Source organism: Bos mutus, chromosome 11 (assembly GCF_027580195.1).
Source record: "Bos mutus isolate GX-2022 chromosome 11, NWIPB_WYAK_1.1, whole genome shotgun sequence".
In the NCBI taxonomy this organism is placed as follows: domain Eukaryota; kingdom Metazoa; phylum Chordata; class Mammalia; order Artiodactyla; family Bovidae; genus Bos; species Bos mutus.
Window position 1 is genome coordinate 41,763,464 of NC_091627.1, and position 72,089 is coordinate 41,835,552.

The 72,089-nt window shown below is 40.9% G+C and overlaps 1 long non-coding RNA gene across 1 annotated transcript; it reads right to left on the reverse strand.

Moving 5' to 3' along the window:
• Nucleotides 1–39,527: 39,527 nt before the first annotated feature.
• On the reverse strand, nucleotides 39,528–53,648 carry LOC138989977 (uncharacterized). Its single transcript, XR_011466169.1, has 3 exons — nucleotides 53,457–53,648; nucleotides 46,153–46,236; nucleotides 39,528–41,448 (listed from the first exon to the last, which is right to left on the reverse strand). It is a non-coding gene; the product is annotated as an uncharacterized lncRNA (long non-coding RNA).
• Nucleotides 53,649–72,089: the final 18,441 nt, after the last annotated feature.

Consider the following 72,089-nt stretch of genomic DNA (forward strand, 5'->3'; position numbering starts at 1 on the left):
TTTCTAAAAATATATTTGCAGTCACAGCCAACCAAGGGAAAGATACCAGTGAATCAATCTCAATATAAATTGATCAAGCTTTCAAAACATATTTCTTAAGAATACCAAGGCTGCATAGTATGATTTCTTTTGGAAGAATTTTTCTCTGTTGTGTATAAGAAACAAAAGTCAGAAAAAAACACAAAGAAAATAATGGTTATCTGTTTGAAGCATTTCCATCCCCCCATTTTCTTTGTCCCCACCTGTATTTTCTGTTATTTGTATGAGCTGAACACTTATGACATAAACCCAGGTGGCCACAACCAAAATGTCAGCTCTGCACATTTGTGCCTGAACAGAGGGCACTTCCATCTCCATCTATGAGACTTTGATTACACAGAAACCTACAAACAGCTGTCAGCCAATGTCTCCCATAAATAAATACATAAATCAATGCATTGTTATATGCAGACTTTTAAAAACACCATTATGAATTGCTAGGATTATTATTAGTAACAATCACACATGTCTGATCAAAACTATCGTATTAGTAGTTCTCAAATTTTAAGAAGCATGAAAATCCTCTGGAAGGCTTAAGCCCCAGTGACTGGGCCTACCCTCAGGTTCTAATGAAGCAGGTCTGGGGGTGGGGGGCCTGAGAATCTGCATCTCTAGCAGGTTCCCAGAAGATGCTGGTGCTTCTACTCAGACTCACTTTGAGAACAATCTACGTTATCAAGAGCTTCTCAGGTGCCACCTGCCAATGCAGGAGACACAGGAGATGTGGGTTCAATCCCTGAGTGTGGAAGATACCCTGGAGGAGAAAATGGAAACCCATCCTAGTATTCTTGCCTGGAAAAATCCCATGGAGATGGGTTAAAATCCATGGGGTCACAGAGTCAGACACGATTAAGCATGCCCAGCATACTCTGCCTGAGTGATGAAAGTCCAAGGGTAACTGGATGGCTCTGTGTTCAGGTGTGTTCAGCTCTACTCTGAGGAAGACAGTGAACAGCTGCTCTTCCCCCTCACCGGAGAGAAGAGAGGAAATGGAATTAGCCTGCATGAAAATGATTTAGGTTTACTCAAGAGGGGAAACGTCCTTCCATAATGGTTATTAAGCACTGAGATGGGCTCAGAGGGTTACTAGGAGGAAGTGTTTGTTATCTGTCTCCCTCGAGGTTTTTAAGAATTATAGACCTTACTTGAATGGAGAGGAAGACAAAAGAGATGATGTAAGAGGCACCAGCTACTTTCTGGGAGACCCAAACCCACTCCACTACCTTTTGGCAACCAGGGATAACTAAATATTTTCTTTTCCTCTGCTCCCCAAATACAGCAATACAAAATTGTTCTGTTTTTTTATTCTCACTTCAAGGAGAGGGTTTCAGACTCACATAACATTGAAAGAGTTAAAGTTATACGCTTGCCTTGAGACATAAGAACAAATCAACATGGGCAAGATGCTTTTCTGATTTTCTACTTCCCATGCTGAAGTGAAAGTGTTTGTCTCTCAGTCGTGTCCAACTCTGCAACCCCATGGAATGTAGTCCACCAGTCTTCTCTGTCCATGGAATTCTCCAGGCAAGAATACTAGAGTGGGTTGCCATTCCCTTCTCCAAGGGATCTTTTCTAACCCAGGGATCAAACCTGGGTCTCCTCCATTGCAGGCAGATTCTTTACTGTCTAAGCCACCAAGGAAGCCCTTCCCATGCTAGCTGGTGGTTTAGTCATGAAGTCGTGCCCAACTTTTGAGATCCCAGGCTCCTGGGATCGAACTCGGGTCTCCTGCATTGCAGGTAGATAATTTACCCAACTGAGCTATGAGGGAAGCTCTAGGGAAACATCAAATCAAGAGGTTTACATCTATCTCCTTGGAAAAAAGTCCAGACATCAACTCAGTAAAACTAGCAGAAAGTTGCTTTCAACATAGGCTTGGAGCTTCCCAAGAAAACCTTTGGAGAATGAAAACAGATTTAATGTTATATAGCACACTCAACTAATTTTCTTCAGGTTAAACACTTCATCCTCCGCTCTTTGCTATCTCAGAGTACTAAACCAGTCACAATCAGCAGCTGACACTAGCCTTCTGTCATTGAACCTCTGGACTTTTCCATGGTTCTCATCGTGGAACTTGGACAACTGGCACACCACACTCGCACCAGCTATGAGAGCTCGGCCACTGGCAGGTGAGACGCAGGATTCAGAGTCCCATCCACCATTCGCTGCCTGTGTGACCTTGAGACAGTCATTTAATCCTTCTGTTCCTCTTCTGTAAATGGAATCAACTCTACCTGCCTTCCTGGGCTGCCTTGGAGATTAAATGTGATATAGTGTGGAAAGGACCTTAGCCCAGTGCCTGCCTTACGAATAGGGCTCAACAAATGTTAGCTGTGTCTCCCTTCAAAACCTAGTCCTGAGGCAAAGATGGTCTGGAAAGAAGCCATTTGATGGCTCTTAATTCAAAAATTCTAGAAAAGTAATGCTCAAAATTCTCCAAGCCAGGCTTCAGCAATATGTGAACTGTGAACTTCCTGATGTTCAAGCTGGTTTTAGAAAAGGAAGAGGAACCAGAGATCAAATTGCCAATATCCGCTGGATCATGGAAAAAGCAAGAGAGTTCCAGAAAAACATCTATTTCTGCTTTATTGACTATGCCAAAGCCTTTGACTGTGTGGATCACAATAAACTGTGGAAAATTCTGAAAGAGATGGGAATGCCAGACCACCTGACCTGCCTCTTGAGAAATCTGTACGCAGGTCAGGAAGCAACAGTTAGAACTGGACATGGAACAACAGACTGGTTCCAAATAGGAAAAGGAGTACATCAAGGCTGTATATTGTCACCCTGCTTATTTAACTTATATGCAGAGCACATCATGAGAAACACTGGGCTGGAAGATGCACAAGCTGGAATCAAGATGGCTGGGAGAAATATCAATAACCTCAGATATGCAGATGACACCACCCTTATGGCAGAAAGTGAAGAAGAACTCAAAAGCCTCTTGATTAAAGTGAAAGATAAGAGTGAAAAAGTTGGTTTAAAGCTCAACATTCAGAAAACAAAGATCATGGCACCTGGTCCCCTCATTTCATGGCTAATAGATGGGGAAACAGTGGAAACAGTGTCAGACTTTATTTTTGGGGGCTCCAAAATCACTGCAGATGGTGACTGCAGCCATGAAATTAAAAGACGATTACTCCTTGGAAGGAAAGTTAGGACCAACCTAGACAGCATATTAAAAAGCATAGACATTACTTTGTCAACAAAGGTCTGTCTAGTCAAGGCTATGGTTCTTTCAGTAGTCATGTATGGATGTCAGAGTTGGACTATAAAGAAAGCTGAACGTCAAAGAATTGATGCTTTTGAAGTATGGTATTGGAGAAGACTCTTGGGAGTCCCTTGGACTGCAAGGAGATCCAACCAGTCCATCCTAAATATCAGTCCTGGGTGTTCATTGGAAGGACTGATGCTGAAGCTGAAACTCCAATACTTTGGCCACCTGATGCAAAAAGTTGACTCATTTGAAAAGACCCTGATGCTGGGAAAGATTGAAGGCAGGTGGAGAAGGGGACGACAGAGGATGAGATGGTTGGATGGCATCACCGACTCAATGGACATGATTTTGGGTAAACTCCGGGAGTTGGTGATGGACAGGGATGCCTGGTGCGCTGTGGTTCATGGGGTCACAAAGAGTCAGACATGACTGAGCGACTGAACTGAACTGAACTGAAGTCAAATTCAACATTTGTTACCAAGAAAATTTTGTAAATAGATTTTTGGCCATCCATGTTTTCTCCCAGGTCAACACAACTTTGCTCCAATGAACATCTCTGAATTTCAACTGACCTGACTGTGTAGTGGAAAAAGCCTCTCTTGTAGTGGCATATTAATAAACTAAATTGCTTTGGATGCAACTTTGCAATTAACTCCCAATCAACTTTTCCTTTGAAACTTTTATTTCCTTTAAGATATAATGAGAAATGGAGAAATAACTTTTGAGTTAACTTTGGTATTCAGATTTCCCTGCTTTATTTAAAAAAAAAAAAAAAAATACTAAGCTCCAATTATTTCAAAAGGGGACTTACACAGATTATAACAAAAATAATAAAATAAATAACTATAAAATGGAAACGTGATCATATATCTGAAAGCATCATTATGAGGATACAATAGGATAATTGGTGCAAAATGCCACGCAGAGTTCATAGCACATAACTAGCAGTAATTATTGTTATTATGATGGTTTTGAGTATGTGACGAAGTCCTCTTCAAATCTCAACGTTGATGCTTAGAAGTCATTTAATCTTCAGGAAAATCTATCTCATTCCTTCACTCTGTAAATATCACCTTCTTAGACAAAAACACTTTGGGCCTGTGTGACTACATCTACAGCAAATTTCACTTGTTCCCTGACTTCTTTCTTTTTCATTAAGCTGTAGAAGCGGGCATTCGTGGAAAATCTCTAAAGGCATTTCTTTTCAATTGATTTATGTATTCCATACTTAAGTTCCTAGCTGATGCTGTGGAAAATTATCCTGGGATCATAGTGATTTAGAACTGAAAGGATCTTAGGGGTCACCTAATCCACTACCGTTATTTTGAAGATGAGGAAACTGAGATTCAGAAATGTAAGGTGACATTCCATGATGCTGCTTCCGCAACAAGCACCGTCAAATCCAGAACCCCAATTCTTCCTTCCCATCCCAACAGACAGGAGCTAAGGGAAGCTCTAGTAGGTTTGGGATATTTACTGAATGGAGAGAGTGTTTGTCTTTATTTCCATATCTCCAGAAATTCTGTTATTTGTGTGACAGAAAGAAACCAAACTTTAAGAAACTTGGCAGATTAGGATTCCACTGGTTCATCTAACACAGCCCCAAGCTGCAGAGAAACTGTGGACATGAGGGACTTGAAGATCTGGCCTTGTTCTTGATCTCTGGACTCTTCCTTCTGTGGATTGACTTCATTTGCTTAGACTGACCTTCTCTGCTGCTGTTCAGTCGCTCAGTCACGTCGGACTCTTTGCGACTCCATGGACTGCAGCACTCCAGGCTTCCCTGACCTTCTGTGTAAGCAGCCTTAACATAGGGAAAGGACCATACCCATTAGGACCGTGTCCTTCTGAACGTAACAGCAACTCACACACAGTAAGGTAAGTAAATAGAGGTTTTCTTTTTCTGACATAACGAGAATTATGAAGGTGAGCAGACTCAGGCTGGTGCAGATCCTTGAGATGTTCTCAAAGAATCAAGATCCTCCCAAGTACTACTCCACTGTTCTGAGCAGGCTGAAGACATCGCTCTGCGCAAGTTTCCAGTAGAAGGGAGAGGAGTGAGGGCAAAAGCCACTCGTCAGCTAAGTGTGACCCCTTTCATCAGGACAATAATTTTCCAGAAGCCCCATACAGCAGATTTCCATTTATATCACACTGGCCACATACGGTGGATAAGAACGTCTGTGGTTCCAGGACTGTATGGGGAGAGGAGGATTTTCAACTGGGAACGTTCCCATCCTAAAAAAAACAAGTAAGACTTTGTTTATAAGGTAAAAGGGAGGAAATAAACATCAATAGACAACTTGTTTGCCACAGAACATTCCTCTTAATTTTCAACTGGACAAATCCTGTAAAGGGCTGTGAATTAGTCCTCTTGGGTCCCATGCCTATCCCTGTGGCCAGAAGAGTGAGACATCACAGCCCCAGCTAGAACCACAGGCAGGTTAGGAGAAGATTCCAGCATATGGAAGAGCTACAGTTGCCAGATGAAAGGAAGGGGTACACAGCAAAGAAAACAATAGATATAGGAGAGTCCACATTGCAGAAAGTATTGGTGGCTCAGTTGGTAAAGAATCTGCCTGAAATGCGGGAGACTTTGTTTTGATGCCTGGGTCACGAAGACCCGCTGGAGAAGGGAATGCCTACCCACTCCAGACAGAGTGGACAGAGGAGCCTGGTGGGCTACAGTCCATGAGGTCATGAAGAGTCAAACATGACTGAGTGATTAACAAACACTTTAACATAACTACTACGTGTAACATATATGTTATTTTGAATATCATTAATAATAATATTGAATAATAGAATACATATAATACAAAAATTTGCTCAATATTGAAAATGCTCATCATAGTCATGAATTTTGAAAAACACCAAGAATTTTTTCTGATGAAGTGCACCAACATACCCCAAAGCCATAGGGAAACCCAGAGCAAAAAATATATATAAAAATGTTTAACCAAAATATTAAATATATGAGATTGCATACCTACTTGTCAGGTGCATCATTTTATAGCCTACGGGTGAGTAATAGGTCAATGCTAGGTATCTGCTGCCCTCATCCAGTGATATTATCTTCCATCATGTTAATTAAATTAATATGACCTGCACTAATGAAAACCGCAAAAACCTATTTTGGTTTCTCCCAGCACATACATTTTGATAATTTAGTCCTGTCAGGCTTGTATGCCTCTCAGCACCAGACTCAATGCTCATAATATCAGGGTAATTTTAAGCATTTTCTACACAAAACCAACAAAGAAAATGACTCGTGAACTAAATTTCATTTCGGTTGAGCAGCAAACCAGATCGAGAATTAGAGATTCATGATGACTTTAGTGATGCTTCTGGTCTTATCCATCCATCTCTCTTTCTTAACATATATTCTTATTTGACATGTTTTCTAAATGATTAGCCACCTGAGAAAATATTTAAATGACCAAATCATAAGGTAAGAAATTTATGGCTTAAATTATATTAAACAAATTCAATATGTTATGCATATGGAAATCAGCAGCTTTCAGATTATATTTTTGCCATTAAAATGTGCCTTAAAAATATTTAGTTTCCGTTTTCCAACAGTCTGATTTTCTTTTTGCCTGCTCATCTGATGGCAGATTCTCAGAGTAACCAAGCGAAAACAAATGACTTAGTCCTTGGTTCAGAGAAATAATGGGTTACTAGCATAATTAATTTTATGTTTAATTACTGTAGAATGAAACAATTCAACAATATCCAATCAATCCTTAGAATGACAGAACAGAAGGTCAGCAGTTGCTAAGTCAATTGTTTTGAAAGAGAAATTTATGTCAGGTTCTCTTTTATGTGCTATGGAAAGAAATTGGATAAAAGTGGTCAAGCAAACATTAATTAATTGTATAAATGTAATCTGGTTGTCATGCTAAATCATACAGGCAGGGGATACAGTTCTCAGAATGGTGGGTATGCATCAATTGCAAATTTCAGTGACATGTCCAACCCCACCCCATTGCCCAGTCACACACAGTCAAAAGCTTTGGAGTCAAATATTAACATCTCTAGCATTATTTTCCTAGTCTGTACTGACAGTTCGTAGGAAGGAGTTGATGGTTCTAGTCCATTTCCTTCCACACCACCCCCCAACACTGGGAGCTGAGACTAAATTAAACTCTCCACTCCTTCCACCTGCCCACCCCCCACCACCCGGTGCAACTCCTCTTACTGTCCTATTAACAGCAAGAAACTATTTCACAAAAGAGTTTTTTTCTTTCTTTTTTTCTGATCCTAGCATTTGGGAGCTCATGTAGACAATAAGGGGAATTCCTGGGTGGTGCTAGTGGTAAAGAACCAGCCTGCCAATGCAGCAGACATAAGAGATGCCAGTTTTATCCCTGGGTCAGGAAGATCCCTTGGAGGAGGGGATGGCAATCCACTCCAGTATTCTTGCCTGGAGAATCTCATGGAACAGAGGAAGCTGGTGGGCTACAGTCCATAGGGTCACAAAGAGTTGGACGCAACTGCAGCGACTTACCATGCACACATTGTAGACAATAAGACTACAGGATATAGAAGGTGGTCCACACATCACTTTTTAACATTAAAAAAATTTCATTTTCCAAGATTTCCTCCTAACTTATCACTTTCCCCAGCATTTAAAGGCATTTAGATACTCTGCCTACGTGACTCAGAAAACCATAACGTTCCCTTTGCCATATCTAAGGTATCCGTATCAGCATGACTGTATCCTTATCTCAGGACCACCCCTTCTGCCTTTATTATAATGCTTTTGGGAGATGACCCCAACATCCTATTTTATTTTTTTCTCAGTGGTTTCCTTCTGAAACTGAGTATGAAGTAGCCTTTTCTCTGCAAGCTATGGTTTTTCCAGTAGTCATGTACGGATGTGAGAGTTGGACTATAAAGAAAGTTGAGCACTGAAGAATTGATGCTTTTGAACTGTGGTGTTGGAGAAGACTCTTGAGAGTCCCTTGGACTGCAAGGAGATCCAACCAGTCAATCCTAAAGGAAATCAGTCCTGAATATTCATTGGAAGGACTGATGCTGAAGCTGAAACTCCAATACTTTGGCCACCTGATGCGAAGAACCAACTCATTTGAAAAGACCCTGATGCTGGGAAAGATTGAAGGCAGGAGGAGAAGGGGACGACAGAGGATGAGATGGTTGCATGACATCACCAATGCAATGCACATGAGTGTGAGCAGGATCCGGAAGTTAGTGATGGACAGGGAAGCCTGGTGTGCTGAAGTCCATTGGGTCGCAAAGAGTCAGACATGACTGAGCGACTGACCTTACCAGAAAGATGAAGAAGAATTTGTGGCCGTTTAATTAATGGGGCAGGGCAAAATGAAGAAACAGGCTCCTTCATGGAGATTAAAATCAGAGAGTTACAAAGATTTCCCTTGTGTCCATCCTAATGAGCTGGATGAACCTAGGGTCTATTATATGGAGTGAAGTAAGTCAGAAGAGAAAGACAAATATTGTATATTGATGCATGTGTATGGAATCTAGAGGGATGGTACTGATGAGCCTACTTGCGGGGCAGCAATGGAGACAACAGACATAGAGCACAGACTCGTGGCACAGTGGAGGAAGGAGAGGGTGGGACAAACGGAGAGAACAGTGTGGAAACATACATAATCGTATGTAAAATAGATAGCAAGGTAGAATTTGCTGTGCAACACAAGGAGTTCAACCCAGTGCTCTGGGACAACCTAGAGGGGTGGGATGGAGAGGGGAGTGGGAGGGGTATTCAGGAGGGAGGGCACATGTGTAGACCTGTGGCTGATTCATGCTGATGTATGGCAGAAACTAACACAATATTGTAAAGCCAGTATCCTCCAATAAAATAAAATTTAAAAAATTCCCCTTGGGGAAGTTGAATTGAAGGGGCATGAGGGAGGCAACAGGACGAAGTGAAGCAGGAAATGTTCTGATGTTTGAGCCCAATACTGCCTTCAGGGGCATTCAGTTTGTGAAAATTCACTAGCTGGCCTTATAATTTATGTATTTTTGTTATGTTTGTAGGTAGATTTTGAGAAAAAGTACTCAAAAATAAAAAGTAAAGCCTTTGTCATACAGGCCTTGGTGTCCAGGAGTCTGGGACAAAATGTTTTTCTAAGAGGATCTTGGATTCATTATAGAAAACTATCTGGATGCCTCCAGTTTTTCAAGAATCAGTTAAGGTTCTCTGCACACTCTGAGGTGACATTCCAGAATTGCAGCTCCACTCCATCAGGCTGGCTTGGGCCATGAGTGAAATTTGCCCATTGGTTCATGATAATAGCAATGTAGTCTTTTGAAGCTATATCTTGAACACAGGAGTTTTACTTGAGAGGCCAGAATAACCCTAAATTACATAAAAGCTGTGCACTGTTACCAGGACCTGTGCATGTACCTGGAAGGCTCTACGGACCAGAACAGGTGGGAAGCCCTCATGACAACACACATCTTCCATCTTCTATAACACCACTGTGATCCAGGGTCCAAAATCTCCCACGATGCTGAAACAGTTGTTTTCTCTGGTCTACCACATGTTATCCAATAGAAGAATTCAGCTAGTTTTCACCTTCTTAAATACAAAGAAACACTGTGACTACAAGTTTAATATCTTCAAAATAATCTGTGAATTCGTCCTTCCACTATTAACATTGTTTTCAGTAGCAAAAAGTTTGTCTATAGAAACCTGCTTCTCAGAGTGAGTGGATACCAGGCTGACATCCACATTGCCTGGGCTTTGAGAGCATTATTTATGGTAATAGAAATGGTAGATGCTCTGAATGAAAAGTTGATACCCTCTAAATAAATTCAACCAAAATCAGAAATAGAAATGCAGGCACTGACTGGGTTAAAACCAGTCAATTATATTCCTCAAAAAGGCACTTGGTAAGTCAGCCACTAATATTTCTGAGTAAATCTAATTTACTGTTTGTTGATTTATCCAAAGATAAACCATACTTTCCCTGGAGGGGGTCATGGCAACCCATTCCAGTATTCTTGCCTGGAGAATCCCATGGACAGAAGAGTCTGATGGGCTAAGGTCCACAGGGTCACAAAAAGTCAGACACGGCTGAAGCGACTTAGCATAGCACAGCACACACAAACCATCCTTTGTGTGATAAGGTCTTTGGGACCACATGTCTAATTTCTCAACCATAAAAATTCTCAGTACTACAATGCTCATAAAAACTATGTCCCTTTGCTATGAATTCTCATAGATGGTATATATAGTATGGCATATTATATTGTTCAGCATTATATTTCATGGAAAGTAAGAAACCATCAACTATAAGAAGCACAATTACTTTATATAATATCACTAAGAAAGGAAAGTACTAGTTTAAAATTTTTGTGATCTCTCTTTCAAGATACAGCTTTATTTCAAATATTAAAAGGTGAAAATATGTCTTACATGTGATGAAATATGTCTTTTTCTACTATATTTTCTCCACTTTTTTCTACTATGGAGGAAAAATATTCTAGTTAATTTTAAAATTCAATAACAATCACCAGTGGACAAGGATTTGGTGGGGGGTTGTTTTTTTAAATATATTAAATTGAACATAAGCCTTTTTATGATTTAATATGAAAAAGGATAATATTGTTTTGCTACTTTGAAAACAAAGTTACTGTCTTCTACCAAGTGAACATAAAAGGTCACAATTCCCCTCTTCTATTTTCTGCAAACGTTTTTGCACTGCAGATGAAAATATAAAATAGAGTACATAGGATCCACACAAACTGTAACTTAAAAAACGCAGCTTCTCAGTATTTAAGTACAACTCTAAAGCAGTTCTACAGCCCCTTTACAAAACCTTCAGTCAGTCAGTCAGTTCAGTCGCTCAGTCGTGTCCGACTCTTTGCGACCCCATGAATCACAGCACGCCAGGCCTCCCTGTCCATCACCAACTCCCGGAGTTCACTCAGACTCAAGTCCATCGAGTCGGTGATGCCATCCAGCCATCTCATCCTCTGTCGTCCCCTTCTCCTCCTGCCCCCAACCCCTCCCAGCATCAGAGTCTTTTCCAATGAGTCAACTCTTCGCATGAGGTGGCCAAAGTACTGGAGTTTCAGCTTTAGCAACAAAACCTTAGATACATGTTATTATACATGAGAAGTGCATTTGTGACACCGAATTCAATCACATTCCCTTAAACTTGATCTTTGAATGTCTATGGCAATAATAAAATCATCATTTGCCCCAGTGAATGTTCCTTGAAATTAATTTTCCTTTCCATTTTTAATTTAACACATTTTGCTTTCAAGAAAATAAGTAGAAGTCTAAGTTAGAAGAAAACTCAATTATCTGAAACTTGTAATTCATTCTAAATATATCTCTGAAAAGCTCTGCTTTAAGCAGAAAAGTTCATGATTCTTTTCCCTTTTTGTGTAGGGCTGGAATGAATCCTCTAGATTGGGATTTTAATCCTACAACAATTTTAAAACCTTAGGATAAAACATATATCTCTTCGAGACTGAAATTTTTTAAATAAGTAATACTATTTCCCCATGTCCACCAATTTAAATATAGTAAAGGGAAATAGATTGAAATACGTTAGGGGAAAAAAAATGACCACTAAGATGGATTACATACTTTGTAAGTAGAATCTATTAGAAACACTTTGGTATAAAGCATTCCTAACAGTTTATCGATAGTCCTTTCAGATCATTGTGGATCAAAGCTGTTTTCATTTTTACTGGTAAAATTCTGTATAATTTTATATATAAAATTAAAATTATATATATTATCATTTTACTGGTGAAATTCTGAATAAATACTTAACAACCAAATGCAAAGTGTAAATTTTGATTCAATTCTGCATTTTAAAAAGATAGCTTTAAAATACATTTTGGGGACAGTTGGGGAACTGGAATATAAATTATATATTAGATTATATTATTGCATTGTCCATTTTCTTAGTTGTGTGTTAATGGTGTTTTAGTTATATGGGAGGATGCTCTGATCATCACAGGATACAAGCTGAAGCATTTTAGGAGTGAAGAGTCATAATATCTGAATTTACTCTAAAATGATACAAATGCACACACACACAGAGTGCACAAAGGTGACAAAATATTAACAATTAGTTGAATCTAGGTGAAAGGTATACAGATATTCATGGGGCTATGTTTTCCCCTTTTCTATAGGCTTGAAAGTTCTTTTCACAATAAAAAGTTGAAGGGAATATTGCATAAATTCATGGAAAGGCTGTTCATCTGAACAACATTGAATACATGTATTTTTTTTGGCTCTTTCTCTCCATTTCAATAGTTGATGTTAGTATGTGCTTGTCTGATGCCCCAATAAAATACTTCTGGAAGAACGGCAGGTCAGCAGGCCTTGTTTTTAAGTTTGTTAACTGACAGCCTACTTAAAAGAAAATGTTACCTAGGCCTGTTTTAGAGCCATGATTGTCAGCTCACATGGTCAATATGTCATGTAGGGTACACTTCATTAAGGAGTGAATTACTTCGCTTGTAATGTGAGCTAAATGAACGTCAATGTCAGGTTGTATAAATCATAGATTAAAATGTATCACTAAGTGCAATCAGATAAGCAGCAGCACCCTTTGCCCTCCAAAAACAACCCCAAATCGGGGCTTATTTTATATAAGTGGCAGATAGAAAGTCTCTTTTGTACCACAAAGAAACAATTCTCCTGCCATTGAAAGGACTGCTGGGTTAGGTGTAATATTTACGTGTTTTCTGTCAATTTTTTGTAGCTGGCAAGATTGAAAATTAAAATTTGTCCAAGGGTACATTAGCTAAGAGAGAAAACTGTCCAGGTTAACAGCCCATGTAATGATTAGAAAAACAACCAAAAACCCTCTGCAAAGGGTCAATACTAGGAAGCATGTCATTTTGGCAAGATCCCTCCCACGTCCTGTTTATTATCAAAAGGCAAACTGTCAAAGATGCTTTCCGAAGATAAGGCCCACAAAACATGAAGCACATCTAATTGTAACGCACTTATCCTCGGCCAAGCCAATGACATGCATCTCTGTCTCAGTTGTTCTAAACAAGGCAAATGGACTCCGTGCTGCATTTACCTAATCAGGTGCCCAGCGACCGTGTGATGGTTTTGAACATGGAAGAGGTTTGGTAAAGTGGACAGAGGGTTAACTCCAGCATCAGATAAGAGGTGACTTTCCACCCCGGGCTGCCAATTTCTGTCTATGTAAGTTTGAGCAGGTCAGTTTCCTCATCTCTAAAATAGGTATAACAATGCCCACCTCTCTGGATTTTACCATGGTTAGAAATAAGATATGAAAAACACCTTGGAGGGGCCTGACACTTGTTGAGTACACGAAAAGGGGGAACTGTCAATTGTATAATAGCAGTCCATTTTATTTTTAAATATCTAAATGGTTTTTGATTGAGCGGATTACACTGGTTTAGAGCAGACCATTCAATACATGTAGTAGTGAGTTTGAAATATTTATTAAGGCATATTACGTACTACGCCAAGTGAGGTAGAAATTTGGCTAATTACTGTGGCATTTCATCACAGCTCAAGGAAGATCTGAATTTTCTGACTAGAAGGAATGTCAGGAACAGTCAAATACCTACATCATTTTCTGTCCTGTACCTCTCTCTAAGTGAGAGCTCCAAATTTTGGTTGAAGAGGATCAGCTGCTTTGCATTTCTCAGGAATCCAGCACGGGAAAGGAACCCCAACAGTGACTTCCAGTGAAGGGGATCAATTTAGCCCTGAAGTTCCATGAAGTGTTCCCAAACAGAACATTTCTAGAGGGACTTACTTAGAAATTTACTAGGCAAGACTTTTTGTTCATCTCCTACTTGTGGAATCCCGTTCTACATCCATAGCATTTCACTATGAAATTACTTTTTCCCGAGGAAAATATAAGCAAAAGTAAAACAAGTTGAATCTTCTAGAACACCAGGACTAAAACTGCTTTGTTTCGTGGTCTAGCTGTAGACATGTGGAAATATTTTTTTAATTGTTATGCAATTTTTAAAGGTTAAACTCCATTTATAGGTATCAGGAAATACTGGGCTATATTCTGCACATTATACAATACATCCTTATAGCTTATCTTACACCCGATGGTTTGTAACTCCCACCCACACCCCTATACTGCCCCCCACACACATTGATAACCACTAGCTTGTTCTCTGTATCTGTGAGTCTGCTTCTTTTCTGTTATATTCCCTAGTTCCCTGTACTTTTTAAGATTCTACATGTAAGTGATATCACACAGTATTTGTCTTTCTCTGTCTGACTTACTTCACTGAGCATAATACCCTCCAAGTCCATCCATGTTGTTGCAAATGGCAAGTTTTCATTTTCTTTTATGGCTGAGCAGTATTCCATTTTACATACACATATACACCACATCTTCTTTATCCATCTATCTGTTGATAGATACATAAGTTGCTTCCATATCTTAGCAATTGTAAACAATGCTTCTAGAAACATTGAGGTGCATGTATCTTTTTGAATTAATGTTTTTGGGTTTTTTTTTTTTTTTTTTTGGATATATACCCAGGAATGGAACCGCTGGATTCTACAGTAATTCTATTTTGGGTTTTTTGAGGGAAACCTTAATACTATCTTCCATAATGACGGCACAAATTTACATTCCCACCAACAGTGTACAAGGTGGAAATAATATTTTTGAAATGTGATTTTGCTCTCTTGGCAGAAGGATAAAATTGGGTAGAAAGACAATGTCCGGGGCTGGACATATGGCAAGTGCTCAGTCTGTAAACAGAGAAAGAAACTGTGCCATAGTACTTTCCTTCCACGTTAAAGCCAAAAGAGGAAAAAAATATAGTAATTATCATCCAACAAATGAAAAGCTATCTAAAGAGTGTCATTTAGAAAAGCACCCTGGCCATGCAAGTTTACATTTTCAATGTTAATGTAAACAATCCTTAAGCTGGCTGAAAGGTCAGGACAGCAGCTAATAAAATCAGCAGCTGAATTTAAAATAAAGAAATGTCCTTCCCCTGCAGAGGGAATTTTTAGCTTGTCCTCTCCTTTGGTCACAGCCTGCATGCGAATTTCTTTAGATTTTTCAAAAGTGAAAGTTGGAGTAAATAAGATGTGAATATTGGAGGCTGAGATCTGCTGGATGTGTTTTTTAAACAGCTCTTTAGATGGGCGAATACGGCAGCTTGATTAAGAGATGCATACCTTGATCATCTGTCATCTGCATGTCTTTAAGCCCTGAGGGGTAGTTTGTGCCAGAACCGGAAAGAAGTATGCCCCAAGAGACTGAGGACAGCACTACCTGGTAATCAAAAAAGAGAAATGAACACGGCATTGAAGAGACTTAAAGAGGCGGGCACAAAACTCATTTGTTTATCCCCTAATATAAATTTCCTCCCAGATCTCGTTCATTTCTGCTATCCTTCTCCTTAGCTGGAAAAGAAATTGCATCATTTCTCTTCCCCTGCCTTTACATCTCCATTTTCATAGGGTGCCCCTTTGCATCCTCCCGCATGCTAGATGTCAACATCACCCACAGCTCTGGACCAGCCCAGAGAGGGCGGAGGGGATCCCTAGTTCAGAATGGCTTTTGTAGATTTTCAGGGAACAAACCTTAGGAATCCAGAAACCCAGGAAAGGAGAATGCAGATGGGACTGGACAGAGTTTAAGAGGTTTGTTGCTCTCAGCTACAGAAGGCCCTGACCCAAATCCAGCTCCTGCCACCCCATCCCAGACTGAGACAAGTCTAAAATAGCTCAGCAAACCACACTCATTCATTCTCTAGTATGGCTGTTCACAATGGGCTTAAGCACATTGTACTTTGCTGCATTTCCTCTTTGGAAATTGGCTAAAATACTTTTGTTTTGCATTGTGTATTTTACATTTTGTTGAGTAAATTTTTCTCCATCTCAACACATCATGTTACTTATCCCAGTATAACATAGTAGTCTTAATAACACTTAATCAATGAGTAAATTATAGAATTATTTGGGGAAAAAAAGAGTTACAGCAGCATTTATTTAAAATCCTGTGTTCCACATCATTAATTGCTGCTAAGTCGCTTCAGTCATGTCCGACTCTGTGTGACCCCACAGACGGCAGCCCACCAGGCTTCCCCGTCCCCGGGATTCTCCAGGCAAGAACACTGGAGTGGGTTGCCATTTCCTTCTCCAATGCATGAAAGTGAAAAGCGAAAGTGAAGTCACTCAGTTGTGTCTGACTCCTAGCAACCCCATGGACTGCAGCCTACCAGGCTCCTCCATCCATGGGATTTTCCAGGCAAGAGTACTGGAGTGGGGTGCCAATTAGGTTGACATAATACCACGTATTTATTTGAGAAGGTAAACCTGCCTTCTAAGAACAATTCATTGACATAAAATTTGAAATCTAAGAGCACCCCTCCCCCAAACTTCATTTCTTAACCAAAATCTATAATTTGGCAACTGGTGAAAATGAATGAATATCAGAAATTTAATAAATATAGAGAATAAAAACCAACTATCATCTTACTGCAATGAACAATTTTTATTTATTTATTATAAAATATTTTAATATATAAAAACATATAAATAACAATATAGAATGCCTTTGGGGTCACCATCCAGCAATTAAATACTGGGACTTCCCTTGTGCTCCAGTTGTTAAGACTCTGCCTTCCAATGCAGGGTCCAGGTCCCATCCCTGGTGGGGAAATTAAGATCCCATATACCACACGGTGTCAGGGAAATGCCCTGCCCCAAAATTAACTGTACTATAAGCATAACTGTAGTTCCTTGTGGTCCCCTCCCAGATGTATTCCTCTCCAAATCCCCACCAGAGGGAACCCTGATTCTGAATTTGGAGGTTATCATCCAGAAGCATATTTTTAAACTGCTATAATATGTAAATTTCTCTAGATGACATACAGGATCATTTTGCATATTTAAAATTTTTGCATAAATAGTGCCATATTGTACATATATAATTAGTGGGTTTTTTAACTCCATAATTTTTTTGGATACAAAATGACTACGCTTTGCTAAGTGTTGTTCTAGCTTATTCATTCTTGATTTTCACATATTATTCTACCATAGGAATATACCACAGTACAGTCACCCATTGAAAGCCTGATTTTCAAGAGAAGAAATAATCAATGTCATGGGGAAGGAAAGAACAGTCAGATAAAACCAATCCTCTAACTATACACATCATAGCTCCAACCATGGCTTGGTTGCCCTGATATTTCCCTTCTTGCTGCTCAGGAATCCTATGTAAATAGCTGAGGCAAATGTTAAAGAAACTAATGAATGGAGTTTAAGACAGGTGGTGACAGCCAAATACCTCTGGCTAGTCCCAGGCCTCTCCCTGGTGCTAATGGCCTTCTTCACTGCACCAGAGATGCAGAGAACAGTACCTGCAGGAGATCACGTATCAGCTAACTGGACCCTGTGCCACATCACCCTTCAAAATGCAGTGTTTCTCTAGAAAAATCATTTACCATTTTTTTTAAACCTGTGCACTTGGAGTTATGCATCCTCCAAACACCCATAGAGTATGCCTTTTTCACATTGTAACACCTCCTCAGATAAGCCAGGCTTGCTCTATTCAGTAACTGATCAAAAGGAAGATGAAATGCTTTTCAAAGACAAGCCCTAAGATGAACAGTTTCTCCACCCTTCTAAACCTCAGCTACCCCATTCTGCCCATCCTAACATTCAAAGGAGCAAGTGGGATGAGAAAAAAGAGCCATGAGCTAAATAAAGGGGAAGCCCAGGTGGAATTACTTCAAACTAGTTAAGTATAAAACCGAACTCCTTAGTGCCAGATACTGCAGCTAAGGACGTGGGATTGCAGCTCCATCCTGCAGCATTTGGAGGTCAAAGGAAGTGGCTGGCAGATTACACATCTAAGAAAATGGATTAGCGGTGATAAGAAAGGCCTGGTGAGTCCAGACTCCAGGAGTGTAAGCCTGAAATAGCCAGGTGCCTGGAGGGCAAGACCAAGATACTGACAAGGGTAGGGCCTCCTGCTGACACTCAAAAGAGGAAGAAGCCCACCAACACTAGATAAACATGAGAAACATGATGGGTGATCCAGCAGTGAGGTCACCAGGCCGATCCTTTAGTTCTACACTTCCCTTTCAGCAGAAAGATTCTGATCCATATTTCGGGGAAGGGTGGGGAGGCTCTCATTCATGAGAAGTCCCTATTTAAAAACCAAGTAAATCTACACAATGGAATTATTGTTGGTGTTCAGTCATTAAGCTGTATCTGACTCTTTGTGACCCCATGAACTGTAGCCCACCAGGCTCCTCTTTCCAAGGGGTTTTCCAGACAATACTAGAAAATACTAGGAAATGGGTTTGCCATTTCCTTCTTCATACAATGGAATACTACTCAGCAATTAAAAGGTACAAAATACTGTTAAAGAAAGCATAATGGACAAACTTCAAAATCATGCAAAGAAGAGACAAACCAATATATACAGTATGTTCCCATTGGTGGCTTAGCTCATAAAGAATCCGCCTGCAACATGGGAGACCTGGGTTCAATCCTTGGGTTGGGAAGATCTCTTGGAGAAGGGAATGGCTACCCACTCCAGTATTCCGGCCTGGAGAATTCCATGGACTGTATAGTCCATGGGGTCACAAAGAATCAGACACGACTGAGCGACTCTCGCTTTTCCATTTACGTGAAGACTGAGAACAGGCAAAACCCTCTTTGATTATGCATGTGTGTCCTAAGTCACTTTAGTCATGTATGATTCTTTGTGACACCACGGACCATAGCTTGCCAGGCTTCTCTGTCCATAGGGATTCTCCAGGCGAGAATACTGGAATGGGTTTCCATGCCCTCCTCCAGACCCACGGATCAAACCCATATATCTTACGTCTCCTGCATTGACAGGAGAGTTCTTTACCGCTAGAGCCACCTGGGAACCTCCTCTTTGATTATACATGTCAAAAATTGATTTATGTGTCAGGGAAGGGGCAAGAAGTTGACTGGAAGGAGGAATGATGTAATGATGAGCTCAGTCACTTGTCATGTCTGACTCTGTGCAACCCTATGGACTGTAGCCTGTGAGGCTCCTCTGTCCATGGGATTCTCCAGGCAAGAATACTAGAGTGGGTTGCCATGCCCTCCTCCAGGGGATCTTCCCAACCCAGGGATCGAATAAGTGGCATCTCCTGAGTCTTCTGCCTAGCAGGTGAATTCTTTACCGCTGAGCCACCCGGGAAGCCTGATGGAATGGTAGGAATGTTCTATATCTTGTTTTGTGTGATCATTACACAGGTCACTGTGACTGTTAATATTCATCAAGCCAATCTTTAAGATTGGGAGTTTTTTTTATTGTGGGTACATTATAATTCAATTTTTTTAATTGTATGTGAAAGATAAATAGATAAACGAAATCAAGTCAAAGATATATTTGGCTAAAAAAAAAACTTTTCATGGAAAGTATGAACTCCAAGACAGTTACATGGGATTTCTTTAGGTAAGTCCAACCCTGTCCTGTTGGAAGTACGCATGTCTAGATAGCTTTCTGGAGCACATCATTTAAAGGTCACTCTGCCTTCGAAGTTCCCCTTCCCTTTCTTTCATTATTTCTCCCTCTACTGTGCTTTCCATCCTCTGAAATATACATATATGTGTATTTAATTATATTTTTTATTTATTAATTGTGTGTCTTTCTCCATCTAGAATGGAAACTCCACAGGGCAGGTATGTTTATCCATTTTACTCACTGCCATATCCCCATGCCACATGCATAGCACGTGGCATGCCCTCAATGTATTGTTTTTGAATAAATGAATAAGTTCAAGGAAAGAAAAAATGATAACTTCTTATTTGGCTTTAGAGATCGTCCAGTCCAAATCTGTCATTTACTGATGAGAACGTTGAGACCCTGAAAGGATGAATCGCTTTCACCAACACCGAATCGTCAGAATGTGGCCATATCGTGGGTGAAAATGGATCACTCCCCAAATCTTGCTTCTCTCGCTTGAGTAAGATTACAGACAACTCCTTTTGATAAAAGGAGTTTGATAAAAAGTATTAGTTCTTCCAGCATCTTAACTTCCTTTCCATGTATACTTGTTATCATTCTAAACTAACGGATCATCAAGAAAGAGACAATAGAAACAAAGTACTCATATTTGCCTTGAAGGTCTAATTTCCAAAATAAGTAACCTAAAATTGTTGCTAATGTTCCTAGTAAATCCAGTGGAATGACATCACTTGACTCTTTCTACATAAAGATAATTCAAGGCTCTGAATATTTGCTTTGTACAGAAAGCACTGTGCTAGATTCTAAAGGGACTAATGGAGAACTCGAAGGAAAGCAAGGTACAGGGAGCATTGCTCTTCGTGCCATGTCACTTAGTTATTTAGGTCAAAGTAAAGGCCAGAGCCCAGGTTTTCAGTGATGTTTTGCTATATTACCAAATATGGTGAAACCTTGAGCTCAGGAAAGGAGATCTTTGTATAATTCCAGGAATCAAGCAGTACTTGCCTTCCCTGTATTCATAAAATTACATCCCTTTTCCTGCAAGAGGCTGCCCTTGTTCATTTTCAAGTGCAACTTACAGGGAGTGAACAGTTTACTTACAGTGATAGCAAACGATCAGACAGGCTCCAAGATCAAGGCCAGCAAAGACTGACAAAGAAGAAAAGGAAGAAAAACAAGGGGTCACACTCAGGAAATCTTAGCACAGGTGAGAGGAAGTTGTTACTCTCTGTCGGCACGCTTTTACAAGACTCCAGACCCAACTTCTAGTGGGCTTTACAAGGATACTTCAATAGCCTTTCTTCATGTCACTCATCCAACAAATATTTAGAGTGCCCATTCATGGAAGAAGCACTTTTCAAGGTGCCACATGTGCACCTTGTTAACTTCTTATTTGGCTTTAGAGATTGTCCAGTCCAAATCTGTCATTTACGGATGAGAACATTGACACCCTGAAAGGAGGCCATGTGCTGGGATGAACACACTTGGGGCCACATTCTGACTTCACCTCACATCCACTACTCCACACTCCATCTCCTCCCCTTCAAACAAATCACAGAAGTGGTCTCAGCAGAGTCAGTTTCAGCCACTTGCCAGCAAGGAAAGAACTCGGGAGCCCCACTATTGTCAGAATAATTTTAAAAGTCTATTAACATTCTTCTAAACATACACACACAAATATTTGTGTATTTAAAGCTATTTCTTGTTACTTCACATGATCCTTTAATTGTGGAATTTCAAGTAAATAACAAAATGAAGTCAGACTGAAGATTCGGATAGTTAGTGGTAGGGGAATTGACAAACCGAAGGGTGTCTAGGGGTTGGTCCCAGGGATCAGCATCTCAAATGTGCTTTTCACTGCCTCTCATTACTTCTTGAATCTTCATCTGAATCCAGCACTGTAAAAACAACAACAAATCTGCAAAGATTTTTTTCATGAGAGATGAGGGTAAAAATGAAGGCAGGGAAGTTCTGCCCAGTGTGAGATAAAGAGGACAACGATAAATGTTTGTGTGTGCATTATTTATATAGTGGTGCTTTTTAGATTAGATATTAACCAAATATAATTTTTTTTAAACTTCAGTTTTCTAAGAACTCCTTGGGGACTGAAGAGTAAGCCAAGAATTTAACACCCCTTATTGAGGACTGAGGGCTTTCCAGCTGGCGTTAGTGAAGAACCTGCTTCCTAATGCAGGAGACTTAAGAGATACAGGTTCAACCCCTGGGTCAGGAAGATCCCCTGGAGGAGGCATGGCAACCCACTCCAGTATTCTTGCCTGGAGAATCCCACGGACAGAGGAGCCTTGTGAGCTACTGTCCACAGGGTCACAAAGAGTTGGATACAACTGAAACGACTTAGCACACATGCACACCTGGTGGACTGAAGGTCTGTGTCCCTCCCAAAATTGTGTGTTGATACCCTAATCCCCAGTGGGCAGGTGTCTGAAGATGGGATCTTTGGGAAACTAGGGTTAGATGAGGTCATGAGAGTGGGGCTTTCATGATGGGATTAGTGGCCTTGCAAGAAGTGACACCAGAGAGCCCTACCCCTCTCTGTCCGTCTCACAAAGAAGAGCTCATGTGAGTACACTTCACATGGCAGCCTCCTCCAAGTCAAGAGAAGAGGCCTCAGAATGAAACTCACCTTGGTGATGCCTTGATCTTGGATTTCCCAGCCTCCAGAGCTGTGAGAAATAAATTTATATTGTCTAAGCCACCCACTCTATGGTACTTTGCTATGCAGCCTGGTCTAATACACCTTTACTCTATACTTGTAAGTTAGAAATAATAATTTGATATAATTCTTGATTATATCATTTACTTTCCTCCTTTCTCTCTCTATCCCTGTCTCATACACAGAATCTAAGAAAACAACTCCATAAATAAAATAAAACAACTACTGAAATAGAATAGATTTTTAAAGTGCACAGTTCATATACAGCTTGAATTGAAAGGTAAATTGATCAATGTAAACAAGAAGAAAAGAAAGGGTCTTCGCTGGTGGCTCCATCGGTAGAATCTGCCGGCAATGCAGGAGACCCAGTTTCAATCCCTGGGTTGGGAAGATCCCCTAGAGAAGGAAATGGCAACCAACTCCAGTATTCTTGCCTGGAGAATTCCATGGACAGAGGAGCCTGGGGAGCTACAGTCCATGGGATCACAAAGAGTTGGACACAACTGAGTGACTAACACTTTGAATTTTCTTTCAAACAAGAAGACATTTTTTTCTGGTTGCTTCCAATTGTCTTTCATGAATCCTTGTAAAGCTCACCTGATAAGGATGTACCAGTCTATCTTTAATAGTTCCCCCTCCACTTTTTCCCCTGTGAGAATTTGCTGAAGCTACTCAAGCCCTCCCCAGTATTTTGGCTGGTTCACAGGGGTTTCTCTTACCTGTGGGGCTCCAGGCCTGATGCTGACTGGGTCACGGTGAGAACTTCAAGAAGAACTGAGCTGACCTGAGTGGCCCGAGGAGTAAGTTCAGATGTTGAGGAACTCATTTATCTTCCACAGTGCGCTCCCTCACAACTCCACAACCAACTACAAACTACTTAACCCATCAAAACTCACAGCAAAATTCTGGAGAGCAATTATCCTTCAATAAAAAATAAATTAATTGAAAAAAAAAAAACTCATAGCTATCAAGCTCAGAGCTCTCCTCTTGGGACTGTAAGCACCTCCACAGTGGGAGTCACAGAGCTTTTCAAGCTAATGTCCTCATGATTGGTTTAAACTGCTAAAACCCTGACTATATTTAGATTTCTCACTTAAATCACTAGTCATTCTGTATATACAGTTGAGGAATTGGAAATGAAGATAAAAAATAAATGAAGGGTCACATTATCATTGTGTTCACTTTTCAGGAGATTCAGATTTCTCAGATAAGGCAGTAATACTGCAATATATCTTATTTCCACAGCATCAGAGCATGTGTGTGTGCTCAGTTGCTTCAGTCGTGTCCAACTCTTTGTGACCCCATGTGCTATAGTCCGCCAGGCTCCTCTGTCCATGGGATTCTCCAGGCAAGAATACTGGAGTGGGTAGCCATTCCCTCCTCCAGGGGATCTTCCTGACCCAGGGATCAAACCTGAGTCTCCTACATCAGCAGGTGGATTCTTTACCCACTGAGCCACCTGGGAAGCCCCAAAGGATGAGAGAGGGGATGCTAAATTTTATAATCAAGACTTTTTTTTAAACTTGAACAAGAATTCAGGAGTTTAAAGGAGCCCTAGAGATGCTAAAATGAATGACATGCTACATTAAGATGGTTAGGAATTCCTACAATTTTACTGCCATTGAAATATGCTGACCCAGGTGAAAAGGAATTGAATAATATGTTGTTTTCTTCCCTAGCCATGTATTTGGAGTCTTATATCACTGTGATTATTTATCTTCCTTGATTTATTTTTTTGTCACAAACATTTATTGCTAGCTGAGTTGTGTGTTCAAGAATGCTGATTGCACAGTGTTTAATAATATAAAAAACTAGAAAGAGTGTGCCTCTATGCTGCTGCTAAGTCACTTCAGTCGTGTCCGACTCTGTATGACTCCATAGACGGCAGCCCACCAGGCTCCCTCATCCCTGGGATTCTCCAGGCAAGATCAGATCAGATCAGATCAGTCACTCAGTCGTGTCCGACTCTTTTCGACCCCATGAATCACAGCATGCCAGGCCTCCCTGTCCATCACCAACTCCCGGAGTTCACTGAGCCTCACGTCCATCAAGTCAGTGATGCCATCCAGCCATCTCATCCTCTGTTGTCCCCTTCTCCTCTTGCCCCCAATCCCTCCCAGCATCAGAGTCTTTTCCAATGAGTCAACTCTTCACATCAGGTGGCCAAATTACTGGAGTTTCAGCTTTAGCATCATTCCTTCCAAAGAAATCCCCTTCAGAATGGACTGGTTGGATCTCCTTGCAGTCCAAGGGACTCTCAAGAGTCTTCTCCAACACCACAGTTCAAAAGCATCAATTCTTCAGCGCTCAGCCTTCTTCACAGTCCAACTCTCACATCCATACATGACCACAGGAAAAACCATAGCCTTGACTAGAAGAACCTTTGTTGGCAAAGTAATGTCTCTGCTTTTGAATATGCTATCTAGGTTGGTCATAACTTTCCTTCCAAGGAGTAAGCGTCTTTTAACTTCCTGGCTGCAGTCAAGAACACTAGAGAATTAAAGAACTTATAGTCTATCCATAAAGTGGAATAGTACACATCAGTTAAAAGAAAAGAGGTAGATTCAGTGTCTTGACATGGAGAAATATAACCTTGCTATATGCTTAAGGGTAGAAGGGAAGCTGACTATAGAAGGAGCATTTCTAATGGGATACTTTTAAATTAAATCATGTGTGTATATGTGTGCATATATGTACACTTTGATAGGGACTAGAAAAACCCACCAACTTAGCTTGTTAATAATAGTTATCTATTGGGTATTACTGAGTCACAATTTTCTATTATTTGAATTTTTAAAGTAAGCTAACCCATGAATCTCTGCATCATATAGTTGAAGTTCCTTGTCTTGAGAGCCCAGAGGAGAATTATACACACCAGGACCCCTTGTAGTTGGGTGACTGTATGATTCTGTCTAATAAATTGTAAGCAAAAATGGCTTGTGTTGCTTCCAGGCTGGAACATTTAGTTGCTAGTGCAAGATCCACCAGAGCGCTGACCTTCAGCCATGAAAGCCATCAATGCTTGAGACAGTGGCTGCTCCATCAACTGATATCCTCACATGAGATGCTGCAGGTAGAGTGGGGCCTGCAGCCAGCCCTTGATGGCCATGTCATAAGAGCAAAAATGAACTCTTGTCACTATAAACCTTTCAAAATTTGCAAGTTTGTTAATGAAGAATGACCTGATCTTTCTTGTACTCGTACGAGCATATCTTCACTTTCTCCTCGAAATAAAGATGCCACTCTTCAGTGTGTGACTTTAAAAGACCAAGATGTTCTTGGTCTACTGAACAAACCTTGCAGCGGAGATAAGATCAACACCACTAAAAAAGCCAAACATTGAGAAAATTACAATGCCTTTCTCTGACATATGTATTTCAAAAACAAAAATACTTGGAGGGCATTGTGCTAAATGAAATAAGTCAGACAGATACATTCTATGACATGATGTGGAACCTAAGAAATGCAGCAAATTAGCCAGTATGGCAAAATACAGATACAGACAACAAACTAGTGATTACAAATGGGGAAGAGGGGCAATATGGGGGGAGTAGAAGAAGAGGGGGCACAAAATATTAGGTGTAAGATAGGCTCAAGAATGTATATACAACATGGGGAATATAGCCAATATTTCATAGTAAGTATAAATGGAAAGTAATCTTTAAAATTTGTATAAACAATTTTTTTAAATGAAAGAGATTTAGAGTTGAAACGGGCCTTAGAGATCATTTGATCCATGTTTATTGGCCTAAGCTGAAAAAGCTAGATTTGTGCAGAATCCTCCGGGTATTATTAATCGGAAGAGAAATCCACTGTGTTAGAGCAGGAAAATGTGCTAGGATAAATAGTAAGTATTTTAATGTATTTGGATAGAGGATCTATAAAGGAATAATTATAGATTCTGTTTAAGTTAGTGGAAACAAAACATATTAAATGGATGGCTCTTAGGGAAAAAAAAAAACTAAGCCATAAAACATAACTTGGTATTTCAATAGAATATATATTTATAAACTAGCCTCTTCTTTGATTGTGTGTGTGAGTGTCTGTCTGTCTGTCCTTGCCTTCCTGTCTCTCCTGTCTTTTGATATCTCAAGCACCGGCTTGGCCAGCATGCAGCTTCAGCCATACGCTAACTCAGCTTCTTCATCCAAGGCAAAGACTCCTGAATTCCTTCACATGAGCTCTGTCACAGCCTCCACCACTTTTTCAAGAGTCCCTGCCCTTCCATGACTTGTTTTTGTTTTTAGTCGCATGGTGTGGGATCTAGTTCCCCAACCAGGGATCAAACCTGCGCCCCCTACATTAAAAGCACAGTCTTAACCACTGAACCACCGGGGAAGTCCCCATGACTTCTTTTGAATGAGACACGTTTTTTTCTTCCTAGGGTTCAATCAAGGAGCCAGAAAATGTATCCTAACCATCTGTTTTCTCACAGAACAATAGGGGCACATTCTTTCTCTGCTGATTAGGACTGAACTGCTAGAAACTTAAGAATTTCCTCACAATTGGAAAAATTGTACCTGGTGTGTTAAGTTTGGTGTGAATGAGTTAAGTTTGTCTCAGAAGCTTTCCCACTGTCCAGCACCTCTTCCTCTTCCCTGGAGTGATCCCCCACCCAGGCAGTATGCCTGGCCAACGGATCCTTGCTCAAGTGTTCATTAATTGAGAGCAGCTTTGGGTAAGACCCTATGGATAGTTCACATTTTGAAACATGACTCCTAAAGATCAAAAAGTCATCAAGAGCCACGTAGCGCTTCCCTGGTTGCTCAGTGGTAAGGAATCCACCTGCCAATGAAGGAGACATGGGTTCCATCCCTGGTCTTGGAAGATTCCACTGCGGGGCAGCTAAGCCTGAGTGCCACAACTACTGAGCTTGTGCTCTAGAGCCCAGGAGCTGCAACTACGGAGCCCAAGTGCCCTAGAGCCTGGGTTCCACAGCAAGAGACGCCACCAAATGAGAAGCCCGGGCACCACAGCTAGGGAGCAGCCCCCACTTGCCACAGCTAGAGAAAAGCCTGGGCAGCAATGAAGACCCAGCACAGCCAAATAAATGAATAAAATTATACTCATGTATTAAATGAATTAATTATATTATTAAAATCATAAAATTGTATTAAAAAGAACCACATAAATTAAGCTCTCAGATGGAAGGGCAGGCAGCAGAATAGCTATCTTTCAGGATATTCTTAACCTTCTTAGTGCATCTTCAAATGTTAAAATTTACGGTTAGCATTCACTGAGCACTTCTTATATATTAAGCACTGTTTGAATGCTCTACAGGTAATAACTCGTTTAACCTTACAACTAACCTGGCAAGTAGCTACCATTCTTACTCTCATTTTAATGATGAGAAAAGTCAAGCACAGAGAGCTTAGATTACTTCTCCTGGGTCACACAGGGTAACTAGAAAAGCTTGGGTCTAATTCTAAAAGTGTAACCACAGAACCATGTACATAATGGTTCTGTTCTCTAGGTTCTATTCTCTCTGGAGCCACAACCTGGTCAGCATGGAGTCCTCATACATCTTTTCTTTCTTGTGAGCAGACTGTCTACTCCTGTGCCATGTACTAAGTTACTTCAGTCATGTCCGTCTCTTTGAGACCCTGAGGACTGCAGCCCGCCAGTCTCCTCTGTCCATGGAGTTCTCCAGGCAAGAATACTGGAGTGGGTTGCCATGCCCTCCTCCAGCAGGTCTTCCTGACCCAAGGATTAAACCTGTGGCTCCTGCAACTCCTGCTTTGTAGGCAGATTCTTAACTGCTGAGCCACCAGGGAAGCCCAATGAGTTTTTAATTTGTCTCCATTTCAGATCTCTAATTACATATATCCACTAACCCAAAATTTTTAAAAATCGACTCTATTTTTTTTTCATGGTCCTTTTTTTCATGACATTTTTCGGACCCCCTCATCCCTCTACTCTTGAACCCAAACTCTGTGGGTTATCCACCTAAAGACAGGTTCCCATTTGTTCCCCATCTGGCTGAAATTCCTTTGGAAGATGGACGTTTAGGCTTCAAAGAAATCCTTGAACGTGTACCTTAGTGAACTTACCCATCTCTTCCTGCCAACCACGTCTTACTCCTTTAATCTTACTCAGGTCCCCCTTATCTCCACAAACCTCTACTGAAGAAAGAACTTAGCCTGAAGCTAACCCATAAAGGAAATGGATAGACATCTGAGGGCCAGGATGCTTGTAAAGGACAGCTCACATTGGTTTTCTTCACAGCCCTTCAAAACAGGCAGAGTGAAACCCCCATCCACCACCATTCTGCTGATGGATTGAAGAAGAAGGAGCCTGTCACAAACAGAATTAGCACTAAGTAATTTTCCCTTTCTTTATGTAAGCAATTGCCTTTTAATATACAACAACGCTCGAGGTGTTCAGGTTACGAGCTTATTTTAAGATCTTTTGTTTACTTTCTCATCTTCATAGGTCATTGACATCCCATTTAGCCCTGGTGACCCTGTTTATACAATTTTGATATAAATTAAAAAGTCTTCTTGGAGATAACATTAACATTCTTGATCTCAATCTACCACATAAGCAAATAATAGCCTTTGCTCAGCCCTGTGTATAATTGTTCAAAAGCTTCAATGCAGACTCCAATATTCAGACAGAGAGAATCTGATCAAACAGATGTGCTTTCTGAATTTTGATTCTAAGCAAGATGAAACCCCAGTTTCTGTAAGCTCCAGTGAAATATCTTATGGGATCTTTGATAGAATGGAGTCATAATTCTAATAAAATACTGGATAGAATACGTTACATTTTAATTAACAAGAAGAGGCAGATCACTAAGAGAAACACTAGGGATCTATTTCTGTATCTTAACCTGAATTTAAAATGTATTTCCCTTTCACTTAAAACTGAGAAATTATTGTTCCTCCTAAGCTTTTTGATTCTCTACCAGAAGTTGAGTGGGATAACATTTTTGGAATTGGCTTTTTTACTTTATTTTCTAAGGAGGGAAGCTCTCAGTTTTCATACCCAAAAGACATTTTGATAACTACTCCTTTATAAATGCACAGTAGTCTTGTGAATAACAGCAAGCATTTTAAAAACCATATTTCTGATAGCCCACTTTGCTCCTGTTAGATCATTGCTGATAAGCATACACTTCAACTAAACTCTCATTCTGTTTTTAATATAAAAAAATGCTAAATTCTTGAGTAAAGAAACTAATCTTGGAATATAGACAAATTAAAAGTCTTATATTATCTCTTTCTTATAAGTTTCACCTAAGGAAATAATTTGGCAAGTTTATAAGAAAGTGATGTATAGGGCTTTGATTTCAGTATAATCTACAAATGTAAAAAAAAGTGGAAACAAAGGCTATTTAGAAACAGGATGCATAAAACCAGGGGCAGATTTTGAAGCCATTAAAAGTGATGACGTGAATTTCCATTTATTGATGTGAATAGACATCCAAGATGTGTTTATTATCCTATTATTTTTAAAAACAATTTACAACAAGTATATTTCAGTTCAGTTCAGTCGTTCAGTCATGTCTGACTCTGCGACCTCATGGACTGCAGCACGCCAGGCCTCCCTGTCCATCGCCAACTTCTGGAATTTACTCAAGTATATTTAGAAACAAGTATATAAAGACTGTGAATATGCCTCTGTGTGTGTGTAAAAAACATTGTTTACTAACATGTGTTTTGAAGAAAGAAAATATCTATTGGAATAAAACATTCTTAGGTCAAATAAGTTGAGGAAACTATTTCATCTCTCTTTTATGAGCACCATAATACACTTCAACATATTAAAGGTGTTGAGAAGTCCTACAGTGAAAGAAAACCTGTTTAAGTGCATTTAATCCAAAATTTCCCAAGCTTATTTTACCATAAATACCCTCCTTCAAATTCCCCATGGAAAAATGTAAGCAACTTCTGGTAGTAGTACTAAAGATGATTTTTATCTTTTGTTTTTGTATGTTTTCTATTATTTCACAATAAATATGTATTGCATTTATAACTGGAAGAATCAAATCAGATCAGATCAGTCATTCAGTCGTGTCCGATTCTTTGCAACCCCACGAATCGCAGCATGCCAGGCCTCCCTGTCCATCACCAACTCCCAGAGTTTACTCAGACTCACGTCCATCGAGTCAGTGATGCCATCCAGCCATCTCATCCTCTGCCGTCCCCTTCTCCTCCTGCCCCTAATCCCTCCCAGCATCAGAGTCTTTTCCAATGAGTCAGCTCTTCGCATCAGGTGACCAAAGTACTGGAGTTTCAGCTTTAGCATCATTCATTCCAAAGAAATCCCAGGGCTGATCTCCTTCAGAATGGACTGGAAGAATAGACCTAGTTAAAATTATTTTTAAAATTATGTTGGGAAAAATGCCCATTGACAAAGAGATACACTTGGAGATATTTAGATATATTGTTATAGGACATGCAATTCATGAAATATCCTATTTAAAGTGATAGATCCTCTTTTTTAAAAAAGCAATCAATAGAAATGTTATTTTAAAAAAAGGAAGACAAAAGAGAAAGGGAGGCAGGAAGGAGGAAGAAGAGATAATTGAGAAAACGCATACCTTTAAGTTTCACCACTAATATCTCTGTGTGATCAATGATGGGTAATTTTTTCTTCATTTTACTTCTTTGTTTTAAAAATGTTCCTCATAAGTATGTATTTCTTTTGCAATTAGAAAATTAACAATAAATTTTAGTATTTGTGGGGGGGGTGGGTGTAGCACATGCATGTTTTAAGAGAGAAAAAGAAACATACCAAAGAAAGGCCCTGTTGTTTCAACTTGAACTTATTCATGGTTACTTCTGTTTCTACTATTAACACAGAATTTACGTTCCTCAAATTAAATCTATCTTAAATCAGAATAATCCCAAGTATTGTCCCTCTGAGTACTTCTCTCTCCTCTCTCTCTCAGTTGTGCCTCTATTCTCCCCAGGAGCCTCCAGCTGTCTCTTTCAACACTTGGCTCCATCATGAAATGAATTAAGAATTATTTTCTTGCCCCTTCACTGGTCAGCCCCAGAACACCACCCACAAAGGGCCATAGAAGTTATAGATACTCAGGAGGGATACTTCTGTCATTAAATCTCACCAAGCTGGACTGGCGAGAGTTTGTGAAATTAGCACTAAAGCGTCCATAGATTTGTTGAAAGAGACACACATTACAAACCTGTTGACAGCTCCTTGTATTGGTCCAAGTTATCCTCCTAAGGGTGAATGAGAAGCATGTTTCTACAAGGTATGAATACAAGTAATAAGACTTAATACAGCTGGTAGTTTCCATAACCAAATGAAAATTGCCCTCCAATAATTAATCTAAAGCGGCAATACATATTTCAGTAATATTTCCATTGCTTAAAATATTCAAAAATTCCTTTAAAGCTGCATCATAAGACATTAAAAAATCAGTACCGTTACTTTAACTTTATATCTTATTTTTGAACAAAGATCCATTCCCCAACTTAAACATCTACCTTACTCATTATATGTTATCTCCAGTGGCTTTGGGGACATCTTCAAAAACAAGCCAACCACCAAAGAATAATAAAGTCCCTTCCAAGAGTATAAAAACAAACAAAATACAGGAACAACAACAACAAAAGACTTATCACAGACAGGGAAGTTTTGAAAGTATGAAATCCAACCTGTCTTAAGCACTGATAGCATTGAAATTTGGCAGGAGTAAATATTCATGAATATTTGGGAGTCTGTAAGAGACTGATTTTTAAACTATATATGTAAATACACAAAGCATGTCTGTATACATACATATACATGTGGGCTCAGACAGTAAGGAATCTGCCTGCAATGCAGAACACCCAGGTTCGATCCCTGGGTCAGGAAGATCCCCTGGAGAAGGGAATGGCTACCCACTCCAGCATTCTTGCCTGGAGAATTCCATGGACAGAGGGGCCTGGAGAGCTACAGTCCATGGGGTTGCAGAGTCTGACACGACTGAAAGATTTTCACTTCACTTTATACATACATACATATATATATATATATTATCAACCCCCTCAAAACTACAAATATTTTTACATGTATATATATATATATATATATACACACCCAAAAAATTGTAGTTTGGGAATATGATTGTAGCAAATCAGCAACTGACCCACAGATCACATTCTGTACGGTGAGAGAATTTATCAAAACAGAAGCAAAAGTCACTCTTTCTAATTTACTAAAGCATGAGGTAATGATACTGAGAATGTTTTGCATTTGCCACCTTTGTGATGCAGAAACTTTGTGCATTAGAGCAGACCATCCAAAGTTGTAACACAGAGCTCTGCTGCTACTGCTGCTGCTAAGCCGCTTCAGTCATGTCCGACTCTGTGCGACCCCATAGACGGCAGCCCACCAGGCTCCCCCGTCCCTGGGATTCTCCAGGCAAGAACACTGGAGTGGGTTGCCATTTCCTTCTCCAATGCATGAAAGTGAAAAGTGAAAGTGAAGTCGCTCAGTCTTGTCCAACTCTTAGCGACCCCATGAACTGCAGCTCACCAGGCTCCTCCATCCATGGGATTTTCCAGGCAAGGATACTAGAGTGGGGTGCCATTTCCTTCTCAAGATATTCAAATTTTGTGATTACATAGAGACACACTCTACCAAAAGTATGGTACCCATATGTTTCCCTCCATCTAAGTCTGAACCCCATTGGAATTAACAGCTGAATTCAGCTCTCTGGCAGAAGGCAAAAATATTTGTTTAGGAAGAAAGTAATGAGCCACTAATATCAAAGAAGCTCTGAGACACTAACCTTTCATTTGAGATTGATATAACCTATTCTCACAAACAACTCCATGTTTACATCATGATTCTTCAAAACATTTTCAAAAGGCTTTCCAATTTAACCTTAAGACATTGAAGTCAAAGCCTTAAACTACCAATGATAGGAGCACTTGTTTAATATTTTCCAGGATAGTAACTAATGCTCACCTTTCAATAAGAAATATTCAGTTGTAAGGGAATGAAATCTCTGACTCTACAGCAGTTGGAAAACTACAACCCAGGGGCCAAACCATTCAGACCAACTGCTTTTGTAAATAAAGTTGGATTGGAACACAGCCACGCCTGTCTGTCTATGTTCTGTCTAGGGCTGCTACAAATGCAGAGGGGAGGAGTTGTAATTGACATCCTATGGCCAGCAAAACCTAAAATACTTACCATCTGACTCTTCCCAGAAAGTTTGCTGATGCCTGGACTAGAACATTCATTTTGTTTTCTAACAAAATAATTTCTATTGTACTGTTTAATAACTGAATTCACAAATATTTTCCCATTGCATTGGCTAGAAAACTAAGTTAGAGCCAATGGTACAAGGAAAGCATTAATGACATTATGTTTGCCAACAAAGACGTTTGGGACTGGTGATTTATCATCTCAGCCCAGTACCACACCTGCTTGGTCTGAATCCACACATCTGTATCAGGAACACAGTATGCAATTCACATTTTCTGCTGTTATTATAAGAACAAAGCTTCAGTGTAAAGACTTAGTCACATATAGTATTTATAATGATATATCAAAATCATCAAGTGAATTACAAATAAGACATGATGAACTGGTGTTTAGAATGGGAAGGACATTTCTCACCAGGTGCTAATAATTTGAAGGTAGATTTGACTGCGGGCTTACTTACGTTGATACAGCGCTCCCTTAATCAAAGGATAGTTGAAAAGAATATGAAATGAGCTGACACATTTTGACATGATTGCCAATTGCAGGGCAGATACACGTGTGCTGCACATTGGGAATGCATTGGAAAGCGTTTCATTCCCTTAAGTTATGGATTTTAAATCAGTTCCTGAGATGAACATTTCAAACATAATGCTCACAGTTCTGAAACACTCACCCAAACCAGGAAAATGTGCATGGAAGTCTTTCCCATTCCTGCATATCCCCAACTTACTTTGAATTACAACATAAACTATAAAAGAACCAGAAGAAAATATAACTTGTCGTGTGTAGGGTAGGGAAGAATATCTAAACATAAAAGCAAAGGAAGAAACCATAAAGGAAAAACAGAACAATTTGACACATAAAACTTTAAAATACCTGTATATCAAAAAAAGTTGTAAAAATGACAAAAGAAAAATATATATAATATAAAAAGCTGTATTCTTAATATATTGCAAATCTTTAACATTTATGAAAAATAATAAACAACATTCATTAAATTAACCATTCAACAAACTTTAAGTGAACGTCTGCCCTAATAGGCTTGGGCTCCCATGGCTGACCTCACTGTCCCAGGACTGACACGTGTCCGGGAACTTGGAACTTGCAGGACTGGAACCAGGATACTTCCAGGCACTTCTGAGATCAGAATGATGGGACTCCAGTTCTTCCAGCATAGAATGACCTTCACCCTGGTATTCTGCCTTAATGAGTCTTAGTTTCCTCATCTTAAACTGGGTCCTTATGAGAATACTTAACTCCTAGGCTTGTAGTGAAGATGAAACAAGAAGAAATATACGGAGCTCACAGACCTGGCTTATAGCACTTGCTGTAAATTTTATGATATCACATTATCTTCATTGTTTGTCAGATGTAAAGGCTTGCTAGTTTTTTCTCAATATCTATTCTTTTTTTTAACTGAAGTATAATTTACAATGTTGTGTTAGTTTCAAGTGTACAGCAAAGTGATGCATTGTGTGTGTGTGTATATATAATATATTTATATGGCTTCCCTGGTGGCTCAGGTGATAAAGAACCTGCCTGAAATGAGGGAGACCTGGGTTCAGTCCCAGGCTCAGCAAGATCTTCTGGAGAAGGGAGTGGCTACTCGCTCCAGTGTTCTTGCCTGGAGAATTCCATGGACAGAGGAGCCTGGTGGGCTGCAAGTCCATTGGGTTGGAAACAGTCAGACACAACAGAGCAACTAACATTTTCACTTTTTTCACATATATATATATATATATATATTTCAGATTATTTTCCATTATAGGTTATTACAAGATATTGAATATATAGTTCCCTGTGCTATCCAGTAGGTTCTTATTTACTTATTTTGTATACAGTAGTGTGTATATGTTAATCTCAAACTCCTAATTTATCCCTCGTCCCCTCTTTTCTCTTTGGTAACCATAAATTTGTTTTCCATGTTGCTTCAGTCATGTCCAACTCTGTGCAACCCTATGGACTGTAGCCCACCAGGCTTCTCTGTCCATGGAATTCTCCAGGCAAGAATACTAGAGTGGAGTGCCAAGACCTCCTTCAGGGGATCTTAGGGATCAAATCTGTGTCTCTTATTTCTCCTACATTGGCAGGCAGGTTCTTTACCACTAGTGCCACCTGGGAAGCCCATATTCTGGATACTAGCACTTTATTAGATATATGTTTGCAAATATTTTCTTCTACTTCCTTGATATGTCCTTTGAAGCACATCTTTAATTTTGATGAAGTCCAGTCTGTTTCTTTCATTCTTTCTGAGTTGATGTCATTTCTAAGGAGGCATTGCCTTTTTTCTTTCAAGAGTTTTATAGTTTTAACTCTCATATTTAGGACTTTGATTAATTTTTTAGTTAATTTTTGTATGTGATGTGAGGTAAAGGACCCAACTTCAGTCTTTTGCCTGTGGGTATCTAGTTGTCCTATCCATCCTTAATGATTTTATTCTGTGACTATTTTAAGAAATTCTTTTCACTCTGACATATTTTCCTATAATTTCCCCTAAAATTTTTGGATTTTACTTTTAGGTAAATTTAGATGGATTTGATTCAGTGGTTGGTCTAAAGCTGAGATCCAAATTTCTTTCTTCTGTTTGACTATCATTCAACACCGAGACACTTTCTGAATACTCTTATCTTTCTTCTCCTGATCTGTAATGCCTCCTCTGTGAAGTAACAAATCTCCATATATGCTTGAGTTTGAGCAAGTTCTGCGAGTTGATGATGGACAGGAAAGCCTGGCATGCTGTAGTCCATGGGGTCGCAAAGAGTCAGACATGACTGAGCAACTGAACTAAACTGATACATGCTTGGGTATGTTTCTGGGTTCTCTATTCTGTTTCACCATTATATTTATCAATATTCAAATTAGCATAGCTTTATAATAACTCATTGGATTTTTAAAATTTCAATGGTTTTGTTTCATTTCCGTAACATCTATTTGGCTATTTTTCAAGTACAGCTTTTCTTCATCCATGATTTTCTGAGGTTTCTTTGTGATTTCTATTCCTTATCTCTAATCAGTTAACATAACGATTATATAGTCCTGTTTAGATTATTCTATAATGTCTGATTTCAGAGCCATTACTTTCATATTTGTTATGGCTGTTGATTCTTCTTCAAGGAGGCTCCTGTCTTCATATTGTTAGGTCATTCTTTTTTTTTTTTTTTTCTAATTTTATTTTATTTTTAAACTTTACATAATTGTATTAGTTTTGCCAAATATCAAAATGAATCAGCCACAGGTATACATGTTAGGTCATTCTTTATGGGAGTTCCTTTACTGGGCATTCTCAGAGTGGAAGAAATGTATTAACAGAGCAGTTTTCACTTATTCTTGGTAAGATCCTAGGGGTTTCACCTATTTTGTGACTTATTTTAGGATACTTTATTGACTTGAAGTCTTCACACCATTTGAAAGGGAAACTGCAGACCCTTCTCCTTGTCATGGTTGTTTGATTTCCATCAGGTGACTCGTCCATATTTTTTCACATAGAGCCTAAGATCACTTGTATTCCCTGCAATAGAACTCCATTTTAGTGGACAAGGCACCTTTTAGGACTTCCAGGCTTAGCATTAATAGTACTTCTTTTAGAATACATGTTAACAAAGGTTGTAAAGGTCCTCCTAAAATACTGCAACATAATGAGTGCTGGTAGACACCAAGGTTGAACAGACTACTACATTAATACAATATATGTATTTATAATAACAATGTATAATGTCTCCATACTTTCCAACTTGATTGGAAGGAAAAGAGCCAGGACATAGATCTTCCTCAAAAGATGGGTTGAGGAATAATATAACCTCTTTTTACCTACAGCAAAAATGGCCATCATTCTGCTTCCTGTCTCTAAAAAAGAATTTCATACCACTTAAAGTTCTACGTGCTAGCTCTTCATGAACAAAATGTGTAAATCATAGGTATCAAACTGCTTTAAATTGGACAATAGTTTGCTAAATTGGAGGAGAAAAATTATTTTGCACTTTATAACATTGACATATAATGACATATATTAGCAAATTTTCTGAAAGATTCTGATTCATCTTTTTATTTAATTTTATACACCTAAAAGAGTACTACTATAAAGTCAGGGTTTACGCAGTTCAGTTCATTAGTTTCCATCATTCACATTTTTTTAATGTCTATAACTTTCTAGATTATAACATCTCTGTTTCCTTGAGCAAGACTTATCCTAGTAACATGAGTATTAAATAGATAATAAAAAAATTATACATTGCAGATGCCGTAATGTACCAATGGCATTTCCAACAAGCATACATGTTCCTGAAGATTTTACAAGTCAAATTTATTCTAATGAGATTGGAAAATATATTGTGGAAATACCATGTGAAGTGAAGTGAAGTGAAAGTCGCTCAGTCATGTCCGACTCTTTGTGGCCCCATGGACTATATAGTCCATGGAATTCTCCAGGCCAGAAGCCTGGAGTGGGTAGCCGTTGCCTTCTACAGGGGATCTTCAACTTACAAAACTCCCACTCCATCAGGAAGTTGTGGCTGTTGTTTATAAGGTCTCCTAAGACAAGGGTGTTACTTGCAATTAGCCACTGCTGCTGCTGTTGCTGCTGCTAAGTCGCTTCAGTCGTGTCCAACTCTGTGTAACCCCATAGACGGCAGCCCACCAGGCTCCCCCGTCCCTGGGATTCTCCAGGCAAGAACACTGGAGTGGGTTGCCATTTCCTTCTCCAATGCATGAAAGTGAAAAGTGAAAGTGAAGTCGCTCAGTCGTGCCCGACTCTTAGTGACCCCATGGACTGCAGCCTACCAGGCTCCTCCGTCCATGGGATTTTCCAGGCAAGAGTACTGGAGTGGGGTGCCATTGCCTTCTCCAGAATTAGCCACTAGCAGCAATCAATTCTTTGGTTTTTCAAAACAAAATTTAATGCCTCCTTGAAAGAAATTCAAAACGGCAGAATGGTGAAACAAAGTATGGAGAGACTTTAAGACATACAAGCATTCTCAGAGAATCTCAGAGTAAGTTAAATAATACTGGATAGGGCAAAACAACTTTTTTCTGTTTTATTCTATTGTGAGTTCCACTTAATAAAAAGTTAATTAACAAAAACCAATCATTTGCTTTCTGAATTTAAAAAATAAATAGTCCATTTAAGTATATGCTAAAATGTGCTTAGCATAGTATAAAATTTATCACATTTTCATAGAAATACATAGATTAGTAGCAAGATAATGGGCAATGAGTAACATTTTCTCCAAGCTATTAAATTCTTTTAATGTTCTATGGTACAAGGAAATGTGGATTTAATGTGAGGTTATACTTCTACAGATTTTTATCTGTATCTCTCCAGTGAGTTGTTATTTCAGAACATGTGTAACTCTTAGCACAGAAAACTCTCATTTTATATTCTTGCAAGCTGGAACCAAAAGAAAGTGTTTGGGAGTTTCTGACACAAAAAGGTTTCATTTTTCTAGCACAGCCGAACTATTAGAAGTTTGACTGCTATCCAATATATTGAATACCTTTTATGTTTCCTGTTCATTTTGGATGGGAGCAAGGGAAATGAGACTGAGTCATCCTTTAAGTCAGCCCCCTAAGAATTGAGGATTTAAGGCTAGAGGTTGCATAGTTGCAATCCGCCTGATCCACTGTTCATGTTATAAGAGGTGAAGGATGGCTTTAACTACAATTCCAAAAACACAGGAGCTGGCGTAGAAACCAAAGCCAAAACGAGAAGATGGGAGGTCAGAAACACGAGGAGTCTTATTAAACCAATCAATCAAGAAATATTTATAAAGGGCCTAAAATGTATCTCACGTTATATCAGGCAAGAAAAGATCAAACCTCAAGGAAAAGGGGAAAATAAGTACTCGAAAGGCAGCATATTATATTATATAATCATATGAAAGTAAAATTCGTCTCGCAAAAGAAACCAAAGGGAAAAGAGAACAGAAGTAAAACTGGAAGTAAAAAAATAATATATAGAAAAACAATTGGAAAAGAGAATTAGATACAAAGAGCTGGTCAAATAACAGTAATGAATAATTTTCCTAAAAAGCAGTTGACAGAGTCACACCTGGCCCAGAAGAGGGGAGAATTCAAGTACATTTTCTGACCCAATCTAAAATATCATATGATATCACTTATAAGTAAAATCTTAAAAACAAAAAAGATACAAGTGAGCTTATTTGTAACAAATAAGAAAACAAGACAGAAATAGACCCACAGACATGGAAAACAGACTTACGGTTACCAAAAAGGAAAGGGGCGGGTTATATACATGAAATACATAAACAACAAGGACCTACTGTATAGCAGAGGGAACTATACTCAGCATTTTGTAATAACATATAAGGGAAAAGAATCTGAAGAATATATACATGTAATTGAATCACACCTGAAACTAACACAACATTGTAAACCAACTATACTTCAATAAGAAAAAAAAAAAAAAAGCCAAGTCTAAGATCATATAATGCCAGCTCTAGATGAGACCTCAGAGACCCGACCCTGCTCTCTCCAGGAAGAAAGGCAAGTGTCCCGTGGTCAGGTCACACCAAGAAGCAGATCTCAGGCTAGAACCCACATCTTGGATTCCCCTGCGGCCACTTGCAATCCAAGTCCTGCTCAAGGCCTCAAAGCAAAAGAAAGACCTCATGAAAGCCGCAGCCTTAAAGAGGAGAAAGGAGTTTGAGAATAGAAAGAGAAGACTGAAAGGAAGACACAGTAGCAAAACATCGTTAGTGCGACCTGAATTCCAGGCGGTCCAGCCAAGCAGAAGGAGAGGCTGTGCATTTGCTTTCCACATGCCCTCCACATGCCAAATCAGCCTTTGAGTTTGAAAATGCCCATTTACCTAGGACGCTTGACTTGACCGCATGTGTCTGTGGGCCCTTTATGACACCTACTTTTTCTCGTTTCAGAAGCACTGAAATACAATTTGAGAAACACTATAGCTCACCCGACCTTTTTCAAAGCTCCCAGACAAATTCCAAACTCGCCAGCTTTCCTCATCTCAGGAGTGTGAAATCTTATTTTCCAGTTCTCTGCTCAAATTTAACAAGCCACCTCCTGCTTAACCTTCTTCTGTGAAACCTGAAAGCACCAGACTATTGTACGCCCAGTCCTTGCTCCTCTGAGCCCCCCAACTCTGCTCATCTGAAGTCCTTAGAGCCACAATTTCAAATCTCTGATAATAGCCCTGAGCGACCCGGAGTATAATGTAAGGTTTAACTTATGTCTTTGTACCTTAAATACACAAGAACATCCCCCCACCAAGAAAAAAAAAAAGCATCTTTCTACCCAACCTCCCACCCTTTGACTTTAAGAAAGAAGCATTCAGACAGCATTTAATTGTCTCCAAACTATCAAAGACTGATTAAATGAATCTATGTGGAGGCTGGGGTTTTGTTGATGATGTTGTTGTTTTTACTGCTTTCTGGTGAAGATATACTTAGTGAAAACACTATGGCTCTCAATTAGGCAGCTGGGTGACTTATAAATATATATTTATGTTTGAAGCCTAAGTGGCCATTGGCTTCCCTACTGTTTTACTTAGCTAACAAAACAACTCTATCAAAGTAAGTATTATTCCAAAACCCAACTTCCTGTGCAGAATGCTCCCACGTGCACCATCAGTCTGGCTCTCTGATGAACTACATCGTTTCTTATAAACTGTCCATGGCCCATAAATTTCCAGGCATAAAGGCTATTACTGTGCTGTGCAAATCTGCAGAGAATTTGGGCCTTTCAAACTCCATTTTACCTGGTTGGAAATGAGGCTAGGGGAGAAACCCATCTCCAAACTTCCTCTCTTCTTCTTCTTGTCAGCCCCACTCCCATTTGATCAGGGAGAATTGTTTAATGTACACAAGATTGGAGCAGGGTTTATTTCGGCTGATTTTAAGCAGCTTCTGTATCAAATTAGCATCTTCTTTCTGTGAGAGCTGCATATCAGGGAAGGGAAAAAAGAGATGGGGCAATTTTCAAATTAATCTGCTAAGTGTAGATTGGAAAGTTCATAAGGTAAAAAAAAAATCATTTTTCTTGCAGTAGCTAAATGATTCTAGACAATAGTGAAAGCGGAATCATAAGAAAATGCTTTAGAATCCCAGTGAATGGCTAAATGTAGTTTATATCAGTATAAATCATGTTACTCAAGACTGTATAATCATCAGAAAATGTAAGGCTACTACCAGATTTCTGGTCTAAAACTGAATAATATTGTCTAGCAACACCCTAACCCTCACTGGCATCACCAGTTCTCATGTTTGTGCTTCACAGTTTACAGTGGGTTCCTAGACATAATCTCATTTGACCTTCATGAATAGGCACAAAGGATTTACAAGGACAAATAGGGCAATGACAGGTGGTTGTCCCTAAGATTTCTTGACAACTCATCACCAATTTCCTTCAGTTTCCTTTAATGATGAAAACAATAGTGGTTATATTGATAGTAGGTAGACTATGCCATGTGACCTGCAGACCCGGGTATCACTAAACATTGCTACAAAGGAAGTGAAAATATCAGCTAATGTTTTCCAAAGCCAAGCCACTTCAATTTATAAACATCACTATGATGGTTTTGAGAGCAGATTAATCCACATTAGAATTTTTGAAGACAAACAGGGAGGATTCCTCAAGTAAAGAAAGAGAAGAAGGAATGAAAGACTTGCATTATTTTCAGACACAGTGTTTCCAAGGGTTTTTTCCTTGTGCTAAAAAGCAGTCTCACCTTACCATCCTCTAACCTAGAATCTGTCTTTTCACCTTCACACTTCCATTCACATCTCATTAAGTAAACAGTGAGATGCTCATGCTATTGTTAGTCTCTTTGACACAGAATTACAGTGTTTTGTTAAAGAATTTTTCCCAGCATATAAGGAAATTGTGGTTGTTTGTGTGATGTATTTAGTGCAGAGGAGGCCAGTAAATTCTAAGGAGATAAGATCGGTTTTTCTTCCTTAATCACTTTAAAACCATTAAAAAGTTTTTTTTTTTCAGGCAGTTATAATTCTACTGTGAACATATTCATCAAGCACAGTAACTGAATCTAAGTTGCAGGATGTGGAGTAGAGGAGAACAGAGAATGAAATAACATCCCAGCGTCTCAGTGTATGGGTCTCAGTATTCCTTTAAAAATAAAGTCCTACTTACTAAATTACTGCTGCATTTATAATATTATGATAGTTTTCATCTTTTATGTCTTGAAAAATACTGCTTGTTGTACTATAATATATATTCTACAACAAGTAGGATTCAACAGGACCATATTTTTTCCCCAGATGTAATTTCTCCACCATTTACATATAAGCTTTTCACTGAAAATTCTCTTTCCAGAGAAATATTCAAAATGAATACTATAATTTTTAATAAAATCACAACCACTGCATGCCATTGAATGATTTTTAAAATATCAATAGAAAAATCCTAGGTAACTGAAATAAGATGTAAAAAGTAGCACAGAAAATTATTTTTCATTGTTTACTTTGGGATTCATTCATTTAAAGTGCTTATTATGTTGTGCGAGATGAGGTTATTCTCTTGTGGAAGTTTTCTTTTACAAAGATCATAAACTCTCACTGTGAATATTTAACTGAAGAGTAATAACACAGTGTCGGATACTTACACAGCATAACGGTGCAACACTCTGCATTCTGACATCTGCCCATGCAGATGTTTAAAACTTAAGTTCTTCAAGGTTTTTTTTTTTTAAGTTTCACATACAAAGATCTGGAAATCATTTTTTATATTAAAGCTACTTTGTTAACAATTTCACTGTCAGCAATTTAATTAATTGAAACAGAGGCAGAAGCCAGTGATTTATACAGGTTTTATAAGAAGAATTTGGTCTGATTGGAGGAAAAAAAAAAAAGATCTACAAGCAACTTTTTTTACTGACACACCATCATCAATCACCTTGTAAAAAAATTTACATCATTTACATGTATATATATAATTTCTTATTCTTATTTGGGTTTTTTTTTTTCCCTCTTGATTTGCGTCCGTGTAGTAAGTAATTTGATCTCGAAAAGGAATTATTAACTTTCAAAGCAACAATAGCTATGTTGTGTTAGGATATGTTCAAAAAGTAACTCTGAGTTATCCTTCTCATATGCCATAATGTCGCTGCTAAATATGAATGTGATATATTTCTTTTTAATTAAAAGTAGTTGCATTGTGGTGTGATTTTTAATAACTTCAGTGTCTTTGGATTTGTACATTTTAGATTCATGTTGGAACTTGTACACCACCACATGCTGATTGCAAAATTCATTAGCGCGTAAATCAGGTTTTAGCGATCGTCTTTTAAGCAAAGTTAGTTTGATTGTGAAGCACTCACTGGTTAGCTTATTTATTATGAAGGTTTTTCAGGCACAGCAGTTAAGTTAATCAGTAACAAACAAAAGATTTAAACCTATAGACATGTCAGCCATTTTTTAAGAAAAACAAACATTTGGGACTTCTTAATAAACACTCATGAAAATATGTTGTAATGTTTACTTCAGAAACCATATTTCCATATTACATGCAAAGTTTAAAGGAGATTTTCTAGTCCTGTTGAAAACAGGAGGGAACATACATTATTTTCTTGAGTTTATTACCTGACTATATGTCCATAGAAGACACTTCACTTGATTTGCTTTAGAATCAATATGCAGTTTGCTATTTTTGTTTTTATACATGGCTTAAGATGTTGCTATCACTTATGATAAAGTCCTCTCACTTACCCATGTCTCTGGTAGGTATATAGTGTCAATAACTTTAAACAAGATCAAGTGAATTCATTCTTAGAAGGTTTTGATGTTATAATTCTCTTATTCCATAACATTTTATGGAAGAAAATCATGATACCAAATATAATTACGACCAAATTCAAACTGATGGGCAAAAGCTTCTTTTCCTCCACTGGGTCATTTTAGAAAATAAACAAAAAGTGTGAGACATCATGACTTTAACAGTGGATTTATATACAAACTGTGAAACTTTGAAAAAAATCTCTGGGTCTCAGTTTCCTTATCTTTAAAATGATTGGAAACGGAAGAGGATTGAAGTAGGTCATATCTAAGCTCCTCGCAAATGTTGAAATTGTATGATCTTATGAGTCCGTTCTAATCTCCTTTTAAGTCCCAGAGGAACAAATTTGTAACTCCAAAGATAATGCAATGCCGTGTGATGGCGTCTTTTCAACAAATAGTCACCCATAGTGACGACTTGGTACTTAGACAAAGTTCTCACAAAGTTAAGGGAAGCTTTCAGGTTTTTGTCTACAAAATCCAGGTCAATCTTATCTGTAATGGGGCCAGACAAACAAGATGTAAGGGCAGAATAAACATTCTCAACATTTTGGGGTAAATTATTAAGATGATTGTTCAAATTTCCACTTGTTTTACCAGAGTTTTCTCTATAAGACTTTTGGGAAGTTCAAGGTTTGGGGTGGTTTTGTCCATTTTTAACTCTTTCAGTCAACAAAGGAGATACATAAAATATTTTCATCAAAACAGTATCTTTTGCTAAATTAAAAATGACTTAAAATATAGTAACCAGGAGACCATGATATTTGGCTGCTTTGAAATGAACTGAATTTAAATGGAAAATTCATTTCCACCAATCTGGGTAGTACTCAAGTACAAAAGTATGTCTTCCTAATTCATCTTCCATTTTGCCCAAAGTTCAGCATATCAGGAGAGGAGAAATATGTAGTGTTACTTTTGTGCTTGATGTTAAAATTAAAATAGGGAGTGGGGTGGGGAAATCCCACCTGGAGTAAATTTTAAGTTTTGTTTGATGTCATAATTTTTATCACACAAGCATCATACCCATTCCAAATCATGTAGCATGATCTTAAATGTTATTCAGTCTCTAATGGACTCAATAGGACTAGCCTTAGTGGAGCAAGACCCTAATTTCTTCCAAATGCATCCTTCTTTGAATTAAACGGTGAGATGGGGTGGGGGACACTATGTTAATGTATTTTAACTGCTAAAGGTGCTTTAGCTCAAAAGGATATCAAAGGATATAAAGGCCCAAGATATTCAACTGTGTGTGTTTCCATGAAACCTTTTTAATTTGTCAGTTAAATCACACCCAACCAGAGCTTTGCAGGCTTTCCCAGACATTTACCTGTGCCCAGAGGAAGCCAAGCATAATTTTGGAAACTGTAATTAGAATTTCTTTTTTTCATATGATAGAAAAACTCAAAATAACAATAACAAACAAAAAGAAGGGAAAGGAGGAAAGAGGAGAAGGAAGCAAGGAAAGAAAGAAGGGAGGGAGGGAGGAAGGGAGGAAAAGGGTAAAAGTTTCCTTCACATGTAGAAATAGAAGTGAGCAGCTCAGGGCTAGTAAAGTGATTGCAAGCTGTCATCAAAAGCCCAGGCTTCTGTCACTTGCTCTAAGATCCTACCAGGGGGCTTCTATCGCCAAGGTTGCTTCATAGTCCCAGATAGTTGCTAGAACTTCGGCTGTCGCCTCCCAATTGCTGCTCTAACAAAGTAGGAATAACAGAAAAACAAAAGGGTCAGTTTAACAGCCTGTGTTATAAATTTTTCTCTCTCTCTTTGGTGTTGCAAGAGGTTGAGTTAGAAATTGGCAGGCCAGCTACTTTCTAGTGAGTGAGTGGAAAGAGTATGACCTTTGGAAATACAGACCTGGCACCAAATAATGCCACTGCCATCGATTTGGTCTCTGTTTTTCTAGAATTCTTTTGTCACTCCAAGCATTGGTTTCCTCACCTGTAAAGAAAGGTTCACAACTTGTAGGATCAATGCAAGGAATAAAAGCCATAGAAAACCTCATGATATGTCAAGCATAGGGAGCTTAGCTCAATGCTCTGTGATAACCTGGAGGGATGGAATGGGGGCTGGGTGGGAGGGAAGTTCAAAGGGGGGATATAGGTATACATGTAGCTAATTCACTTTGTTGTACAGCAGAAACCAACACATTGTAAAGCTTGCTTTTCATGCCTACATCCTAAGCCACTTCAGTCATGTCCAACTCTTCATGACCCTATGGATCGTAACCTGCCAGGCTTCTCTGACCATGGGACTCTCCAGGCAAGAATACTGGAGTGGGTTGCTGTGCCCTCTCTGGGGGATCTTCCTGACCCAGGTATCGAGCCTGAGTCTCCTGTTGCTCCTGCACTGCAGGCAGATTCTTTACTCCTTAGCCACTGGAGAAGCTCTAAGCTTCTTTTAGGATCCATCAAAAAGACAGGACCGGAGAAGGCAATGGCACCCCACTCCAGTACTCTTGCCTGGAAAATTCCATGGATGGAGGAGCCTGGTAGGCTGTAGTCCATGGGGTTGCTAAGAGTCGGACACGACTGAGCGACTTTCCTTTCACTTTTCACTTTCATGCATTGGAGAAGAAAATGGCAACCCACTCCAGTGTTCTTGCCTGGAGAATCCCAGGGACGGGGGAGCCTGGTGGGCTTCCATCTATGGGGTCGCACAGAGTCGGACACGACTGGAGCGACTTAGCAGGAGCAGCAGCAGCAGCAGCAAAAAGACAGGACACAGTGAGAGTGGCTCCCACTGGCCATATCTAAGAGATCACAGCATAAAAATAAATAATGTAGTAATGAAGCAGAATCCATGAGCTAAAACAAGAATCTGCTAGTACATATGGATAGAAATAAGTAAATAAAAAAATAAAAAAGAAAAACAAGAAAGTTTTGTCTTACAATAGAATGTCTACTAATAAATATATTAAAATGATGGCATTAGAAGACTGTCCATGGATGTGAAAACCACTGAATAAAAGTCTTGGGAAAGAAGATAGGTAAACAATAATCTCAAACTGTCTCTCACTTAGCAGATAACACCTTAATCAACTGAACAAAGTTAATGTCACTAACTCTGGAACAAACAGACGTCATTTGCCAACTGATTCCATGGACTGAGGGCACCTCATCTCTTCTGTGGTGCTCTTGCCAAACAATGTTCAAACTACCGCACAATTGTACTCATCTTACACGCTAGTAAAGTAATGCTTAAAATTCTCCAAGCCAGGCTTCAACATTATGTGAACCATGAACTTCCAGATGTTCAAGCTGGATTTAGAAAAAGGAGAGGAACCAGAGATCAAATTGCCAATATCCGCTGGATCATCAAAAAAGCAAGAGAGTTCCAGAAAAACATCTATTTCTGCTTTATTGACTGCACCAAAGCCTTTGATTGTGTGGCTCACAACAAACTGTGGAAAATTCTTAAAGAGAAGGGAATACCAGACCACCTGACCTGCCTCTTGAGAACTCTGTATGCAGGTCAGGAAGCAATAGTTAGAACTGGACATGGAACAACAGGCTGGTTCCAAATCAGTAAAGGAGTCCATCAAGGCTGTATATTGTCACCCTGCTTACTTAACTTATATGCAGGGTACATCTTGAGAAACGCTGGGCTGGAGGAAGCACAAGCTGGAATCAAGATTGCTGGGAGAAATATCAATAACTTCAGATATGCAGATGACACTACCCTTATGGCATAAAGTGAAGAGGAACTAAAGAGCCTCTTGATTAAAGTGAAAGAGGAGAGTGGGAAAGTTGGCTTAAAACTCAACATTCAGAAAACTAAGATCATGGCATCTGGTCCCATTACTTCATGGCAAATAGATGGGGAAACAATGGAAACACTGAGAGACTTTATTTCTAGGGGCTCCAAAATCACTGCAAATGGTAATTGCAGCCATGAAATTAAAAGACACTTGCTCTTTGGAAGAAAGGTTATGACCAATGTAGACAGCATATTAAAAAGCATAGACATTACTTTGTTAACAAAGGTCCATCTAGTCTAAGCTATGGTTTTTCCAGTGGTCATGTTTAGATGTGAGAGTTGGACTATAAAGAAGCTGAGCGCCAAAGAATTGTTACTTTTGAACTGTGGTGTTGGAGAAGACTCTTGAGAGTCCCTTGGACTGCAAGGAGATCCAACAAGTCCATCCTAAAGGAAATCAATCCTGAATATTCATTGGAAGGACTGATGCTGAAGCTGAAACTCCAATACTTTGGCCACCTGATGTGAAGAACTGACTCCAAATTTGAAAAGACCCTGATGCTGGGAAAGATTGAAGGCAGGAGGAAAAGGGGACAACAAAGGATGAGATGGTTAGATGGCATCACTGAGTCAATGGACATGAGTTTGAGGAAATTCCAGGAGTTGGTGATGAATACGGAGGCCTGGTGTGCTGCAGTGCGTGGGGTTGCAAAGAGTTGGACACAACTGAGTGACTGAACTACTAGACTGACTTGCCAAACATGTATAACCTGAATCCAGCTGTAAGGAAACATCATGTAAACCTTAAGGGAAGCAATTTCATGAAATCACTGTTCCGTACTCTTCAAAAGAAGCAACAGTTAGAATCTTACATGGAATAACTGACTGGTTTAAAATTGGGAGGAAATGGCAACCCATTCCAATATTCTTGCCTGGAAAATCCCATGGACGGGGGAGTCTGGTAGGCAACAGTTCATGGGGCTACAAAGAGTCAGACATGACTGAGTGACTTCTCTCTCTCTCTCTCTTAAAACTGGGAAAGGAGTATGACAATGCTGTATGTTATCACCCTGTTTATTTTACTTATATACAGAGTACATCTTGAGAAATGCTGGCTGGATGAATCACAGGCTAGAATCAAGGTTTCTGGAGAAATATCAACAATCTCAGATACACAAATGATACCACTTTAATGGCAGAAAGCTAAGAGAAACTAAAGAGCCTCTTAATGAAGATGAAAGAAGAGAATGAAAAAGCTGGCTTAAAACTCAACATTCAAAAAACGAAGATCATGGCATCTGGTCCCCTCACTTCATGGCAAATGGATGGGAAAAAAAAGTGGAAGCAGTGACAGATTTTATTTTCTTGGGCTCCAAAATCACTTTGGATGGTGACTGCCTGAAATTAAAAGATGCTTGCTCCTTGGAAGAAAAGCTATGACAAACCTGCTGCTGCTGCTGCTGCTAAGTCGCTTCAGTCGTGTCCGACTCTGTGCGACCCCATAGACGGCAGCCCACCAGGCTCCCCCGTCCCTGGGATTCTCCAGGCAAGAACACTGGAATGGGTTGCCATTTCCTTCTCCAGTGCATAAAAGTGAAAAGTGAAAGTGAAGTCGCTCAGTCATGTCTGACTCCTAGCGACCCCATGGACTGAAGCTCACCAGGCTCCTCCGTCCATGGGATTTTCCAGGCAAGAGTACTGGAGTGGGGTGCCATTGCCTTCTCCGATGACAAACCTAGACAGCATATTAAAGAGCAGAGACATCACTGTGCCAACAGAGGTCCATATAGTCAAATCTATGGTTTTTCTAGTAGTCACGTATGGATGTGACAGCAGGACTATAAAGAAGCCTGTTCAGTTCAGTTCAGTTCAGTCACTCAGTCGTGTCCCACTGTTTGCAACCCCATGAATTGCAGCAGGCCAGGCCTCCCTGTCCATCACCAACTCCCGGAGTTCACTCAGACTCATGTCAATTGAGTCGGTGATGCCATCCAGCCATCTTATCCTCTGTCGTCCCCCGCTCCTCCTGCCCCCAATCCCTCCCAGCATCAGAGTTTTTTCCAATGAGTCAACTCTTCACATGAGGTGGCCAAAGTACTGGAGTTTCAGCTTTAGCATCATTCCTTCCAAAGAACACCCAGGGCTGATATCCTTTAGAATGGACTGGCTGGATCTCCTTGCAGTCCAAGGGACTCTCAAGAGTCTTCTCCAACACCACACTTCAAAAGCATCAATTCTTCGGCACTCAGCTTTCTTCACAGTCCAACTCTCACATCCACACATGACCACTGGAAAAACCATAGCCTTGACTAGACGGACCTTTGTTGGCAAAGTAATGTCTCTGCTTTTCAATATGCTATCTAGGTTGGTCATAACTTTTATTCCAAGGAGTAAGCGTCTTTTAATTTCATGGCTGCAATCACCATCTGCAGTGATTTTTGGAGCCCCCCAAAATAAAGTTTGACACTGTTTCCACTGTTTCCCCATCTATTTGCCATGAAGTGATGGGACCAGATGCCATGATCTTAGTTTTCTGAATGTTGAGCTTTAAGCCAACTTTTTCACTCTCCTCTTTCACTTTCATCAAGAAGCTTTTGAGTTCCTCTTCACTTTCTGCCATAAGAGTGCTGAAGAATTGATGCCTTCAAATTGTGGTGTTGGAGAAGACTCTTGATAATCCCTTGGACTACAAGGAGGTCAAAGTCATCAATCCTAAAAGAAATCAACCCTGAGTATTCATTGGAAGGACTAATGCTGAAGCTGAAGCTCCAATACTTTGGCCACCTTTTGCAAAGAGCCAATTTCCTGGAAAAGACCCTGATGCTGGGAAAGACTGAAAGCAAAAGGAGAAGGGAGTGGCAGAGGATGAGATGGTTAGATGGAGATGGTCCACCGCCTCAATGGACATGAACCTGAGCAAACTCCAGGAAATCGTGAAGGACACGGAAGCCTGGAGTTCTGCAGCCCATGGGATCGCAAAGAGTCATGACTCCTGTGACTGAACAACAACAACTCTTCAAAAGGGTCAAGGTCAAGAAAGACCAAGAAAGATTGTGAGTGTGGGTGTGGGTGTGGGTGTGGGCATGCACGTGCACTAAATTGCTCGGCTGTGTGCAACTCTTTGCAACCCCATGAACTGCAACCCACCAGACTCTTTTGTCTATGGGATTTTCCAGTCAAGAATACTGGACTGGGTTGCCATGTCTTCTTCCAGGGATCTTCCTGACCCAGGGATCAAACCTGAGTCTTCAGAATCTCCTGCGTTGCACACGGATCTTTTACAAACACTGAGCCACCAGGAAAGCCCAAGAAAGACTGAGAAACTGTTTATTCCAGATTTAAGGCCACTAAAGAAAGATGACTAGTAAAATGTCATGTATGATCCTAGATGAGATTCTAAGTCAGGAAAATATACTTATAAAGGACATTGTTTCAGCAATTGATAAAATTTGAATATGGACTGTATATTAGATAACATTATTGTATCAATATTCAATTTCCTGCTTTTAGTAATTTATCAGTACTTACGTATGAAAATCGGAGAAGGCACTGGCGACCCACTCCAGTACACTTGCCTGAAAACTCCCATGGGTGGAGGAGCCGGGTAGGCTGCAGTCCATGGGGTCGCTAAGAATCAGACACGACTGAGCGACTTCACTTTCACATTTCACTTTCATGCATTGGAGAAGGAAATGGCAACCCACTCCAGTGTTCTTGCCTGGAGAATCCCAGGGACAGGGGAGCCTGGTGGGCTGCCGTCTATGGGGTCACGCAGAGTTGGACACGACTGACGTGACTTAGCAGCAGCAGCATGTATGAAAATGTTCTTTTTCTTAGAATATACTCACTAAAGTATTTAATATTAAAAGATAGCATGTCACCAATTTCAAAGGGCTTAGGAAAAAGTTACACTGAAAGAAAGAATGATACAGCAAAAATCAAAATGTATACAGCTAGTGATATCTGGGTAAAAGGTTATAGCATTACAGGAGTTATTTGTATTATTCTTGCAACTTTCCTCTAAGTTTAAAATATATCAAATTGAAAAGTTTTTCATTTTTAAATTTAAAACTACAGCAGGACAAAGTCATTATTAGTTAAAAACACATCTGAAGTATTTGAAAGTGAGAAGAATTGATATTTAGAGTCTGATTTACCATATTCTGGAATAAAAGAGAGAGTGTGAGAACAGGAGGGAAACAGACAAAGCAAAAGGAACATAATGTCGATCATCCCAGCTCATGAATTTGGGTGAGGGATGTATGGGGATCTGTTGTCCCAGTCTCTCTTCTTTTGTGTATATTTGGAATTTTTCCATAATAAAAAAGCTTTCACCTTTTAAGCCCCCCACCCCAAGCTGATGCCCATCCTTCAACTCCAGCAACAACAACAATGATAATCCAATGCCCTCCCCACGCCACATTCCAGTTCACCCACATTCCTGATAGTCTTGGTGAACACTCTGGCTGGTGTGGCCCAATCTCCAGACTATAATTTGCATGGAAAAGCAGCATTTTATTGGAACTATGTGAGAATTATTGGACATTCACTGATATTTCAATACAGGAAGGAAAAGCTACCTGCTTGGGTTCTCTTAATGCACTTTGCTACTAGAGAGTGATAGAGGTTTCTGTTCATCAGTTCTTCTATTCAGAAAACATGTTCCACAGCACAGCTGGAATCAGAACCCTAGAAACTGGACAAGCTTTCAGAAAGGCAGCCAGAGGGAAGGAGCTATTCTTCCCACCCTGTGAGACAACACATTTTCACACACTGCATGAACTTGACATGAGGTTCTGGAAGATATCCATCTGAAGCAGCATTTACATCTTGTAAAAGAGTAAACTGGCTATAAAAATGTAAATCTTGGGGAAATAAGTAGGAAAAAAGCACTACCTAATGTAAGATTTAAAATTAAAATCAACACCAAGCTTCAGCTCCCTAAAATATGATGGAACACCAAGTCCTTCTGGGAACCCAGATCAAACAAGAGATCCTCGTTTACTATGACTTTTATCCCTGCAAGGAGCCTAGGTGCTACTTCGTTTAAAATGTGAGAAAACAAATGGGTCATGAAGTTAATCCATTTAGTAGCGAATGCAGTAATAATGATGAGATTTAAATGTATACGGCATGTTTGAAAAAGTACCACCACACAAAAATAAATAAATAGAAATAAAAAGCACCACAGAGACATTCATCATTTAATTTCCACAAACACCTGTAAGGTAAGCTTGGAAGACAGAATTCATCCCTATTTTACAGGTGAATCAACTGGTGCTTACTATGATTGATGTCACCAGAGTCATACAATAAGGAAATGAGGATACTAGGATTCGTTCCCGTGAGATTTCCCAGCTCCCAATTACTCACATTATTCCTGAGAACAATGACCAGGAAAATTGATGGGAGGAAAACATTTAATGAATACCCTGCTGTTGACAGCAGCTTCAGTACCTTACCTGTCATGGTTTCTCTAAAGCAGACTTTACAAATCAGCACAGATTATTCTAAGTCAACAGCTACACACAGGTTCACAAGACAATGTCAGATCTGTTTTTGGTCTTCTCCGACATTTTCAGTAGAATCTGATATCAACATATTATTCACAGAAACACACAACTTGATGCCACGGAGATTCTCTTGTCAACATCATGTGCCTAGGAGGATTTGAGAAAATCATTTTTAATTAAAAGTGCCAAACATTAGAATCAACCTGAGATACTCGAAATACTAAAGAGAATTAACCAGATAGGATGACTGGCCTAAATTTCACAGTTAATAAAAGGAGTAAAATCACTGACTTCACCTTTGTGCTCAGATGCAGGTTTAATTCCTACTAAACATAATGAAAACACTGTCTGCAGACTCCATAACCAAACTTCATAAAAAAATGTGGCATTGTCATTTGAAACATACTGTATTTTTAAAATGACTCCAATATAGTTTATGCAGATCTGGACACACTAGGAGGTAAAGAAGTTTCAGCAAAGTCCAGGAGTGGACAAGAGTGGTGCTATCGTCTCCCATGGTAAGCACTACAAAAGTATTTAATATATAAATAAAGTGGAGATAGACTCAGAGTTTTCTTAGCAGACATATCCTGGCTTCATTTTTACATTAAGAATAATCAACTGATGTGGTTACATTTTCTCAGATGGTAAAGGAATCCAAACTCTATGTACATACATATGTTCAGTTGCTCAGTCATGTCCTACTCTTTGCGACCCCCTAGACTGTAGCCTGCCAGGCTCCTCTGTCCACGGAATTTTCCGGAAGAATACTGGAGTGGGTTGCAATTTCCTTCTCCAGGGGATCTTCCCAAACCAGGGATCAAACCTGTATCTCTTATGTCTCCTGCATTGGCAGGTGAATTCTTTACCACTGCGTCACCTGGGAACCCAAACTCTACATCTCCCTGTATTAGTGAGCTAGGGCTGCCAAAACACAAGACAGATGGAGGTGGGGACAAGGACAACAGAAATTTATTTGCTCAGTCCTGATGTCTTGCAGTCCAAAATCAAACAGTTGGTGGGTCTGGTTTCTTCTGAGGCCTCTCCCCTTGGCTTGCAGATGGAGCTTTCTCCCTGTGTCTTCACACTGTTTTTTTCTCAGTGTGTGTGAGCTGGAATCAAAATTGCTTGGAGAAATACCAATAATCTCAGATATGCGGATGACACCACCCTTATGGCAGAAAGCAAAGAAGAACTCAAGAGCCTCTTGAGGAAAATGAAAGAGGAGAGTGAAAAAGTTGGCTTAAAACTCAAAATTCAGAAAACTAAGATCATGGCATCTGGTCCCATCACTTCATGGCAAATAGATGGAGAAACAATGGAAACAGACACTTTATTTTGTGGGGGGGCTCCAAAATCACTGCAGGTGGTGACTGCAGCCATGAAATTAAAAGACACAAGACACTTGTTCCTTGGAAGAAAAGCTATGACCAACCTAGACAGCATAAGAAAAAGCAGAGACATTACTTTGCCAACAAAGGGTCTATATAGCCAAAGCTATAGTTTTTCCAGTAGTCATGTTTGGATATGAGAGTTGGACTATAAAGAAAGCTGAGCGCCGAAGAATTGATGCTTTTGAACTGTGGTGTTGGAGAAGACTCTTGAGAGTCCCTTGGACTGCAAGGAGATCCAACCAGTCCATCCTCATGGAAATCAGTCTTGAATATTCACTGGAAGGACTGATGCTGAAGCTGAAACTCCAATACTTTGGCCACCTGATGCAAAGAACTGACTCCTTGGAAGAGACCCTGATGCTGGAAAAGATTGAAGGCAGGAGGAGAAGGGGACAACAGAGGGTGAGATGGTTGGATGGCATCACCGACTCAACGGGCGTGAGTTTGAGTAAGCTCTGGGAGTTGGTGATGGACAGGGAAGCCTGGCATGCTGTAGTTCATGGGGTCACAGAGTTGAACATGACTGAGCGACTGAACTGAACTGAACTGTGCATCCCTCTTGTCTCTTTCTGTGTCAAACACTTCTTATTTTTAGGGCACCAGTTACACCAGGTTAAGGTCCATCCATATGATCTCATTCAACTTTAATTACCCATTTTAAGTCCCTATCTCCAAATACAGTCACATTTTGAGGTACTAAGTAACCCCTCGTTAAGATTCTAACATATGAATTTTGCAGGGATGGACATAATCTGTGTGTGTGTGCTCAACCATGGCCAACTCTTTGCGACCGCATGGACTGTAGCCCGCCAGGTTCCTCTGTCCATGATCTAGCCCATAAAGTTCCTATTGCCTGAATCCTCAGCCCATTGATGGAGAGTCTCTGAGCAAAGCTGAAACCAATTTCAGATGGTATATGTAAACCTTCCCCAAGCCAAACTGAGTTTCAAATTTTCACCAAACTCATGTTGGCAGGGTTCCCTTTGTATCCTATATCTGCCCCCTACTATAAGTTTAGAGGTACTGGCTTGTTCTGATTATAGAACAAAATGTAGAGAAAACATGTCTTTACAGAAATTGGAAGCTATCCAGTTTCATTTTTCCAAAAAAGAAAAAGCAGTACTCCAGATATGTATTTGAATCAACTTATTGGAGTTCAAACCAGAACTGCAAGGAGATCAAACCAGTCAATCCTAAAGGAAATCAGTCTTGAATATTCATTGGAAGGACTGATGCTGAAGCTGAAGCTCCAATACTTTGACCACCTGATGCAAAGAACTGACTCACTGGAAAAGACCCTGATGCTGGGAAAGATTGAAGGCAGGAGGTAAAGAGGACGACAGAGGATGAGATGGTTGGATGGCACCACATGACTGAGCTACTGAACTGAACTGAGTGGAGTTGATGGCCCCATTTGCCCTGTTACCAGCTAGCCAACCACATGGCTACCTTTCTCTTTGTTTCTATAACCAACAAAGGTGAAAATACTACCAGATAGAAAAGTATACAATCTAGTCAATGACAAAGGCAAAACATTTCCGTGGCACGTCTTTTGCAGGGCATGTGGGGAGAGCCTGCAACGTGACATGCTGGGTGAGGACATTTAGCCCCCTCCTTCTTACCTCAAGACACTGCTTAAAGACTACAGTCTCTGAGTCACTCTTCTAGAGAAAGGGTATATTATGAAGTTGTGACTATATCTCACAGGTGCCTCTCAAGATATTATGGAATGTTGTAACTCCACCAGTTGTCAATTATGTAAACATAACACAATGTCATCAATGATGACGAAAGAATAATGCCATACATCACTGACAGCAAAACCTTCCACCTAACAGGTGACTTTATCTCTGGTGACACTGACATTCAGTTTCACTGTTTTCCTGCCCTCAGAATGAGACCTCTGACACTGCAGACTCTGTGTGGCAAAAAGTCCTCCACGCACACAAGGATGAGTTAACACACTCCTTCCTGAGATAAAACTACTCAAAATGCATAAGCCTTGCTGAAGAAAATCCCACAGCCATGCACAAAACCCTGCCCCTGGGTCTCCAATTCTATTTATGGTCTTGACACTGGCCAGTGAGCTTTGCATTTCTCATCAGCTCCCTCTCCCATTTTCCATTGTGATATTAACATTTAATCTTCTCAAGTCTTTCCCTTTCTGCTACCCTTAGGGTGACCAATCTTCCTGGTGTGTCCAGGACTAAGAGGGTTCCCTGGGGCCAGGAGTGGGACTTTCAATGCAAAAACCTGGTTACCCTCCTAATCCCTCACTCATCAAGTGACTACTCCATATCTCAAAACAAAATTAATGTTACCAGCTGTGAACTGCCCCAAGTTTTTCCTCCACCACCCTCTACATATACATGGGCATGTATCTGTGGCCTTCCCTTGCCTTCAGTCTTAGGAGCTGCCATATCCTACTGCTGATTCAGAGCCCAATCTCCAACCCTGCTGACAGATGTCCCCAATATTTAACACCTCTCTGCTCCAATTTCAACATTCCCTCCTCTTTCCCCTCATTATGCAAATACGCCCAAGCTTTCCCCATCTTCAAAATCACATATCCTTCCCACATCATGTTCCCCTTTATTGACAGCCCTACACCTAGCCTTTCCTTCATGATAAACTTCTTGAAAGAGATCCAGAATGATTTTATCTACTTTAATGGCTCCTCCTAAATTTTTATCTCCAGCCCACACCTGTTTACGAAAATGCTATGTCTTCATCTTCCTAATGAACATCTTATCTTGATAACCCACCAGTTTCTTAAACTCCAAATGTCTAAAACCAGGCTATCATTCTTCTTTCCAACATGCCCCCTCTTCTAAAGTTACTGCCACAGCAAATGGAACCACAATCTGCCCAACTTTCTAAACCAGAAACCATTCCCTTGCTTTCAACTTCTCTTTATCCTCCACCTGCATATCCATATTAGCCTCCTATCTCCTAAATATCTTATCTTATCCATCACTCTTAGTCCTGGACTTTACTGTTATCACAACAGCCTCCTTGATGGTTTCTTAGCTCCCTAGTTCTAGCTCCATCTCCTTCAGGCTATCATCATGAGCTTGAAATCTGTGAGGTCACAGATCAAATTATTCTTACTATGTAAGAGTAGAGAAAATCTTTGTTTTAGCCCTCTGAACACCAAACTGGCGACAGGGATGTCTCCTTGAGATTAGTGAACAATTTCTAATTTGTTCATGAAAATGACACTGGCTTCGTGGCTAATTTGAACAGCAGTATAAATTAAGGGAGTCAAGAAGATTGCCTGTGTTTCTTTGTAGGAATGCTACATGCCAGTGGGCTCCAGTGCACCTGTATGGAGACCTATGTCTCTATTTTTGCAGCGTTAGTCCCTATAATGTTTTACCCTGGCCTCAGGGGGTTAATGGTTGCTAACATGTTGAGCTGCTACAGAAGCCACTGGTCATTTCACACCATTCAGTTCAGTTAGTTGCTCAGCCGTGTCCAACTCTTTGTGACCCCCTGAACTATAGCATGCCAGGCTTCCCTCTCCATCACCAATTCCCAGAGCTTACTCAAACTCATGTCTATTGAGTCAGTGATGCCATCCAACCATCTCATCCTCTCTTGTCCCTTTCTCCTCCTGCCTTCAATCTTTTCCAGCATCAGGGTCTTTTCCAAGGAGTCAGTTCTTTGAATCAGGTAGCCAAGGTACTGGAGTTTCAGCTTCAGCATCAGTCCTTCCAGTGAATATTCAAGACTGATTTCCATGAGGATAGACTGGTTGGATCTCCTTGCAGTCCAAGGGATTCTCAAGAGTTTTCTCCAACACCACAGTTCAAAAGCATCAATTCTTCGGCACTCAGCTTTCTTTATAGTCCAACTCTAACATCCAAACATGACTACTGGAAAAACCAGAGCTTTAACTAGACGGACCTTTGTTGGCAAAGTAATGTCTCTGCTTTTTCTTATGCTGTCTAGGTTGGTCATAGCTTTTCTTCAAGGAGCAAGTGTCTTTTAATTTTCATGGCTGCAGTCACCACCTGCAGTGATTTTGGAGCCCCCAAAATAAGGTCTCTCACTGTTTCCATTGTTTTCCCATCTATTTGCCATGAAGTGATGGGACTGGATGTCATGATCTTCATTTTTTGATTGTTTGAGTTTTAAGCCAGCTTTTTCACTCTCCTCTTTCACTTTCATCAAGAGGTTTTTTAGTTCTTCTTTGCTTTCTGCCATAAGGGTGGTGTCATCTGCATATCTGAGGTTATTGATATTTCTCCTGGCAATCTTGATTCCAGTTTGTGCTTCATCCAGCCAAGCATTTCACATGATGTACTCTGCATTTAAGTTAAATAAGCAGGGTGACAATATACAGCCTTGACATACTCTCTTGCCAATTTGAAACCAGTCTGTTATTCCATGCCCAGTTCTAACTGTTGCTTCTTGACCTGCATACAGATTTCTCAGGAGGCAGGTAAGTTGGCCTCCTTTACACCATTAGCCATTAGATATAAGGTGATCTCCTTCACACCATTCAGTTCAGTTCAGTTGCTCAGTCGTGTCTGACTCTTTGCTACCCCATGAACCGCAGCACACCAGGCCTCCCTCTCCATCACCAACTCCAGAAACCCATCCAAACCCATGTCCATTGAGTTGGTGAGGCCATCCAACCATCTCATCTTCTGTCATCCCCTTCTCCTCCTGCCCTCAATCTTTCCCAGCATCAAGGTCTTTTCAAATGAGTCAGCTCTTCACATCAGGTGGCCAGAGTATTGGGATTTCAGCTTCAATATCAGTCCTTCCAATGAACACCCAGGACTGATCTCCTTTAGGATGGACTGGTTGGCTATTACAATTTTCAACTCATGTCCTATATCTCCTCCTGCTTCTCTGCTCCAGCCACACTGGCAAACTGGCCATTTTTAGGTAAGCCATGCATTCTCCCAACTCAGTGCCTTGACTGGAGTACCCTTCTACTCCTTTAACATTCTCAAACTAGTCCATTTAGAAATTAACAATGATCCTTTTCACTTAGAAAAAGAAAAGACCACTGAAGGGTCACATCTGCTAGAAGCTCTGTTGCTCCTGGTACTGTTCACAATCAAAGCTTCTCCTTGTCCTGCTCTATACTCCAGGAGGGCCATCTGATGTTTCCTGGGTTCTGCAACAGCTGGTTCCCTGCTGGTTTTAACTGAAAGGAGGTCCTGGTGATGGATGAGAGAGTAAAAGGCAAGATTCCAGACTACTTTTCCTTTTCTTGTCTTCTCCATAGCTCCAGCTCCACTAGACAGGTTGCCTGGGTTCCATCTTCTACCAGGTGACTGATCCCTGCTTCCTCTGTCCCTTTGGTCTAACTGGGGAAACAGTGTCCTGAGATTGCTCAGCTCTGGTTGCCTTCAAAGCCTCTTTTGTCCCCTGTGTAATCAACTCACTAAAGGAAATTCAGTCTCTTGTATATAACACTCAGAGTGGCTACTGTTTTCCTGGTTGAACTTGGATATAAAAATACTTCCTGATCTCTATTCCTCTTGTCACGAGCTCACCACAAATGCCCTCAGGGGCTCTACTTCCTCCAGGTAACTGGTTCAACTTTTGTGTCCCCACAGTTCCTGTGTATACTGGGATGGGTCGGGATTGTGGTTTCCTTACCAGCTGCAACCCTGGCTGAGCTCTTGAGATCAGAGACAATGTCCTCTTAATGGCAGAACCCTCTGTGTCCTGCTCACGGCTTAGGGGACATGAGGTGCTCAAGATTTCAAAACACACACATGCACATGCATGCATTCATGGGGCTTCTTCAGTCTTAAAAATGATTCCATGTATTATGGTAGAAACATGTGAAAATTTAAAGTAACACCCAGAATAGAATAACACACAATTTAAGAGAAAATTAGTAAAAATATGGTTTTTCTTTTCATGCTGTGGATTTTTTTCGTGAAAGGGAAAAGCATGCTAGCAGCTGGCCTCCCCTCTTCTCTTTGGAGTAAGGATACTGTTTTTCAGTCGACTGGATCATAGTCCCGTCATGGGTGGAAAAGTCACCTTTTATTTCACTGAAGCAACTTAATCAATAGATGTATTAATTACTCTAGCAACTGCTTTGAAACAATAAGCCCTATCTGGTGACCAGGCTGGGAAAATTAAAGGAAAGCATCTCAAGATTCTAAGAGACGGTTTCAACTTTGAGAATAGAGGAATATTCCCTTAGGAGTCAGGACCCCTCTGGAAAAAGTCTGGGGTTTTTTGAAAGAGGAACTTATTATAGTCAATATAATTTAAAGCAATTCCCTACTACATTTTACAGTGCAAAGTGATTTACAAAGCAGAAACAAATTAATATCATCTACAGATTGGGCAAAAGATCCATTTAAGATAAATAACATGATGTTCTAGACAGAGTCAGGAGTGCCGGGTCACTGATAAGTCAGGATACTAATCAGAGTGCCCGTAAGTTCGGTTACTGATTGAGTGCCACCTCGACCACACGCCATCACCACTAGAGGAGACTTTTTGACTTGGGCACAGGGCTTCCTGGTGGCTCAGTGGTAAAGAATCTGCCTGCCAATACAGGAGATGCAGGTTTGATTCCTGGGTCAGAAAGATCCCCTGGAGAAGGAAATGGCAACCCACTCCAATATTCTTGCCTAGGAAATCCCATGGACAGAGGAGCCTGCCAGTCTACACTCCATGGGGTCACAAAAGAGTTGGTCACTACTTAGGGATTAAACAACAATAGGTATAGTGTAACAATATGTCTCTATCTGGACTATATTATCATGGACATCTTGAACTCAGTGTACCATAAACTTCTTAAGCATTAAAGTCATTGCAGCACCCTTAACATGTCAATATTTTTACTTCAAGGAAACCAAAAAACAGACTTCTAATCGTCTCCTTAAGATTGTGGAGGATGTGCAGAAGGAATAATTTGTTCCTATCATAAAATTTGCCTAGAGTTGACCTCCTGCTCTCATGGCTGCGGCTGTCTTGGCAAGATGTGGCCGGTGTGTTGTGTGACATACTTCAGGTGTCAGCTGCAACAAAGTTACCATTTTCTTTCTGTAATGAAGTCAGTTGAAACAGTGAAGTGCCCTAAAGTGAATCCAAGTGTGCCTGGAGTCCATAAGGTCACTCATGACGTGGTGTTAGACAGTTGAGGTTGCATTACTACTAACTAGAGTACTTTCGTTTTTGTTTTTAATAATGCAATGCTAGTCTATTAGAATAAAGAAAATGCATTACAGCAAATACTGAATCAGACATTATGACACAACAACAGGTCTCAACTGCCACAGTTTACACAGACTTCACAGAACAACACCAACCCTGAAACACACAGAACATTTTGTATATAATTTCCAGTAAACTCCAGAGTTTTACTTTAGAGGAATTTTACTTGAAACAAATGGATATGTCATATATATATATATATATATATATATATATATATATATATATATTGCTAGGCTGAGAGTCCACCCCTTCTAATGATTGTTATAGCTCACTCCCACTTTTTGTAGTGAACGGAGTGGATATTGATAGAGCTCACGATTTAATTTTTTTGCAAACAACTTCCAGAAAATTTATTTTACTTCATGTGAGATTTTGTACTCATTTATTTAGATTATCGCATTTATTTCTTGTTATTCTTTGTAGACATTTTCTTCTAAAATGAAGATCCTATTAGTTTTGAAATTCTTTATGTGACAGTGAAAAAGACTTTTTCTAAAAATGAAAACCAAGTTGATGCCGCCTTGATGGAAAAAATATATCAAATTGTAAATTTTTACACACATAAATAATATGTCAGTTAAAGTACCATATGTTTTGTTGAAATTTTTAAAATAATTCATCATTTCCTTTTGAAGTTTTACTTCTTCTTTTAATAAATATTGTTTCATTTAGGACAAAACTAATTTTTAAATGACAAACATGAGTTGAAATATACGGGAAAAAAGTCTATATTTACTATATTTGAAAAGATTTTTAAAGTTTTCATTTTAAACTTTCTATGTGGACTTGTAAAAGGACATAACATATATTTTCCTGACACATTTAGATGAATCGAGCTGAGTGACTTTTAAAATTAACTTTAAAAACCTAACTTGGTAGTTACAGATGTCTTAATCTTTGGAAGTCATTACACGTTCATTTTCCTTTCAGCATTAATTACACATAATGTCCTCCACCAATCACATACTCTGGAAGAAAACTATACTTATTTACATTTTCCAATGCTTTTAAAAATAAAATAGCTTTCATTGTTAACAATAAGAGCACATTTTCAATTATTAAAATCTTGTTATTTTTGAAGACTTGTCTCTGGCTATTCTGACTAGAAAATTCTATAGTAAATAAAACTGTAACATAAATTCCCCAAATAATAGCTTAATTACTTATAAACTCTGGAAACAATTAGTTTATCATCCTTTGAAGTGAGTAAGGCAACTTGCCAGGCTGAGAGCAAAATGCTTGTCACTTTTTCATGTAATGAGCTTAGTTTCTTTTTGTTATTTCAGATTCCTTGGAAAAGGAAACTCAGTGGAACACACTTTAATGTTCAGAAGATTAAAAGTTGAATCATTCACTTCATAAATGGCCTCTGCAATAACACTTAATAAAGTACCAAAAGAAATATTGAAGGCTCTGAAGATTATAATTTATGTGCTTATGGAAATCATTGAAACAGATATGCTGGTTCAAAGATAAAGTTGTGCTTGAATGACACTGAGATTGCAAAAGATTGAAGAGGGCTGTCCTCGTTCTCAGCCTCATATCATCCCTCCAACAAACCACCAAATTACTACTACAGCCTCTTCACTCCCCTCTCTGTCGCTCTCCCTCTCCGCTCGCTTTCTGCTTTCTCTCCTTACCTGCCCCATCCTTTCTACTTCCCGCCGCCCCTAGGTCTCTCCCTAGGTCTCTCCTCTCCCCCACCTCCATCCACACACCCCTCTCTCCCTCACTCCACCCGCCCACCCCTCCCCTTTCCCCTGCGACTCTCTTTTTCATCATCGCTGTCAGGTGTTGTCATCCAGACCAAACATACCGAAGGAAGTTCTGAATACAAGTGGGTATTGTGAGACTGAAACATTCTATGTCTGAAATTACCTCTCCGCCCAACCCCAAAAATGAGTAAGAAAGGGAAAAAGTATCGGAAGAGCATACTGACTTCATCCTGGCAGGCTCGGATCCGCTTGAGTTGTCACCGAGCACAGGTGGGAGTTGAGAAGCTTTCGGAGGCCGCCTTGTTCAAGGCCAACCGGGTGACTGTTATTGCAACCATTGCCTCAGATGGAGCCAACACCTGAGACCTCACTCTCCCTTCTGCCCTTGGCGGTCAAGGAGTAAGGTCCTCTGTAATTTCATCACCTGACTCTAGGAGTTTACGCGGCTCACCGAAAGAAACTGAGGGCCAAGGAAGACGGATAGGTCCCAAGAGCCAGGAGGCTCCCCTTGGGACCTGTCCAGCCGGCGACGGCCCGTACCGGATCGAGAACAGCAAACTTTTTGCACTATTTTGCATCTTTGAAGATAATGTTAACATACTTCCGATGCCGCCCCCCTCCTGGAAGTCAACTGCAACTCGCCCTTCCCTTTGTCGGCGGGAATCCGACTTTAAGCGATTCTGGCTAGTCAACCTACTATGGGGACGCATTTTGCATTTTTCATTGCCCCTCGTCACTCCCCAGACCTATATGTCAAGAAATAGGGAGTTGAGACATGACACATTAATGTTTTGATCAAGGGACGCTCTGCTCCCCCGGAAAGGGAGGCAGACTGGGTGGAGCGGGCAGCTGAGAAGGAGAGGGAAGGCATTACTCCGCAGCTCCTGCGGAAATTCGTATTCCGTGTATGTTCCTCTCGCACCTGAAATAAATCCTGCAGGCCTACCCACACAGACTGCACAGCACTTATTTATTTGCATGTCATGCTTATAATATGGTAGAAAGCAAGACAAATCTTCGAGTGGAGATGAGGCTCACCTTTCAGACTCGCTCTCTTAAATAAAAAAGAATTGTCCGGCTGGGCGCCTAAGAATTTATCTTGAGTTTGTGGTCATTATCTCTATTATACAGACCTGGCAATAAATAAATCGGGTAGTTACTACCCAACAATAAAACTGTAGTGTATGGGACACCTTACTATTACTTTCTTAATAATCTGCCGTTTCTTTCACTTTAAATCTTCCCAGTCTTGTCTTCTCGCTTGTCTACAAGGATCTATCTTCACCCTTTGAGGTACCAGACCTCTCGGGTTCATTTTTATATTTTGTGAACACAATAAGTTTTCCTGTCTAGACTTTCTGTTTTTCCTCTTATTTTTAGGCTACCTAATCTGCTTCAAGACAAAGGGTCGGCCAGGATCAAATGTCTTTCCCCCACCCGTGTCTCTATTTTAACCGCCTGGTGAGTCGACTTTAATGAAGATCGCCCCCGTCGCAGCAGCCACCCAACCGGTCTCTAGGAGAAAGGGCGCAAAACAGAGCCCGGGGGACCGACCCGGGGAAGGCGTTCTACGACCTGTCCGTGGGCACGCCCTTGGGTGCGCACGGAGTCCAAAGGCCCATCTGGAGAGACTGCTTGGGCCATTTCTCCCTCTCATGGCCCTCATCCCGCTTCCTGCCAGTGTGCCTGCCCACGCAGAGCTTTCCGAGGTGGGGGTCGCATCCCTCCGACTTCTCCCGGCTCGCTCTCCGCCCAGGCAGAGCACACCACACCACACGCGGACAAGAGCGCGAGCAGCCTGGGCCGGTCGGAGAAGTCCGTCCTCACTCCTCTGCCGGCTCCTCTGCGTCCGCAGGCATAAAAACCCATCAACGGGGCTCCGCATAGGGACGCGGACGCGGAGGTGGGCTGGAGGTGCGGGCGCTCCTTTCAGGTGCCTAGACGTGCGGCTGGCTGGAGAGGATGTATGCACTCCCACCCGGCCTGGGCTCCAGCGCAGGGGCCTCGCCTCCTCCGCCAAGGCGAGGTGCGCGTCTTCCACCCAAACCGGGATCCCTAGCCCGGCCCGAGGCGCAATCTGTTCCGAGCCAGAGCCTTCCAGAGCCCCCAGGAGGATGCGCCCACCCTCCGGCGGGCCGGCGCCTTCCAACACCATCGCCACACTCACTTTCATGCCAGCGCGAAAAGTGACGCTTACGGGCAAAGCGGTCAGCAAATGACCGCCTTATCCGCGGAGCGGGGGGAATCGGGGGAGGAGGTGTGGGGAGAGCTGGGGGTAGAAAGGGGCAAAGGGGCAGTGGTAAGCCAGGGAAAAAAAACAAACAGTCCTGCTTCGCTTCCCCTTTTGTCTTTATACAGCTTGTCTCAAGAAATCAACTTAAGTACCGTAAGCCCCCACCAGGCTTGTTTTTGTTTGTTTGTGTGACTTAGATCACAGATAGAACTAGAGACTGAATCTCTGTGTGTGAAAGAGAAAAAAAATTTAAAAAAGCCGCGGCTGGGCTACTGATGGTGAAGGGACGATGAACTTCTCACCTTTCTCTAACTCACAAACACACGTCCTTAAAAAAAAAAAATCCACGCCGCCGTGGGTGTGTGTTTCACTGTTAATTGCGTTTTGCTGGGATGATTTTTTACGACTGGAAAACAAGCGGCTGGGAAAATATTCACGTTAGGGACAGAAAACATTTTTTATTTATATCTTTGACATTTAAAAGAGCAGAATTAATTTGTCCTGTCTACATTAGCATTGAGAGAAAGTTTCAGAAATCTACCCAGGGGGAAGAGGAGGGGGAGAAAAAAAAGAGAAAAAAGAAAGCGAATAAAAGGAAAAAGAAAAGCTAGGCTTGGTTTCTCTTATTTCAGATCTGTAATCAATCATTGAAATAGGAGGCAGCAAAATTGTAAAGATTCGATAGATTAAAATGCAAATGAAAGGTAGAAAAAGAAACATTAACATGGCGATCAAAGATTTAATAACCGTAAATCAAGTTTTTTTTTCTGTTGCAGCTGCAGTTTGTGTGTGTGTTTATGTTTTAATCATGTTCGTTCCATAAATAAATAATATCTGAAACGAGACTAATTTTTCATTATTTTAACCGTGGGCTATAACACTAAATATTAAAAATAGAAAATGTACAGAATGCCAGATCCCCAGCCAAATAAGAGAAAGACTTGTGTTGATTGGTTAAAATCAAGGGGTTTCATTTGTGTGTTTTGAAAATCAGAGTATTATGCTAAAAAAAGTGCTATCTCAACTGACAAAGCCCAAAGTTTTATTTTCCCTCTAATATTTTATGTTAACGACAAGACACCATTTATAGTAAATATATGCGTGGCTGCATATCCATTTCAGTTTGAGCATTTTCAAAGAACAGAAGTGCCAGAATATTTAAATAATACAAAACATATATTATTTCAAAGTGATTTGACAGAATTCCTGGGAAATAACACTTGTTCAAAGAATATGCCTTTTAGAGAAATATTACATGGTGGTTCAACACAATTAAAACTTTTTTTTACCTTTATTATTAAAGTTATTTTTTCAAGGGGAGTATTTTTGCCCTTTGTTTTGCTATCATACGATTTAAGGTTTTATGTCAAGGTGTCAAATTACCAGGACACACTATTTTATTTAACTAGTCCTCACTTTCTATTATGGTGAAGACTTTTCATCTGGATCTTTTTATTTAAAATAGATGTATATTGTTAAGAAATTATTTCTAGAACTTTAAAAATAAACAACTGGTCTTCATCTTTTTTTTTTTTTGGTAGTCATTAACATGGGAGAAGTCATCTTCAGAGGATTGGAAACTTTTCTTTTTGGTAAAATCTTGCAATGTTTAAAATAAGCTCTGCTTAATTTTGTCTTTGAAGGATTCACTTATCCTAATGTTTGAGATGATTAATTAAAACTGTCTCCATTTTTCCTCTTTCCACAAATTAAAATGATAGCCAAACTTGGAATACTTGTTTCCTTTCTAAAACCTTTCAGCTAAATGTGAGTTAAGTTGATGTCCACTCCCTCCATCCCAGTTACACAAGCACCGTTTTCACTGTGACAGTCCAATAATGCATTTAGTTTAAAATTACACTCGGACCTTTCCTCCTTTGTATTTTTTCATTTACTTCAGTGCAACAAGATGACTTGATTTTCTTGGGATTACATGAACTCCATTCAGTGTTACTGGGACATTTCTGCTCAACTAAATACTTGCCTTAATAGACAAATGAACTTCTTTTTATTTGCTGGAGTTTGTAGACGGTTTAAGACACAGAGAGTGCAACTGATTTAGTTATTGTTGTTGTGAGAATCGAACAGGCACAAAAGTCATTTATCTAAAACGAAGAGATATGACTCTGTAAAAGGGAGAAGCAAGGGCAGAATCATGGGGAATTATTTCAGTTTATAGCTCTTATTAATTAAACCGGATGTGGTTTTATTCTTTAGTACCGACCTTGCTAAATTCGCCCAGATACCTCTCCCTCTTAGCCCATTTTTTCATTCTTTACATAACTTGCGTCCCTTGTTGATGGGGGGTTGCTTTTGCTACATTATATCAGTAAAATTGCGGTGTAAAATTGCGTGCATCTTCAGACGGTCGCATCCCCGCACCCCTCCCGGAAAAAAAAAGAAAAGAGAAAGAAAAAAATGCTTCTCCCATTCAGTTTTAGCATCTTGTTTCGTTGAAATGCGAGACAGGTACTTGATTTAGCATTTAAGCAAAAGGTTACACAAACCGCGTTTTAAAAAGTGTTGGGATGTCCGACAGGGTCAGCCCCAGATCAGATCATTTTTTGAATGCAGACCTAAAGATAATGAGTACTTGTTGTATTAAAGGGGACAAACAGTACTTTGGCTTCCTCTGACCCCAGAATGCACGGCTCGGTTTCATTGATCATCCTCCTTTATGAGATAATGCAATTACAAACATCAATAAGGGGCTGCAAGGGGAATCATTATGCGGTGACAGTGATAAATGACGGTGCAGAAATAGCATGCTTTTTCCCCCCTAACAATCCAGGAGCCCAGGGGCTCCGGGGGCTGAACACAGTCGCCAAGGAAACAGATGACATCCCAAACGGCACCAAAGGAAAAAAAATGAACAGTCTTTCTTTGCCTTTCACTCTTTTCCGTCTTCCAAAGAGTTAGTTTTGGCTCAAGCAGCAGCTGCCACACAGGCATTTCGTTATTTCAGACATTAAAGACTGCAGCGGGAGGTGGGAGTCTCCTCCTCTTCCATCCCCACCCCCACTAGATAACACACAAAGCTCGCTCTTCACGGTTTAGGACTACCTGAAAACGCACGTCTTGAAAATCAGATGGGGATGGTGGTGGTGAGGGAAACGGGGTTCACACCGCCTTTGCGTTGTGTTTTCCCCGCTTCCAGGATTGTCGGATGGAAACTGAGTCTGCAGAAAAAGCTGGCGCCTCATGGGTCTGCCAGTAAGGACGGGGGCGCGTGGCTCGCCTCCATCTCCCTGCGGTGCCAGACGCTGCTCAATGCCAAGGCGGGGGGCGGGGGGGTGGAATTGGGGGGGGGGGTGGGAATGGGGAGCAGGCGGCTGCTAGGGGTGTTTGCCGCTTCGCTGGCTTTCTTTGAGATGGAATTATCAATGGGCGCAGGGATCTCCCCTAGATCGAGGAATCCGGTTGTTTAAAGCCCCAGGGTGCCCTCAGCAAGTGGCTTCAATAGGGCTTCGCTGAACGATCCCCATCCTCGCGTGTCCTGGGCTGGTGGCTGAAGTAGGCGGGCGCGAAAAAGTGATGGGTTACCCGGACTGCGTGCTGGACCTGCGTGCCTCGGGACACTAGGAAGGGAAGGGGAATTTGCCACTTTGCGGGGAAGGAGGAGGAAGAGAGAGCAGAAATGCGAAGCGGGGTGGGGGGGCTCCCCAAGAAGAAAACAGAAAGGAGGAGGAAGAAAGCGAGCGAGAGCAACCCCACCCTTCGAAAAGGTCGCTATCCTTAAGAAAGCAGACACGGGGTCCCCTGACCCCTGCGGGAAACGCCCCAGCGTGGAACGCGCAACCCTGGCGCTGCCTGCCCTGCCACTCGTGGCCCCCGCCCTGAGGAGCCGGGTGCGCGGGTGCGCAAGCAGGTGACTTTATTCACTGTTTCCCCAATCGGCGAGGTCCCGGGACTCGTTTTCCGCCTGGAGATTAAGATCATTGCTCGCGTAATGAACTTAATGCTTTAGGGTAGAGGTGAGTGTGTCTGCGAGTGGGCAGGGGTAGGAATTACCGACCCGATCGATGGGAGACTGGCTTAAAACTAAATCCCTTTTCTCCAGGGCTTCAGCGCCTAGGTTTCCCAGCGGTGGGCTGAGCGCGCTGGGCAGGTTAGAAGGCAGGGCGTGGAGGAGCGACCCCAGGGCTCGGGCCGCCAGAACTGAAACCCTAAAATGCCCATCTCCCCATCGAGACCCCCGGGACACCCGTTTTTACGGCAAAGGCTCTTAAAAGCTCCAATGTTGGCGAACTGATTGCTCAATATGTTGTTTTTCCTTTACAGCTCTGCCTTGGGAGAGAATGCGACGGACTCGTTGTCAGGAAGATTGGACCAAAAGCAGATAGTCTCCCCAACCCCTCCCCCCGCTCCTCCCCGCCATCAGCGACTCCCTCAAGGGGCGATTTCCCACACTCTACACCGCCCTGTCCTGGGCCTTGGGATTCCCAACCTCGTGTAGACTCTGCACCTGGCTACCTAAGTGCCACGGGATGCCCCACAGTCAAGTGGGTGAGGGGTGGTCAGGGAGAGGGGAGTGAAACGGGGCGACATGCCGGGCCACACAAGGCACCCCACGACCCAGTTCCACGCCACTCCACCCGGCGTCCAAGCGCCTACCAGGGAGCTCCGCATCGTCAGGTTTTTACTGTCTATACATCCGAGGGCCTGCTGGGATCCGAAAGGCTGGGGAAAGTCTGCAAAGGCTTTAAAGTGATCCCGAGGAGCTCCTACCTAAGGCGTTGAGTGCTGCCCACGGCTCCCCCACTGCGCCTGGCGGGTGCTGCCCTGGTCCCAAGTGCCCCCAGGCCCCAAGCTCTCGCAGTCCCTCCCGCTCCCAGAGTCGCGGCAGGACTGACCCAAGAGTCCACCAAGAAGCCTCTAGCCCACCGAGTCGAGCTGTTCGGAGGGAACGGGGCCCGGAGTCCCCCAGGAGGTGCCTCTCCACAACCTTCTGCGCTGACACAGGGTCGCCTCGTCTCCAGAGACGAAGTCTGCAGCCCCCTTAGACTTGACTTTTCAGTTGGGTTGGGGAGGGGATAGGAGGCTAGTGGAGGTGCCGGAACCGCCCCCTTTCTCCCACCCCCCCCCACCCCGCCCCCGGGTGCTCTGGGCTCTACGCAGAGACCTGTCCGCCCTGCACCTGCCGGGGGCCAGGACTCAGGGTTAGAACTCTGTGGCAGCCGCGTTCCGGCCCGGATCCCCTCAACTGCCGCCGCGGCCCGAAGGATCGGCACGCGGAGGCCGGCCCAGCCCCAGCCCCAGGCCCCAGGCATCTCCCTCCTGCCCTGCAGCAGACTCGGGGGGCGCTGCACTCGGCAATGAAGCCTGAGCGCAAAGTCTGCGCGCCGCGTGGGAGACGCGGGCGGGAGGGTGCGCGTGGCGCTGGTGTTTTTTCTTTTCAGAACCTTTCGACTTCACTACAAAGTTTCTTAGTAGGCGCCTGGGCCCCGGGGTCGGAGCCTCCCACCGCCGCTGCTTCCTCTCCCTCCTCCCAGCCCCCTCGAGCCGAACGAGACGGAGCCTCCGGCCGCCGAACTTCACCCCCCCTGCGGGGACCCCGGCACCCCGAGCGCCGCCCTCCCCACCCCGTCCCCAGGCTCCGCGGTGGTGCTTCTCCCCGGGGCGAAGCTCGCCGGCCGGGCACACTGGAAGGAGACACCCGTGCCTCCCGAGGAACTCCTAATACCATCCATACAGCTTTAATGCGTTTATAATTCGATAAGTGATTTCAATTTGAAATTGTTAGTAACTAATTTTATGGGTAATTTTTCCACATCAAATATTTAAGCATCAGATTAAGGGAGCCAGTTCCGACACAGGATAATAAGGGGGTTCCCCCCCACCCCCCGCGGCCCCCCGCCTCCCTCAGATTCCTACCGAGTAGTTTTCCAAATCCCCAAAAGATGGCAGTCGAAGCCGACGTTCTTCTTTTCCTGCGGCCCTGCGAAGGGAGGGGCAGAAAGAGGGAAGAGGGAAGGAGCGAGAGAAAGGGGGAGTGAGGGAGAGAGAGGCAAAGGGAGAAGGAAAGAGACAAGAG